Source organism: Zeus faber (assembly GCF_960531495.2).
Source record: "Zeus faber genome assembly, chromosome: 18".
NCBI classification, from domain to species: Eukaryota; Metazoa; Chordata; class Actinopteri; order Zeiformes; family Zeidae; genus Zeus; species Zeus faber.
This window is the reverse complement of record NC_137210.1, coordinates 28,774,785-28,846,873: the sequence shown is the minus strand read 5'-3', so window position 1 is coordinate 28,846,873 and position 72,089 is coordinate 28,774,785. Positions and strand designations below refer to the sequence as shown.

The 72,089-nt window shown below is 42.6% G+C and overlaps 1 long non-coding RNA gene across 1 annotated transcript; it reads right to left on the bottom strand.

Annotated features, from left to right (window-relative positions):
- Positions 1-40,354: 40,354 nt before the first annotated feature.
- On the bottom strand, positions 40,355-43,989 carry LOC307243852. Its single transcript, XR_013844632.1, has 3 exons — positions 43,904-43,989; positions 41,301-41,355; positions 40,355-40,434 (listed from the first exon to the last, which is right to left on the bottom strand). It is a non-coding gene; the product is annotated as an uncharacterized lncRNA (long non-coding RNA).
- Between the last annotated feature and the right edge of the window lie 28,100 nt (positions 43,990-72,089).

The window sequence follows — 72,089 nt, the reverse complement described above, 5'->3', positions numbered from 1 at the left end:
TACTATTGTTACTACAATACTACTACTACTACTGTTTACTGTTACTATGTTACTACTGTTACTACTATTCTACTACTACTGTTTACTGTTGCTATGTTATTATGACTACTACTTTTACTACTATACTACTTCTACTACTACTACTGATTACTTTTGCTGTGTTACTATGACTACTACTGTTACTACTATACTACTGCTACTGCTACTACTTCAACTGTTTACTGTTACTATGTCACTACTTCAACTACTCCTGTTACTACAAAACAATAACTACTACAGCTACAGTTACTACTATATTACGACTGATTACTGTTACAATGGTACTACTACAACTACTACTGTTAGAATTATACTACAGCTACTGTTACTACAAAATTACTACTACTACTATGGTTTACTGTTACTATGTTACTTTCATGACTACTACTGTTAAGACTATAGGACTACTGTTTAGAGCTACTGTTACTACGACTACTTCTACTGTTACTACAAAACAATGACTTCTACTGCTACTCTTATTGTTACTACTATACTATGACTACTACTACTATTATACTATTGTTAATAGTTACTACCACAAGTGCTACTTCTACTTCTACTTCCATACTATTACTCTCGTACTGCTGACATTACAGCATCATCCACAACTTCCCGCAGTATGAGCAACACATACTGCAACATACTGCGCCACCTGAGCAAACACTTGGACGCCTACACAGACACTCTAACGCACCGTGTTGTCGTGGCCGAGCGGTTAAGGCGATGGACTAGAAATCCATTGGGGTTTCCCCGCGCAGGTTCGAATCCTGCCGACAACGACGCCTTTTCCTTCTCCTCGTCAACCGTCAACTTTTGTTCCGGTTCAAACGTTAAATTCTTTATGAACAAAAAGCAACAGACGTTCACGCGGGGCGCAGGACGCGGGGCGCGGGACGCGGGACGCGGGACGCGGGGCGCGGGAGGGCGCGGGAGGACGCGGGAGGACGCGGGGCGCGGGAGGACGCGGGGCGCGGGACGCGGGGCGCGGGAGGACGCGGGAAGCTGCGCAACGTTTGCGCCGCGTGTGAAGATGAAGGTGAAACACGGACACGAGGGAAGAGCAGCTCGACCCGCGCGACCCGCGCGACCCGCACGACGCGCCTCAGGCCACAACAGAAACCCGCAAAACGTCGACGTCGACGGTTGAATAGTCGTCGACGTCATCCCACGGTCCTCGTGTCGTCATCGTTGAATAATTCGTTCGCCTGTTCGTCGACGTCCTCTGTGCGGAGCTGCAGCGCCACCTGGCGGCCGTCGGCTCAACTGCAGGCGACGCACCTCCGCATTGGCCCACGCTGCATTCCATGGAGCTCGTGACTCGGGGGAAAAAAACCCGGGTTCCCGCCCGGGAAACGCTGCAGGGGAACGCGCCGTTTACGTCGGAATTCCAGGTCGGGGTTTGGGGGCGGATCGCCCCACGCGAGTCAGGCAGAAAGAACGGATGTGACGCCACACCCGCACGATGGCGCACACGGTTAACGGTGAACAAAGTTCCCGTTTCCTCGCCTCAACGTCGATCCAAACTACTCTGCAGCCTCAGCCCTATCGTTTGACTCGTCGTGATTGGCAGAGAGATGCACGCGTGCCGCTGGCATCGAAGCAACGGAAACCATTCCATTCCATTCCATTCCATTCCATTCCATTCCATTCTATTCCATTCCATTCTATTCCATTCTATTCTATTCCATTCCATTCCATTCCATTCCATTCCATTCCATTCTATTCCATTCCATTCCATTCCATTCCATTCTATTCCATTCTATTCCATTCCATTCTATTCCATTCCATTCCATTCCATTCCATTCCATTCCATTCCATTCCATTCCATTCTATTCCATTCCATTCCATTCCATTCCATTCCATTCCATTCCATTCCATTCCATTCTATTCCATTCTATTCTATTCCATTCCATTCCATTCCATTCCATTCTATTCCATTCTATTCTATTCCATTCCATTCCATTCCATTCTATTCTAGGGGGATGGTGGCTCAGGCGGTAGAGCTGGTGGTCTAGTAATCTAAAGGTTGCTGGTTGGATCCCAGGCTCCTCCTGCTAGCATGCTGTAGTGTCCTTGAGCAAGACACTTAACCCCTCATTGCTCCTGATGGCTGCGTCCGTCACTGTTTGAACAATTGTAAGTCGCTTTGGATAAAAGCGTCTGTTAAATGACTAAATGTAATGTATTCCATTCCATTCCATTCTATTCCATTACATTCGGAGTGGGAACGATCAACTCGGAATATCCGATTTCCGAGGGAATTGGAATGCAGCATTGGCGCTTGGACGTTACAGGCGTCATAATGAGAATCACTGCGACGTTTTGACTTTCTCATCTGATGTGAGTTATGACGTGTCATACAGCGTCATACAGAAATTGTACTATTTAGATAGATGGATAATAGGATTGATCCACATACAGACACAGACAGACAGATAGACAGACAGACCCGCCTGGGGCGCTGTTGGTGGGTTATCTCCCAAATAGGAGCCTTGAAAAACAACAGATATAACCCAAGAGGAAAAAAACAATATAAAAACAAAACATTTTGGAATCGTCTTTTCTCCATCAAGATACTGTATATTTTGTGATAAACACCTAATAAAAAAAAAATCAGATACTTGAAATATATTTGGATTATTTACCTCTATCTTAGATGAACCTTCCCCGATTTGTTTATCTAAAAATTAGGAAATACATTTTCAAAGGGGTTCGCAAAATTCCAGGAAGCACTTTGCATGGTGTCTGTTTCCTCCTAAGATTGTAAATCAGATGTGATTGTTAAATTGATTAAATATAAGTAAATGTATGGACATACATTCAAGATTCAAGATTCAAGATTTTTTTATTTGTCACATACATATACATACTTTCATGCATATATGCAGTGAAATGTAATGCAACGCACCCGGTGATAGCACACAATATGTCCGAGGAAAGAAAAAATAAAAGTAAAAAATTCCTTTCTAATAGACCGACTAACTGACTCCTAAAACGTAATACAGTAAGTTGAATACTTATAGAATAAGATATAAATATATAGAATAAAATACAATAAAAATAAAATGAAATAAAATGGAATAGGTAGAAGGAATATGCCTTTGTATATACAGATATGTGCATTTAAAGTGGCATGTGAATTAAAGTGGCATGTGAATGTGAATAGTGTGAGGTAGTGTTTGGGATAATACAGCACAGTATACAACAGTACGGCGCAGCAATACGGCATCACGAACAACCCTGAACAGTGACACAGTATGCGGTACAGTATGCTACATACAGTACAGTAGGTAGTGGAGCCTAGTGCATGGCTCAGTTAGGACCCCTGGTGAGGTCAGCGTTGACAGTTCTGATGGCTTGAGGGAAGAAACTCCGTCTCAGTCTCTCTGTTCTCGCTGTGTGACTGCGGAGGCGCTTGCCTGACCGCAGCAGCTGAAACAGTCCGTTGTTGGGGTGATGAGGATCCTTCATGATCCTACAGGTCTGCTACTACACCTCCTGGTGTATAACTCCTGCAAGGGGGGGAGGGTAGTTCCAGTGGTATGTTCAGCTGAACGCACCACCCTCTGCAGGGCCCGCCTGTCCTGGGCAGTACAGCTCCCAAACCAGGCAGTGATGTTGCCTGTCAGGATGCTCTCCACTGCTCCAGAGTAGAAGGACTTGAGGATCCTCACCGAGACCCGGAATTTCCTCAGCTGCCTGAGGTGGTAGAGACGCTGCCTCGCCTTTCTCACCAGAGTGTCTGTATGAACAGTCCATGTTAAGTCCTCTGTGATGTGGACTCCCAGATATCTGAAGCTGCTCACCCTATCGACAGAAGTCCCATTAATCCACAAGGGCGCGTGCGTCCTCGATTGTGATCCACGCCTAAAGTCCACAATCAGCTCCTTGGTTTTGCTGACGTTCAGGTGGAGGCTGTTGTCCTGGCACCAGAGTGACAGGTCAGCCACCTCCTCGCGGTAGGCCTTCTCATCGCAGTCGGTGATCAGGCCCACGACCACGGTGTCGTCAGCAAACTTGATGATGGTGTTGGAGCTGGACCTGGCCACACAGTCATGTGTGTACAGGGAGTACAGTAGGGGGCTGAGGACGCAGCCCTGGGGGGATCCTGTATTCAGGGTGAGGGAGCTTGACATATACTTCCCCACCTTGACCACCTGGGGGCGGCCTGTGAGGAAGTCCAGGATCCAGGTGCACAGCGGAGCATTCAATCCTAGCTCCAACAACTTGACAGCCAGTCTGGTGGGAACTATGGTGTTGAAAGCTGAACTATAATCGATGAACAGCATTCTCACATAGGCCCCCTTCTGGCCATCCAGGTGCGTGAGCGTGGTGTGCAGTACCTGGGAGACCGCGTCATCCGTGGATCTGTTTTATACATTGAATGTATAAATAGTTTGCGTGAAGGTTATTTCCCCCTTTAGGTCAATGAGGGAGGATGGATGGATGGAGGGAGGGAGGGAGGGAGGGAGGGAGGGATGGGTGGAGGGAGGGAGGGAGGGATTGATGATCTTCCCTCAACTAAACCACTAATCACTGGTATTTCTCTCAGAGCAGGATCATCAAATGAAACAAAGAACGAAAGATTGACAAAACAACCCGATTAAATCAATAGAAAAGCCATGGGAGCAACACCATCAGCCTCCACCCACACGGCGATGAAGAGCCACCAAACAGAGGCCCCGGAAAAACCAGCTGCCGGGCCCCTGCCGGCGGTCCCCACCAAAGCTGTGCCACCAAAGCGGCCACGCCCGCTGGTCCCAGGAAGCAGCGCGAGCACACGCTCAGAAACACAACTCAGTGAATGGAGGACATTGTGTTCTCATCCATGTGGTTAAACTCTGTTGGAGTCCAAGTCGCTCATTTGCCATTTTATTTTTCTTGCGAATAATAAAATGGCATTTTGAGATGGCATAAAATGAATATTTGAGAATTTGAGAATTGATGTCATCAAACTTTCCATCAACTGCAACTTTTAATCACAATTGATTCCAGAAAAAAAGTTCCCAGAATACAACAAGGTGCCTATGAAAAGATGTGATTTGAAGTTTGGTTTGGATCCATCGTCAGACTTCCATAGAAAACCAAGAGAAGGTGGACGCGAGAACACACGCACGCACGCACGCACGCACACAGGCACCACAGGGGGCGCTGCTGCTCTTCAAGAGCGGCAAGCGACGAACAGCGCTCTTTGACCCGGAAGTAGAACATGCGTTCCCGCGCTTTCGTTGTTTACTTCCGGGATTGACTCCGCGCTCCGTGAGAAACGAGGAGTCAATGACGGAGCCACGATGAGGGCGAGACGCGGAACAGACCTGTCACGGCCTCCGTGCGTGTTGTGTTTGTGACGATAAAGACGACCAGAGCTAAGCTTGTCCTGTTTAAATATAACGGGAGCATATTTGACATTTCTATACATCTATCTTTAATACATATTTATTGAGTAGGGGCTTCAACTGTTTTGACGCTCCGGTTGTTGGACTGATGGTTGCCGGTTGGAAGGTTTTGACGTTTCGCCCAACCCTGGCATACTAGTTATGAAACAATTTTAAATCAATAAGTGGGATGGTGGCGTAATGCAGCCAGACCCTCTTTTTCAGAGCTCAGCCTTTACTCAGGGTCCTAAACTTTAGGTCCCTCTCTGACTTGTTTTGTAATCCACTCTCGTCTTTCTTTCCCTCTCTCTTAGGTTATCACAGAGAACGTCATCCTACTCACACAAGAAAGAACAGCTACGACTGTGAGCGGCGTGGGAAGAGCTTTACGACAAGGGGTGATTTAAAAGTACATCAGCGTGTCCACACAGGACACGAACGTTTCCAATGTGAACAGTGCGGGAAGCGCTTCAGTGCGTCAGGCGCCTTCAAAACCCATCAGCTACACACACAGGAGAGAAACCTTTCCCCTGTGACCATTGTGAGAAGAGCTTCACGAGAAGGGGTCTAAAACAACATCGATGTTGGGTGGCACGTGGCGCAGTCAATTCCTGCCTGGGGCGCTGCCGGCGCTCCAACTGAAATCAAACACAGGCGAAATGCTTTCCTGAGCATGAATGCACCATCTGGAATTGGTCCCTGTGTGCGGATCAAGTGCGGGGGAGGGAAACTCTGCGGTGTGTGCTGCTGGCAGAGCTCGGAACACCTGAATAATGCGTCTGTTTTTTGTTTTTTTTTAACCCTTTTTTTTTTTTTTTTAATTTAATGAGCATAAAGCATAAAGAGTTGCGGTCTGTGTGTGGACGTATGCACGTAACATTTGTATAGAAAATAATACATTTCTGCTGAAACACTGCCTTTTTTTTTTTTTTGAATGTTCATTTTCAGATTCAAACAATTTCAAGCCTTGAAATGAAATTATTGATTCTTCAAGGTTTTTCTTTTTACAGTGCTATAGTTAAATATGTTATTCATATCAGTTCATCATAACACGTGGGCCTGGCCTACAGGAAAAAAAGCAGTTTATATGTTGACTGTATCCATTTTTGTGTTAGTCATGCTATAGAAGGCTGTATTGCTTGGGTTTAATAAATTATACAGAAGATAAAGAACTAAAAAATGCAATATTGGTCAAAAAATAATCACATTATTTCCCTAAATTGTTCAGCCTTATAATGGACCCATTAGAGAAACTTTCCAAGGAGTGTGGCATGTTAAAATTGGATGACAGGATGGGATGACATCAGTTCTTAATTTCACTAAATGGAATTGCATGTTTTGCAGCACTCCAACCACGTCTCTTCAAAAAGGCTGAACAGACTGAAATGAGAGGTTGTCTTGACTTTGAGAGAGAATATGCTCCCCTCGCTCTGATACGCTCTAATACAAACTATTTTAACAGTTGGAGCTGGCCAAGAGAGCAGACACAGCCATCGCTGGCCTTTGTCTCCTGAACCGTTCCCTTGCTAAAAAAAACCCTGGGACACGATGGCTCCTTACTTCCTTTGTTCCCAAGGATCTCGCTCTCTTGCAACAATGACGTTTTCCTGAAGGACTTGCTTTCACTTTACCTGGCGCTGCACCGTTTCAATTCCCAGATGTGTGTTTGGGTTTTTCAACCTACTTTAACTTTGTTTTTCTACCTCAACTTTCTTTTACCATATGATGGGAATTTTATTAATTACTTTGCTATGTTGTGTAACCATGACCATATAAACATGTGTGTGTAACAATATATCTAAATCTATGTAATCACAAACATTTATGCACACGAATAATGGAGAACACAACCTTGTATATCCTTGTAAATCAATGCAATCACAATTCAGCACGTAGTGTTTATTCCCACAGACAGTCCAGACGCAGCTATAAGTGTTTAGTCCTCACTGTGACGCAGCAGTGGAGACCGAGAACAACATTTACTCTTTCAACTGTTACAGAGTTTACCTTATCTTGAACACGTGCGAATCTGAGACGCCAAACTGACCATATATTGTTTCTGACTTCCCAAAATAAACTGTTGATCCCAGAGAGCTGCCTAAAGCACATCTCTGATCCAACCCTTGTACAACCGGCCTTTGTACAAGATAATAAATTCACTTTGAGACCAAAAACCTTTTCGTCTTCATTGTTTATTAGAAAGCAGGGCATTTAGCAAAATAATTATTCTAACAAACTTGGTGCCCAATGTAGGGCTCCAACATCCTTGGTTTTGCTCCAGGAAGACCAAAAAGTGCTCAGGCTGAAAGACCTCCACCTCTTTCTTTCTTCAATAAAGGGATTTGGAAATAGGGAGACAAAGTCTCACTGAAGGAGAACCGGGTGACGAACCCACCCAGAGGAAAAGGTAATGTCATATAAAATAATTGTCGCTATAAAACAATTAATTGAAATAGTTAACTTGGCCGTTGTACTGGCTAACTAAACTGTCCGCTCGTACAGGTCAGGGACCTGAGGAAAAGTATCTGGAGTACTTAAGAAGGTAAAGGTGATCATAGTCTTGGAAACAGCCTCATCTTAAAGGAAATCAGTACTGAGGCAGTTTGGAACTGTTAGACACGAGGGACAGCGAAGATAGTCAGGATAAACTACCATGTGTAACAACAAAAAATCGTCGGAAGTGATCTCAAAGGATATCTAAAATTTATGCAAAAGAAATAATAAATTCAAAATGCCATTATGGGTGGAGTAAGAAATATGGGTTCAGAGGGATGTTGAATGTGGATGAATGTAACCAGCTAGTGGCTGATATTGCAAAAGAGACAAAAATAAATAAATAAATACATTTAAAAAGAAAGACAAAGAAATGTCAGGTTTTGGGGAATCAAGACGACTGGAAGAGGCTAAGAAGAGAAGTGACACAAATGAAAAACATGGAAAAACAGCAACTAGCACTTTTATGCATACTGGAGACAATGAAGTACTTTACAGACGGAGACAACAACTCAGACCACAGCCGATCCTCCTCCATACCCAGATCCGCCACTCCTCACTCCCTCAGCGTACACCTGCTCCCCTCCTCGCCAGGGACCAGACCCACCAACTCCATCAATATACCCGGACTTACAAGACTACACAGCTGAGATCCCGATGGCCACATCAACACCCAACCCACCCCAAACGCGATCAGGTAAGACATTCTTTAATCCTTTGAGTGACAATGGGCCATATGCCCAACAGTTAAAAAATTAAAAATTAAACGGGTTAAGGACCAACATCTCTGGTTTTCTAAAAAATAACTTGGTGGGATGGAAAATGTGCGCTCTCGCTAACATTAAAACTTACGCAATGCATGCTGAAGAACTAGAAGCGAGCAAGAGACCAATAACTAAGAAAGAAGAAACAGTCTTTATTAGTCACACAACAACACATGCTTGCACACACACGCTTTTTGATGGTGGCCGGTGAAATGGATTCTCTGCTTTTGACCCATCCTGGCTTGTCCTTCCTCCGGGGCCACAGCCAGGAGCAGTGGGCAGCATTCGTGGACGCGCCCGGGGACAATTGTCCATCGCTGGTCAGACCATGATGGGTGCATGTTTTTGGTGGGGGCCCTTACTGACGTGAGGTGGAGGAAACCCCATGTGAGCACGGGGAGAACATGCAAACTCCACACAGAAAGGCTCCTATTTGTGAGATAACCTGCCGGAGCACGGTGCCAACAGCGCCCCAGGCGGGAATCAAACCCAGGACCTTCTTGCTGTGAGGCAGCAGTGGAATGCACTGCACCACCAGGGTGTTTGTCCTAAAAGATTCAAGTTGTGAGGAAGTCTACAATGATGGTGAAGTGTCTGGAATGGTTGGCATCCCAAGAAAGTCCCCATAGTATAAGATAATTAGTAACAGACGATGCCAGGGGTCCCGGTGATAAGGGAGGTGGAATGTGCTTAGATGTATGTCGGACAAGGGCTGACCTGTGACCTATGTAGGAGAACCAGATGGGTTACGTTGTCGGGTTACGTGTGAACCATGGCAAGTCTGGTCTGATGCTGTTCTTTTGTAATAAACCTCTTATTTTAATCAAGTCAGTGTCAGCGGTCACTCCTTCTTCATCAACACATCAAAATCATCAAGAAACTACAATGGTTTGTGTGGTGCTTCTGCTTCTGTTATGTTCGGAGGCGACCAAAATACCAGAGGCCGAGGACGGTTCCGAGGCCGAGGGGGGAGAGGAGCAACGGGAGGAGGCAACAGGGCGGATTACGGATGTTTCGTCTATGGGAAGAGGGATCAGTGGGCCCGTGATTGCCCTAAAAGGAGGAATGGATGGAGGAGGGGGAGGCAACGAGACCGACACTGCACGACTGACCGACTGCAAGCACGAAAATACAGGTCATGACACCTTATTTTCTGTAAATGATGATGAATTTGAGGAAGAGGAAGAGAAAACTGAGGTTCTAGATCTGGATGAGATATTTGCTAGTGCCATGGAGAGTAATCACAGACCAACTGTAACATTCAAGATTAATGGGAAGGACATAGTGTTCTTCAAGTGAAAAACTGACAAACCCCATTCATTTCCTCGATAAGGAATCAAACCTCTCTTGTAAAGCCAAAATCATTACATCTGGGTCATGCCCAGCCAATCTATTAGGAAGAAATGAGATGATTAAATAAAAAATCGGCTTAATGCCTAGGGCACCCAACACTCCAGACCCCAGTCAATACTTGACAATATCGATCCAGGACACAAGTATTTTACTGTAATTGACTTTGCAAATGTGTTTTTATACCAATTGAGAAAGCATCACAGCTCTGGTTTGCATTTACCTATCAGGGGAAAAGGTGGACTTGGACAAGATTGGCGCAAGGATATACTGAAAGCCCAACCATATTTTTCATGGCGATGAGTGCAAATCTAGAAGGTAGCAAAATTTTACTTTACGTAGATGACATTTTGCTTTGCTCAAAAACTAAATCATACTGTGAAACAGATACTGTAGCTCTGTGGCAATTCCTAAATGAACAAGGGCATAAGGCCAGTAAAAATAAATTACAATTATGCAGAAAGGAGGTGCGATACTTGGGCTATAATATCAGTTAGGAGGGGAGACAGCTCGATGACGGTAAAAAAAAAAAAAACACCAAAACCTGTGACAAAGAAGCACATGATGCAATGTCAAGGCATGACACGTTTCTGTAGACAATGGATCCCTGGTTATGCCGAAAGCATCCAACCACTATTAAATTGAATCTATGGAAACCCAATGGCAGCACAAGAAAAGATAAAATGCTGGAAAACACAGCCACTAAAATGACAAAGATGTGTCAAGTCAAGTCACATCTTACAGTATTTATAAAGCGCATTTCACTTGTTTTTTCCACAAACTTATTATTGATGGGAAACCAAATCTTGGTTGCCTCACAGCAAGAAGGTCTTCGGTTTGATTCCCGCCTGGGGCGCTGTTGGCACCGTGCTCCGGTGGGTTATCTCCCAAATAGGAGCCTTTCTGTGTGGAGTTTGCATGTTCTCCCCGTGCTCACATGGGGTTTCCTCCACCTCACGTCAGTAAGGACCCCCACCAAAAACATGCACCATCATGGTCTGACCAGCGATGGACACTTATCACCTGGTCCCCGGGCGCGTCCACGAATGCTGCCCACTGCTCCTGGCTGTGGCCCCGGAGGAAGGACAAGCCAGGATGGGTCAATGCAGAGAATCCATTTCACCGGCCACCACCCAAAGCATGTGTGTGTGTGTTGTAGTGTGGTGTGCGGTGTGACGATTAAAGATAGTTCTCTTCTAAAATTACGAACGAACAAATGACTCCTTTGCCGGAGGGACTCTCTCTCTCGGTCGTCCTCAGACGAGCTTCCATCGAAGTCTCCAATCCTTCCGGTTCTCCATACACCCGACCAGCTCCGAAGAGCCTTCAGCTCCCGCATCCTTCTTCAAGACGTCCACATACGTTAGCGCTGAACGTCCTCGCGATCGAAGCCTGTGCGTTGGTTCCCATAGGACCAGCCTGCTGGCCGGGAGCTCCCGATGTCTGTGGCAGTGGCCGTCCAGCCTCATCCTCCTAGATGCTACCTTCTTGCTGAGCCTTGGCAGTTGCCCGTACAGGTCCTTGTTGGTAATGTGGATGTTCTGGTCCACATTCAGAACAGCTCGTAGCATTCTGGTGTAGCACCCATCCAGGGACTTCTGCAGGGTGGGTGCCAGGGTCCAGCTTTCACAGCCATACAGGAGGACAGACTCCACAGTGGCGTGGAATAGGCTCAGCAGACTCCCGACTCGTTTAAAAGAATCGTTCGCTACGACCGAGTCGTTCACGAGTCGTGCACCGGCGGGGCCTGTGAGGATCCAACATGGCGGACTTTGAGCTGGAAGACGAGGTGGAAGAGCACGTAGTGAGTGAGGAGCTCTTATCCAGATACTGTCCACAGCCCGTGGTTATGAGAGGAGCTGGGCACATCGCTGTACAGTAAGCGACAACACATTATTAGCTCGTATTTATCGGCTTCGCTCGTTCCCACTCGGACCGCCTAGCCTCATGCTAGCTTGGCGGCTAACGTCATCACACCGACTCGCCATTTTGTTTTGAAACGTGCTTTTTCACTTTGCTGTCACTTTCACTCTGTAAACGCACGTCCACCTGACAGCGATGAGCCACGTTGATATGAGGTAGTGCAGGTGAAGGGCGTGGTTCTGTTTTAACGTTGGGAACAATTGAGCTAAACGACTGTAGCAGCTGATAGTGCATCAAAAGTCCTGTTTCCTCGGTGTGATGGAGCGCTGCAGTGTTTCACGCTGACCACACGCAAGGCTTCTTCATATGATTCATGGTGGTTCGCAAGTGACCATCGGCCATGAAGCTCCTGCCACAGGAGGCATCAGTAAAACCATGTTTTACATCTAAAACATGTTCTCCCAAAAATACACTGAACCTCCCACTGATATTTTGCTATTTTCTGGACGGATTGCAAAAACTATTGACATTGTTGTTTTCTCTATTTTTTACTTTTACCTTTTCATGACACAACTAACACAACACACACAACTACCCCATAGACAAATTCTGGTCCTGCATCCTGCGTTTTGTGGATTGCAGTGTGAACACTTTCTGTTTCAGAATCAGAATCTGTTTATTTGGCAAAGTACAAGTCTTCATATACAAGGAATTTGTCTCGGTATGGGTGTGTGCGTTGTATTCCAGACAGATAAAGTAAAAGATTTCAGTCTAAATTACAGGAAGCAAAATACACATACAGTACACTAATAATGAAAAAGATGTGCTCTATACAGAGAAAGAGAACTTAAAAAGGTTAGGGGAGGGGCTAAGTGCCAGTAAGGATGCATCAAGTGGCCCTGAGAACTCAACGCACTGCAACTCAAGAAAACACAGACAAATACACAGAACACAAGCAAACTAAGAAAACATCTTCACCAATTTAAGAACACATGCGCAGCATTTAGAAAACACTGCAATTCCAGAGTGTGTCAAACGAAATGCATAACACAGCGCTTTGCAAATATGAAAAACACAACCCCATTAACACAAATCACAAGGGCATTAATGGTAAAACACAGCCGCATTAACACAAATCACAACCGCATTAACGGTAAAACATATCCGCATTAACAGAAAACACAACTGCATTAACGGTTTAAACACAACTGCATTAACGGGAAAACACAAGCACATAAACCGTTGAACACAACTGCATTAACTATAAAACACAACCGCATTAAGGGTAACACACAAGCACATTAACAATATAATGATGAATGACTTCCTGCAACGATCTGTTCATCAGTCAGTTGCGTGTGAACGTGCTGCTTTTTGTCTCTCAGCGAGTGAGTGTATCCCTGCAATCACTGAGTGGTTCGTCTCACAAGTGAGTGAATCCCCCTCTTCACACACAAGATTTGAATTGTTCGAGAACGACACCACACAATCACAGAGCCTGTTCATTCTGATCACGGGCACCCAATCGCTAGCACGCATACCATCTGTACCGTTGGAGAGGGAGACAGGTTGGCAGAATGCACCCCGATCGCTCCCTCTCCTCTCCATTTTGGATTATTTCATTTAGGTTTTTAAATTCATGTAGAGATGTGTGATATATATATAATATCTTGGAGCATTGTGTAAGAGGTGATCCTGAATTCACTATTAATCAATTAAAATGTTTTTTACAGGTTTGGATTTAGCAACAGATTTGAAAGCGTTTCCCACTGTTCTGACAGGAAAGGTACAGTTGAACTTTATTTTTTACTTAATCACATTTTAATTCAAGTGAGTACAATAAAGAATTTAAATCCCTGTGACAAAATTGTACGTCATGCAATTTTAGTTGACGATAAATTGTCATATAAATAATTGCAATTAACAATTGAATAGTCTTTTTGTTCATATTATGCCACTATAATAGCGGCATAAAATAATATGCCACTGTAATGACCTATAATCATAATAAATGTGTATCTATTGTAATAGAGACATTGCCATTGACAAACAATCTAAACATAATGATTTTGTTTCTATTTAATGTGACTTTAATTTAAATTCTCCTAGAATTTGGATGGAAACATGATTGCGCATGCAATGGTTTTACAAAAGGATTAAGATCTGCTCAAATAATTGTGACCCACCACAGCAAAACTGCACATTTCTTAAATGGCCACGAGCCGCCAAACAAGTTGAAAAAACCTTTCTCGAAGGAAAAGGAGATTTTTCCAGATTCTTGCTCCTTTGTGTTTTTTTTTTTTGTTTTTTTATCTGAACGTATTTTCAAAACGGAGTTTGATTTATAAATAGTGGATAAATGTTAAACCGTGGAGTTAAATATTCTCGTTAGATTACATGGGGAAACACAGTTCACTTACCGAGACGCTGAACAGCGCCAACGCCGATTGATCGTTTCCTTTAAAGACACCGTCCAGGTGAAGATCATTCCTCCATATACCATGTGATGTAAAGTCACAATGTGAAACCGTTTTGATAGAGTTCAACCTTCAAATCTTACGTGTTTTATACACACACCTGTAGACATTGTTGTGTAGGGGGCGTATACCAACAAAGAAGAAAAGCTTATGTTCCGTAAAAAACATTCAATTGTCTGTCGTGGTTTCACTTGTCTGTGAAAACTTTCATCTCTGTGTTATTATGGATTATGAGAAGCAGGTGGAGGAAGATCTTAATCTTATCGCGGACCTTAATCTGACCAGTGCGATAGATCCAAGTCAGTGTAAGCAGCGCTTACTGGACTTGTTTTTCTGCGATTATAGTCAGTTCTCCGACAGCGATGCTGAATCGGATACTGCCGTTATCCTGGACTTGGAGAACATTTCAAACAGCGGATTTCAACCTGAATATAACAATGAAACTGAATATTTTCAAGAACCACCGGAGGAGACGGACGATACGCCTGTTGTTGTTACAACCGAAGAAGTTGATGACGTGAAGTCCTTGAGGTTGGTGATGCAGATTATGAACAAGTGGCAATGCACAAGATTCTCAAGTTTTTCCTGCAAATGCAGCCAGGGGCCTCATTCAGCAGGGTGTCAGATCCCCATTCAGCACGGTATCAAGGGGCCATGTGGCAAGAAGCCATGTGGCATGTGGTCCTCCAAACCATTTGCATTCTGGGAGCTGGCTGAATGAAGCCAAGTGTTGGGGAAACTTTGAGGGGGATTATCTCTGAAACACAGTTTGTCACACCGTCGTCATTAAGAAGCCATATCTTTCAAGATATTGGCTTGATTTGCACAAGTTACACCTTGTTTTGAAGCTCTGATTCTTCGCTTTAAAATGTCAAAAGTCAAACGGTACCAAATGTACCTAAAGTCTGCGGTGGGTCACAATTGCAATCAGGCGATCATGTAATAATTATGACAGCTGTACTGAATCGTGCTTTTCAAGGCTCCTGGAACAGTCTTGATGTTATTTTTGGTGGTGCATTTCAACTCACACCCAAAGTGCATCCAACACGTTTGAATGCAGCTCTCTGTAAATGAGTAAACCTTATATGGAGCTCTGTTGGAAATGACCCTAATATTTGGGGAGATACAGTTCCAGGTGATCAAATAATTAAATAAAGACTGGCCATACACTAGAAAAGAAAGGTTCCTGGGCCCGTCCCAGGGAAGTGTGGGGAGGGGGTTATTGGTTATCGTAGCTTGGAACGGCTCGTAGGGGAGCGGAGGCGGACACCACCTAAATCTCAAACAAGCTGATTGGTTGCATTGTCCAACTTCCTGTCGGGAGATGGGTTTGAAACAAAAATTATATTTAGCAGATAAAAGAGTAGGACTAGGAAAGATGTAAGCAATTTTATTCACTGGTCAGAACCAAGTGGGGTGTTTTAAATGTGTCAGAAGCTTTGTAGAAACCAAAGAAAGAATAATTGCTTCATTATTAATCAGTTCAGAATAGCTGCTTTCACACATGCACTCCGGACAATGATTATCTGGACATTATCTGGAGTTGCCTTTTCACACATGTAGCAAAAATCTGTGATTGTCTGTGTCAGACTCGTTTACACCACCTAAAATAATTAGTTTGGTTAAGACATGGGGTGGGAGCCTGGGTAAAGCATACAGGAGGCAGGACGTGATGAAATTATGCTGTGGAGCAGCACAAAAGATGGTGGACAAGGCTACCGATTTATCAGTAGTTGTTTTTTTTTTTGCGTTAATAGTCCTGTATTTGGATATATCCATAACTTAAACGAGAGAGTGGAAAGGAATAATGAAGAAAGCAGAAAGAAGTACGAAGCAGCTACGGTCCATGCACATAGATCCACACAAAGGTAAATAACTGGCACATGATAGAGATGTAATCAACACGCGACACGCCCACTCACTCGCTATGAATGATCCGGACAATCACCTGCTCTGTTCACACATACCGCTCTGTCGGACATTACACAGACTTTGTCCTAGGGTGCTTGCTGGGTAATGTCCCGTTAAAATGATTCAGACATTTCCGTTCACAAATACAACTCATCCAGGTAATTTCTGGATAATTTGAAGTTTACAGTGCATGTGTGGAAGCAGCTTTATAGATCTAGGATCAGGTGAATGTTATTGGTAGTATGTCTACCTCTCATAAAGACATGACTTTCACTTATTTTGTTAAGAGCATCGAGCATTATAGCATTGGTGTCGGCGTCAGGTGGATTAATTCAGATTTGTTTCTTCGGAGGGCTGTTTACTGGTTTATCTGGAAGAGACTCGCCCATTAGAGAAGTCATCAGGTGATTCTTTGGCGTAGTAATGAACCTTGTAAATGTGTTTAATTCTGTACACCACAGGTCCAGCAACTTCCATCTCACTTTTTTCCATTCATCTCTTAACGATGGAAAAGTTTCACTTTTCAAAGTCCCTTTTCTCCAAGCGGCAAGTACTTCATTAATAAGCACGGGGAAATGTAATTTATTATTAAAATCACATGCTGCTTATTATTGGGAACTTTTATAAGATTTGAGTATTAGAAAACCCAATGCAAAGTGTATTTAGTAAAACGCACCAATGTTGAGGTTTCACAAGTCTTTCTGTTGTCTGTATTTCAGTGTTACCTCCAGAGCTCCAGCAGCTCTCTGTCTGTAAAGAGGAGCTTCCTCCTGAGCAGCAGGAGTGGAGCCCCAGTCTGGGCCAGGAGGAGCCAGGGCCCCCACACATTAAAGAGGAAGAGGAGGAACTTTGTGTCAGTCAGGAGGCTGGTATCATCCAGTTCCCCTCCTCTCCTGTAACTGTGAAGACTGAACATGATGAAGAGTGCGCTCAGTGGTCCCAGCTTCATCAAAGCCAAACTGAGTTGAAGAGAGAGGCAGAACCTGTAGCCAGCACCTCAACTGAACAGATGGAAACAGAAGCTGATGGAGAGGACTGGGGAGTGTCAGAAGCAGCCAGTAGCTCAGATCCAGCTGCTGGTGCTGAGCAGCTCTTCTCTTCACACGCTTCTGAAACTGAGACTGAAGACAGTGATGAAGATTGGAAGGAGACCAGACAACCTCAGTCAGGTAAGTTTTTATTATTTCTCTTATCAAGCTGTTGACCAGATGAATGTCAGCAGGTAAAAACGTAATCAATTGGTGATTCCACATTGAATAAAAATAGACAAAATTATATGAGCACTACAAATATTCACAATACAAATTGAACTTTATTGACATTTATTGTTTGGTCAAATCATTGAGTGTTTATTCAAGCCTTGTGGTATACAAAGATGTTTACTTCTACTTTCTACTATTAAAAAAAAATCTCAAGGTATCTGGGTTCATGCAGATTCTTTTTTCAGTTAGTCTGAAACGAAACAGGAGCAGATTTGAGATTTATATTGAAAAAATATATAAAAATGTAATGGATACAGGACTTTGCTGAATGATGCAAAGTGCACCCAATTTCATTGTGAAGTTCTCAGATAATACAACCATCCTCGGTCTCAAGTTGAACTACTCTGACAGTCAACCCCATAAGTCTATGATCCAGAGCTTTGTTCACTGGTGTGGTGAACACTTTCTCACCCTTAACATTAATAAAACAGGAGATAGTGTTTGACCCCAAATCCATTGGTGACCACTAGCCAATGATAATCCATGACCAGAGGATAGGACAGGTGAGCTCTTAAAGATACATAGGCATTCACTTAGATTAAAATCACATATTCCATATTATTGTCGACTTCAGTGAGATTTGATTATTACAAAACTCAATGGAAAGTTCTAATAGAATGTGCCATTTTTGAGGTTTCACACATCCTTCTGTCTGTTTTTCAGTTTTACCTCCAGAGCTCCAGCAGCTCTCTGTCTGTAAAGAGGAGCTTCCTCCTGAGCAGCAGGAGTGGTGCCCCAGTCTGGGCCAGGAGGAGCCAGGGCCCCCACAAATTAAAGAGGAAGAGGAGGAACTCTGTGTCAGTCAGGAGGCTGGTATCAACCAGTTCCCCTTCTCTCCTGTAACTGTGAAGACTGAACCTGATGAAGAGTGCGCTCAGTGGTCCCAGCTTCATCAAAGCCAAACTGAGGAGAAGAGAGGGGCAGAACCTGTAGCCAGCACCTCAACTGAACAGATGGAAACAGAAGCTGATGGAGAGGACTGGGGAGTGTCAGAAGCAGCCAGTAGCTCAGATCCAGCTGCTGCTTTAGAACCAGCTGGTGCTGAGCAGCTCTTCTCTTCACACTCTTCTGAAACTGAGACTGAAGACAGTGATGAAGATTGGAAGGAGACCAGACAACCTCCGTCAGGTAAGTTTTTATTATTTCTCTTATCAAGCTGTTGACCAGATGATGAAAATGATACAGATATTCACAATATTAATTAAACTTTATTGACATTTATAGTTTGGTCAAATCATTGACTGTTTATTAAAGCCTTGTGGTGAAGAAAGAGGTTTAACCTCTGCTTTCTACTGTAAAACAAGTTCTCAAGGTATCTGGGTTCATATAGATTCTTTATTCAGTTAATCTGACATGTTACAGGAGCAGATTTGTTTGTTTCCTTTTCATCCTTGGTCTCAAATTGAACTACTCTGATAGTCAATTTCATAAGTCTATCTATCTACGGCTTTTTTCATTGGTGTGGTGAACACTTTCTCACCCTCAACGTAAGGGGAGGGAATCACAGAGTAACTCACGATACAATACTATCATGATACGTAGTCTACAATAACGATGGTATCACAAAGCAGTTATTCTGCGATACTCGATACTTTGAAAGACAATTAATCTACGCTACATTAGGATATCTGCGTAACTGAAGAGGAAAAAATACCCCTAAAAAGTCAAAAAGCAGATTTGTACGGACTTGAGGTGACACAACACAAGGCGTTCAAAAGTCTTCACCTCCAGAGTGACGAGTCTATAGCCATTAAGACCTGTGATCCTTGGCGGCGATCGACTCCATCCATTGATGACAGACGATCCGCCAGGAGAAATTTGAGCACTGAAACAGTGTAAGTGCAGTTTACTGTGTTCTGAAACTGGAGCAGAGGAAGAGAGGGGAAGCTCTTGCCCTCTTCACTCAGCTGTCTAGTAACTATTGTGATCGGATCTCACCTCCCCGCACAGTGCATTGTGCTGCTGCCTCACAGCAAGAAGGTCCTGGGTTTGAACCCCACCCGGGGTGCTGTTGGCACCGTGCTCCGGTGGGTCATCTCCCAATTAGGGGACTTTCTGTGTGGAGTTTGCATGTTCTCCCTGTGCTCATATGGGGTTTCCTCCATGTAAAATCAGTTAGGACCCCCACCAAAAACATGCACATCATCATCTGACCAGAGATGGACACTTGGTACCAGGTCCCCACTGCTACTGGCTGCCCTCCCCGAGGAAGGACAAGTCAGGATGGTTAAATGCAGAGGACCCATGTCACCGGCCACCATTCGAAGCATGTTGTGTGTGTTTGCATTTATGCATGTGTTGTAATGGCATGCTGTGTGACGATAATAGATTCTTCTTCATCTCATAGAGAAAGATTTAGATCTTTTTTTTCTCGCTACACTCTTTCCCACTGCGCCAAAAACCCGGCAACACCCGCTAACATCCAGCATTTGTCTTTGGTGGTAAAGGTAACACCCGGTCCCAGGACAAGTAACTCTGCAATAGACAGGTTTTTATCAGCTCTAGCTCTGATCTAAACACAACACCCGAGTCAACATGCTAATTTTGGTCCCTTTACCTGCACCATGCGCGTTGAAGTTCCGGACGTTGCCACGTTAATTGACACTAATATGTGTGTATAATTTGATCATTTCATATCCTATTTAGAATCCACAATCAGAAGTTAATGACTTTTCCCTGCATAGGGACCATGAAATGTTTTGAGTGTGGAGATCACACCGTGGGGAGCACAGCGGAAAACCCCCACGCTCCCCTGATATTAAAGAGGACCTATTAGGCTCTTTTCTACTAAAGTTAATATAGGTCTCTGAGGTCCCCAAAACAAAAGTCCTCTTTTAAAAATTTGTTCAGACCTTCACCGTGGAGTAATGAGCGGCCTCGAGCTTGGAGCACCGGGTTACGGCAGGGCTTGGGTCTTTTTTGTTTCATTCAAATACGGAAACGTCGGAAAATAAAATACATACAATACACATCTATGGTGTTGTTAGGAGAAACTCTTATTGCGCGCCACAGCCTACGGTTCAGTCAACCTACTGTGGACACACAGGAAGAACAGCGAATACTTACATTTCCAGTTTTCAGTCTGCAGTTTTGTTTTTGTCGGACAGGCACAAAAAATTACTTCAGACCCCACACGTCCTCCACTCTGAGTACCAGCCCCTACCGTCAGGCAGATGTTTCAGAGTCCCCCAGTGTAGGCTCCAGCGCTATAAGCACTCCTTTGTCCCCCTGTCTATCAAAGCACTGAACCTCACCTAAGAGAACTTTTTCCCTTATGAATGTATTTGTGTACTGCATGTTGTGGGTTATATAGTGTATGTGGTTGATGGTGGTATTTTACATATCATTCTGACAAAGACAAATTTCCTTCAGGCCAGTCTCTTATCTTACAGAAATTACAGCTCCCATCATACATTTCTGTTAATTATACAACTGTGGTTGAATAGTGAGAGCAGTATAGTAAATAAACTTGCTTTGCCTCAGTTGTTGAGTCCGTCTCAAACTGTCCTTTCCATCTCTTTGCTGCATTCTGAGTACAGGAGTGGAATAGCGGTGTTAAATACTTTTCTCAGGGTGGTCTTTCCCATCAGCAATATTGTATATCTCTTCAAGCTAATGTAAGATATCGTCTAATTTCACATTAACTGTGAACAGGTTGGGTTGTATTCTTTGTTGGTCAAAGAGTTTATGTAGTTGCAGTGTTAACTACATTGTTGAGGACTTTTTCCTAGCAGAAGCTAAAGAGTGGAAGCTTTGCAGTTGCTGTGCGCAGCACTGTTCTATGTATACTAGCTATGAAACAAGGCATACTAGTTATGAAATAATTTCATATGAATAGGTGGCATAATGCAGCCAGCCAGTCATTATTGCAAATGAACCCTCTTTTTCAGTGATCAGCTTTCACTCAACATCCTACATTTTTTGTGCCCTCTCTGACTTGTTTTGTAACCCACTCTTGTCTTTCTTTCCCTCTCCTCTCTTAGGTCATCACAGAAAACTTCATCCTACTCATAGAGGAAAGAAAAGATATGACTGTGAACAGTGTGGGAAGAGCTTTAAGACCAGGGCTGAAATAAAAGTACATCAGCGAATGCACACAGGCGAGAAACCTTATCCATGTGAACAGTGTGAAAAGCGATTTAGTCAATTAGGACATCTTAAGCTACATTGGCGTACACACACAGGAGAGAAACCATACCCATGTGAACAGTGTGGTAAGCGCTTCAAGACTAGGGCTGAAAAGAAAGTACATCAACGTATCCACACAGGTGAGAAACCTTACCCCTGTGAACAGTGTGGGAAACGATTCAGTCAAACAAGCAATCTCAAGATTCACCAGCGTATGCACACAGGTGAGAAACCATACCCCTGTGAACACTGTGGAAAGAGATTCAGTCAATCATCCAGTCTCACGGTTCATCAGCGTACACACACAGGTGAGAAACCTTACCCCTGTGAACAGTGTGGGAAAAGTTGTAAGACAAGGGTTGAAATAAAAGTACATCAGCGTGTTCACTCAGGAGAGAAACCATACTCATGTGAACAATGTGGGAAGAGTTTTAAGACAAGGGTTGAAATTAAAGTACATCAGCGTGTTCACACAGGGGAGAAACCTTACTCGTGTGAACATTGTGGGAAAAGATTCAGTCATTCAAACAATCTCAAGAGTCATCAGCGTGTTCACACAGGAGATGAACCATATCACTGTGATCAGTGTGGGAAAAGATTTAAACAGTCATCCAATCTTGTAACGCATCAGCGGACGCACACAGGAGAGAAACGGTACTTTTGTGAACAGTGTGGGAAGCGCTTTACTACAAGGGGTGAAGTAAAAGTACACCAGCGTACACACACAGGAGAGAAACCTTATCCCTGTGAACTGTGTGGGAAACGATTTAGTCGCCTGTATAATCTCAAAACACATCAGCAATTTCATACTGGAGTAAGACAATATGCCTGTGAACAGTGTGGGAATTCCTTTTTTTCTAAAAGTCATCTCAATAGACATCATCTTACTCACAAATGAATGACTGCACCACAATGCAGAATGTTGGAGCTTGAACTATTGGTACTGAGGCTGGTCAAGGCCTGGGCTTGTAAGAAGTCTGGATCTCTGGACAACGCTTCCATCTATTCTGGCCTTTTGGAAACGGATCTCTTGAACCTCCTTATATTTGCAAGAAGTTCTCTCCTCCCATTACATGTCCTGCCCCTTTTAGCGCCAGGGAACCAATCATGGTCCTGTTAAAAGTGATTTTCTTTTTATTTGGGTTGGTTTTCCAAACAACTATTTACAGTCTTGTGGGGTGTGAACCAATCACAGTAACCAATCACAGTCCTGTTACCAGGAAGCTTCTCCTTTTGGGGGTGGTTCTCAAAGAACCAATCACAGTCTTTGTGGGGTGGGAACCAGTCACAGCCCTGATACTATTCTTCTGTAGTTCCTAGAACTCCTGGGGCAAATATGGATATATGACCTTGGCCTATTTACTTTGTCTCAACTCTCTTTGGATTTTCTATTTTTTGGGCCTGTTTTTGTCCTTTCTGTTATTTAATTATTTCCCTTTTTTGGGGTTTTATAGCATACATTTTAAAAGGATCTCATATACCTTGGATATTTGTGGTTTAGTATAACATGTAATCAGTTTCTTTTCATGTGGGGGTTAATAATTAACCACAATAGTACCAGGTGAGAGCGGCCAAGTCTCCCTGATGCTGCACTGAGCGCCTTATCACGTAATAGTCCCAGCAGAGAAAATTCCCAAAGAGTATGTGGAATGTTAAAAACAGGATGGGATGACATCAATTCTTATTATTCTAAATGGAATTGCATGTTTTTCAGCACTCCAACCACCTCGCTTCAAAAAGGTTGAAGAGACCAAGAGAATGATAGTTTTGTCCTTATCCTTGCATTGCTATCGAATACAAAACAAAAACATGAGACGATCGGCAGTTTTCTTTTTGTTTTATTTTTTTCCCCACACACTTCAGAGAGCGCCGTCTCTCTGTTCTCTCCGTGTGAAGTGCAAAGTGTCAACTCAAAGTACATCAGCGTGTAACACAGGAGACGGATTCAAACTACAAATTAAACCCTGCCTTCTGTTCTTTGTGCTGTTGAATATTAATATTAAGTTATTTTACAATTTAATCCTTCCCTAGAAGATAAAAGCTATTGTGTGTTGATATTATTGTGTCATGAAAACTCGAGATCCAGGTGTCACAGAGAGGGGTCAGCTGAGGTGCTGCTGTTACAGAAATGAATGGGTGGCTTTAATCTGCAGTTTGTCAGTGGGTGGTCTTAAATAAAGAGGCAGACAGACGTTTGTTTTACTTGTACAAGGGTCGAACCAGAGATGAGGAGCAGCTCTCTGAGTCGAATGCTTTATGATTGGAAGTCAGGAACAATATATAGTTAGTTTGGTCAGTGGTGAACTATGTGACGAATGTTTTTATCGCTCTGTAGCTGCGTCAAGGTTAGGCCTGAACAATGACAGCTGCGTCCAGTACCCCAAGGCTTGGATGTCTGTGGAAATTATGTGAATAATGGAAAATATGTGAGTGGGGTTATAAATATGAAGTTGTGTTTGTCATTGTGTGTGCGTATACGTTCATGCGATTAAATAGGTATATATATATATATATATTGTTATTTATTTTATTTTTTTTACATTTTGTTACATTGTCACCAGGGGATTAGTTTACATTTATTCATTGATCAGATGCGTTTGTCCAAAGCGACTTACATGAGAGGCTAGAAACAAACCAAGCATTCATCAACCACTGGAGTAACGTCAAACTTAACTTCATGATCTCCTGTTTCTAAACTCGACCGGATACAAGTGCAAGATGCTGTAAATGATCAAAATAAAAACATTTTTCATTCAAATACGGACTTTTTATGTTAGGGAATTTTTTTTTTCTCCATGTTAGTGCAGAATGTCTAATAACTTAACAGCTTGTCACCATCAACAACTCATGTGTTGTTAGTGCGTTGCCAGTACAACAAGTTAGGCTAGTCAACCTCGACAGAAATAACAATAGTTTGTCTAAGATAAGATCAGGTTTCCTGAAAGAGCAGGGTCTTCAGGTGTTTCTTGAAGGTTGTGAGCGCCTCTGCACAGCGTAACGAGCTGGGTAGCTTGTTCCACCACATGGGCACCACGCATGAGAAGAGTGGATTGAGAACCCATTCCACACAGTGGAAGCAGCACCAGCTGTCGTTAATTTGCAGATGCAATGTATGTGGTGTTGAAATGATGGACTTGCACCACCCTGGCATGCCATTCATCCCCACCCTAACCCTAACCCTAACCCCACGTGATAAGCTTCCGTTTAGAGTAGAAGAAATGACGCTGCCAAACGGGCTCGAGGTAATGAAAGAAAAGAAAGAAGGAGAGTCGAGAGAACGCAACCTGGAACCACCAAACGGAGGTCATAGCGCGGGGAAGATTATCAACTAAGCCTCTTGGACTGGGAGTTACAGTTGCCAGTGCTTGATGATTAAACGTGTTAACGCATGATGTATTTCAGTAGCCATGTTCTATCTAATAGTCTTTCTATAACTTTTCATGATTTAAAATGCAATGATTAAATAATGAATAATTCATGGTTAGGATAATGATTATAATCTACGTGTGTAACCATCTCATGGCTAGAATAGTGATTTCATGATTTAAAAATGACAGATAAACTGATTTAATGAAATGTATAAATCGGAACAGCCATGAGAAGTCTGGAGAAGAGAAGTGAAGGCTGAAGGAAAGAGAAACAAGTCAAGGACACTGCGGCAGCGGCAGATAACGCCACGGACAACGCCTTCCCAGGGTGAAAATAAAACAATGGAGGACTAGTTAAAAGATAAGCATTTAATGGCTATAATCTACATATATAATAGATGGTTAGAAATTGATTTCATGATTGAAATGATAGAAATGATCAATTGTATTGTGTTAACTGATTTGGGGGGGAAAGAGTGAACAAAGTAATATTGGATGTAATGTAATTACAAGGAATCAAAGTTCTAATGTCTGTAACATGGTCGGCCATTTTAGATGGGAATTTTCTGAGGCATATCCTATGCCCATAAATAAATGGGCAAAGTGGAGAGGTATGAGTCACTAAGGTGTGGTCCAGGAGGAGGAGATATGAATGGAGCTGCATAAACGCAGCAGCTCGACTGCACTCGTTTGGCATTCTGCTCTAAAGATGGAGGCGAGTACATCCAGGAAGGGATTGTGTCAAATCAAAGTTGTTTTGGAGAATTGCATCCAATCTCCCAGCCTGAAGGCCGTTAGCTTCCAGAGTGAATTTGGTGATATCAACGGTACGATCTGCTGTAAGGCAGTGCCGCGTAGTCGAAACCTGGGTTCCTTCCTGTACGGTACTGATTGAATGTTGTTGTTTGGTGTTTATGTTTTTCCATGTACATGTTGTTTGGTTCTTTGTTTACATTATTCCATGTACATGTTTGTTTCTATGTTTATGTTTCCATGTACATGTTGTTTTGAGGTGTCTGAATGAGGGCCCCGGGTTCTCAAGAATCAGAGACCATTGTATAGTGATTGTATGGTATAATTACTAACGTATGTTACTTTTAATTTATTGCTTCCATGTCATACGGAGAACGACAATAACGTGTCTAGTTAGAGGCCCTATGGGAAAGGAAATGTGTAGATGCCTCCAGCTTGGTCAGCAGAGGAAATGTGTAGATTTATGTCTGACAAGTGCTGAACTGTGACCTACAGTATGTATTGTGACCAGATGGGTTACATGATCTCTGTACTAGTATAAAGGACAAATTTTTTACTCCATTCGGGAGAGAATATATCTAGCTACTGTTCTCTCCCAGACAATCCATGGCAAGTCTGGTTTGATGCTGATTTGTGTAATAAAACTATTATTTTAATCAAGTCAGCATCAGTGGAGACTCCTTCTTCAACACATCAAAATCATCCAGAAACTACAGTTTGTTTCTATGTTTTTCCATGTACATGTTGTTTGTTTCTATGTTTATGTTTTTCCATGTACATGTTTCTATGTTTATGTTTTTCCATGTACATGTTTCTATGTTTATGTTTTTCCATGTACATGTTTCTATGTTTATGTTTTTCCATGTACATGTTTCTATGTTTATGTTTTTCAGTGTACATGTTTGTTTCTATGGTTTTCCATGTACATGTTGTTTGTTTCTATGTTCATGTTTTTCCATGTACATGTTTGTTTCTATGTTTTTCTATGCACATGTTGTGGTTTGGTTCTATGTTAAAGTGTATTAGCCCCTAGAACTAGAACTCTTGAGGCAGTGATTAGCGACCAGCTAACCCTCTCTGATCAAATTCCCCGTCTCCCGATCCTACAGATTGACTCTGGACAACATGAGGAGGATCAGACGGTGTCTGTCGGAGCACTGGGCACAGCTCCTTGTCCAGGCGCTGGTCATCTCATGACTGCAACGCTCTACCAGCGCTCTGTTAAACAACTGCAGATGATTCAGAATGCAGCAGCGCGCCTGGTTTTGAGGCAGCCAAAGCGTGCACAGGTCACGCCTCTCTTCATTTCTTTCCACTGCCTCCTGTAGCTGCTGCATGTAGTTCAAATCCTTGATGCTACTACAGGGCAGTCACTGGATCTGCACCCACATACATTGCATCACGCATAAGGGCATTATGCCCCAACCCGCTCTCTAAGGTCTGCAAATGAGCGGTGGCTGGTGCTGCTTCTCACTCATGTAGCATGGCAGCGCCCCCTGTGGCGGAAAATGTAAATGTGACCCACTGCGTACTTAAGGGTCATTTGGCGGCTTTCGAATTTTTTTTTTCCGCCTCATTTGAAAGTGGAGAATCATAGCTAAATCAAGCAAATATTTTTAAAGCTATGACTTGTTCATGACAAGTGTGTGGCAAACCGTGTTTCTGAGATAATCACCTTCAAAGTTTTACCCACACCAGGTTCATTCAGCTCCCAGAATGCAAATGAGTTGGAGGAAAACAAAGCCTCATGGCTAATTAACATACTGCTGAATGAGCCAATCACAAACAGCTCAACAACACACAACTATTTTTGTTTTTAAAAAAGCTTTAATTTAACAGTAAGAATATACATGTTTTATAAAAGTGGAATTATTTTGGAGTTTAAAAGTACGGACAACACAACAAAATGAATGAGTCTGTCAATAAGATGAGTCTCTGAAAATCTGAAATCTGAAAATCTGCACCAACCTCAACGGACTTCATCATGTCATCAACTTATTCCGTCATCAACGGGCGTGTCGTCAGTCTCCTCCGGTGGTTCTTGAAAATATTCACTTTCATCGTCACATCAAGTTTGAAATCTGCTGTTTGAAAACTTCTCCAAGTCTGGAGTAACATCACATTCAGCATCGCTGTCGTTCTCCGCGTCGCCATGGGAGAACTGACTCTCATCACGGAAAAGGAAGTCCAGTACGCGCTGCTGACACTGACTTGGATCCATCTCACTGGTCTGATTAAGGTCTGAGATATGATTCAGAGCTTCCTCCACCCGCTTCACCTAATCCATAACGATACGGAGAAGACAGTTTTCACAGGCAAGTGAGACCGAAACACCCCCGTGCTGCGCTTTAACTGTCTGTTTACGGAAGTGACGTAGGTGCGTGACACAAAGGGTTCTTCTTCTTCGCTGTTTCACAACGATGTCTCCTTGTGTGTGTAAAAGTACTACGATTCAAAGGTTGAACTCTATGGAAACGGTTTCACATTGTGGCTTCACGCCACATGAAATATGGAGGAATGATCTTTACCTGGACACTTGCGTTGAAGGAAACTATCGATCTGCGTTGTTCAGCGCTGTTTAGCGTCTTGGTAAATGAACTGTGTTTCCTCATGTCATCTAACGGGAATATTTAACTCCACGGTTTAACATTTTTCTACTATTTATAAATCGGACTCGGTTTTGAAAATACATTGAGAGATAAAAAATACACAAAGGAACAAGAATCTGGACAAATCTTATTTTCCTTCAAGAAAGGTTTTTCAACTTATTTGGCTTTTGGCCATTTAAGAAATGCACGAGTGGGCGGCTTTTGCTGTGATGGCTCAAATATGTGATGAATGTGAAGGGATGGTGCCTGTGTGTGTGTGATCCAGCTTCCTCTTTCAATTTGTTTTGTATGGAAGTCTGATGATGAATCCAAACAAAACTTAAACTCACATTATCTTTTCATAGAAACCTTGTTGTATCTGTTATTCTACTGCATTGAACCAATACGGATTCAATTCAAATTAAAAGTTGCAGTTGATGGAAAATTTGATGACATCAATTCCTTCTCAGTTAATTCAGTTGGGGAAATAAAAATATTTCTCATGTGACGCAGTTTTGAGTTAAAAAGGCAATAAAAATAAAATGACAAATAATTGACTTGGACTCCCAACAGTTTTACCACATTAATGGATGTGATGAATAACAACACAATGTCCTACAGTCACTGAGTTGTGTTTCTGAGAGTTTTGCTCACACTGAAGTAGAGAGCAGTCTCCATAAACTGCATTCTATTTCTCTGGCCTTGTCAGATTATCCAGGACCTGGCACCTTGAACTGAACTGAGGGCAACAGACGTGTGGATTTCAGCCTACAACATTACTCTCACATCCTGGCAGCACCTGATAACAGGATCCTGACAAGATAGGAAACCTTTTAGTGACCCGCAAGGGGTCAGTCGGTTGTAAAACTCTCCAAAGCTTTTTCTTGCCATATGAGGTTAACACCAGGGTGGGGTTATCTGTGCATGGACATCCAATACACCTTATTTCCCCAAGAGTGTTGACGTTTGATTAAGGCAAAGGAAATTTCTTGTTTCCCTCTTTGTAGACTTTTCTCATTTACTTTGCTCAAAAACACACACATACACACATCCAGAGCAATGTTTTTCTCTCTCTCACCCCTTTCTCTTTCTATCACTGTTATCTAAAGTCTCACAGAGTGAAACCAGAAATCTGAGAGAGCACATTCCTTTAGAACGTTCCCACAGTGCATTGCCTGCTTTAGAACACAACTGTACCCATATTAGTTATTCATGATATCACCCAGTGATACATGTAACTATAATAGACATTTATTTTTACTCAAACTGATGAAAGGTGCAGGGGAAAGGTGAAGATGAAGGCTCTACCACATCAGATGGAGTTTTTATTGAGTTGTAGTTTAAATGTTTTCTCACCATGGACTTTTACCGCCATCAAGTGGCAGGAAAAAAAGGCCCCTTCCACTACCCAGGGCCCATTGATATAATGTGCTCGTTTGTTTTACTCAAATTAAAATTTGTGTGTTTATATGCTTTCTGTTATTATTAATACAGGTATTAATTTGTTATAGCACGTAGTCAATGATTAATGTTTGTGTGGATTAATCAAAAAAGTCATGTTATAGTGTGAAAGCATGTCAGGATATTTTGTTTTATTATCATATTATATATTTTTTTGATAACACTGTTAAAAGTGAATATATGTCGTTTTAAGTCCATGAATTGACAGTGATGGGACTTGTGTAAAACAAGGATTAACCACTGTAAGCCAGATCAGAGAGGACACAACTCTTCCACAAATAAGAACTGAAGAACTGACATCTCTGAACAAGCAGCTGTTTCCACCTTGTATCAACCTCTAAACCTTTTCACATTTTCCTTTAGTCTGCTCATCATGTCATGATCTCCGTCTTCATCTACCGTCCCCTCCCCCTCCTTACCTGCCTCATTAGCCCAACTCCATTCACCTGTGCACACGGCTGTTCCCGATCAGCAATCAAACCACCATATAAGCCTCTCTCACCAGTCACCCTTTGCCAGATTGTCTTCGATGCTTGCACCAGACTCTCCGGCGGTCTCCGGATCGATTCCCCGCTACCGACCCTGCCTCGCCCCGACCACGTATCCTGCCTGCCCCCTGCCTGTCTTCCATCCGCTCTACAAATAAAAGACATTACCAAATATCCCTGCCTGTCTTTGTCCTGCAATTGGGTCCTAACCACACCTGTTACACATCATTTTATTTTGTTTTTATGAATATTTGTTTTAATCTACTTGAAACTTTCTGGACTGTGAAGGTGCATCGTGAGCCTGCTTGTTTTATTTTAGGGTTAGGGTCACCAAAGCTTTTGATCAATTCAGTAACTCCACAACCTGATTCCTCAAGTTAATAAGCTTTGAACTGATGGTGGGAAGGTTGTTTGAGTAAAGCTGTTCACAGCAGATGCCCTGCGGCCTCTCTGACCTTGATGGTGTTGGTGAGAGTTTAAATCTCTAGATTAGAATATAGGAATTATATTTAGGCTTCTGTTATTGTTTTCTTATCTCATAAACAGACATTTCCCATCGCTGCCAAACCAATGACTAGTTTATTTTCCAGTTAATTGTGTTCTTATTTGTTTTTATTCATGTCATGTTATTTCTGCACTTGTTTTCCATTTCTTTATTTTACCTTTTATTGCCACGTATTTAGCTATAAATAAATACTTTGGTTATTTATAAAGGTCACTGTATTGTGATGTTTAGGTCACTGGAAGAGTAGAACCACACACTTTAGATACAAGATCGATAAATGATGTATCATAATTAGATTTACTTATTTAACATATTTAACATATTTGTTTCTGTCAACTCAGCAAAAAGAGTGGTGCCGCAACCAGATGATTATGAATTATTGTATATTAACGACACATAACACTACACTGGTTTCTGGGACGCTCGGGTGTGGCCGCTTTGGTGGCATGAGTCGAAGCCAGGTGGGCTCGCAGTGGCTTGGTGGCTGTTTTCCAGGGCCTCTGGGTGGTAACTCACCGTCGTGGTGCGGGTCGAGGCTGATGGTGTTGCTCCCGCCACATGGCTTTTTTGTTGATTTAATTGCGTTGTTTTGTCAATCTCTTGTTCTGTGTGTTCCACTTGATTATACCACTCTTAGAGAAGCGCTACTGATCAGCTGCTCTTTCCACCCGGAGGGGACAAGCATCATTTTGCCAGATGAAAACCACGGCTTCAGATTTCAAGGCGCTGACTCTTATCACGCGAGGAGGACGACCTCATCTACAAAAAGCAGAAATGGCTCCCTCACCCCCCAAAACTGGATCCACCCTCAGCCATGCATTGACATCCTGCCTGTGAAAATCACAAATGGAGTAGGAGACGAGGTGCACCCTTACTGGAGCACAACACCCATGGAAACCGCATTTGGCTTGGTGCTGAGGAAACAACTCCCTCTCCGGTCGCACTCCCGCACCAAATGGCCACAGCTCCCAGCAACTGCTGCCACAATGGTGGCTTTGAACAGAGTCCATTCAGACCCCAAGTCCTCAGCCTCCTTCTGGACGGGAACACAAGAGAGGCGACAGACTCCGAGAGTGTCCTGGGTCCGCTACAAGAGCTAAAGAAGCGTTATGAATTAGTCGAACAACATTTAAGTCTTAGAATAAAATGTACTTACAAAGACAAATTTGGAAAAACAATCAAGAATTTACAATTACACTTCAGTAATTAGTAATAAAGGTTTCTACGATCAAAATAAATGCGTTTGCAAAGTCTGACATTTTGTTGAAAGCCAAAACTATTTAAGGCTATAAGCAGTGAAGGATTGAACAAATGTTTCAAAAAGCAAAAAGAGAAGCGTTGTAAACTAATCCCCTGGTGACAGCAGCTCAGCTGACCTCTCCCTGTGACACCTGGATCTCTAGTGTCCATGTTACAACTGAAGCACTTTAACTACTTTAGAAATTAAAATTGCACTTGTAAAAAAGGGTTTCAAAATGTAGCGGATGGTTAATCAAGCTATTAAATTATAACAAATGACTTACAAAAACAGGGCACCACTTTCAATTCACGAAGAAGATATTAAATGAACCATATTATCTATGGCTGATCAGTTTCAGAAGGACTGGATACATTTACCTGTCTTCAATTTTTAGAGAACACAGACAACTTACCTCTGATAAATGGGATTTATTTTATCATACTAAATAATTAAATGAAATGAAATTGTTAAATATATGAAAGATAAAATGATAGTAAAATATATAATTAAGAAAACAATAGTAAAATATATGACAAAGAAAATATGCTAATTAATACAGGATTTTAAATTACAAAACTTTGACTCTGTTTGGGACAATAGTGAGGTAGAAAGTTACATGACTATCAAAAATAACAACGGTACGACACACGCTTAGGGCAGTTAACTTCTCTGAAAGGGAAATTAATTTATTTTGACATTAACTCTTATCATGAAGCAGATTGTAAACCTTTACCTCACTGGTTGTCGAGTCAGAGGTGGAGAGTTTCAGCTGACTTACGCAAAGATTGGGAAGAGCGTTGTCCGCAGCGGTTCCCTGAACTACCAGCTTGTCTTCCGGAGGTTACGGATATGCCATGTGGGACTCCAGTGTTTGGTTGTCTCCCAGGCGAACCCAGGATGTTTAACCAAGCAGATGGGTCCCGACCACAGCCTGCAATGAGGTGTGGAGACTTCACTCGCAGAGGGTCGGATCGGCTGGAAAGCCATGGACTAGGTTCTCCGATGATGCCAGGGTTGTCTGGCAACGGATCCTGGGTTCTTCTGAGGTGGCGGTTGAATGTCCAATAAATTCATCTGGCTACACTAACTTCACTCTGCTGGACTTGAGTCGTTCATGGGTCAGTGAAAAACCTCAAAAGGGGATAACGCAATGCTACGAAAACCGCAAGGTTCAGTGAAATCTTCAGTCGGGTGAGCAGACTTGTGCGGTAGAAATTCCAAAAATGCAAGACTTTTGGCAAAAACGAAAACTTTAAATAAAACAAAAGGCTTCTCTTGAGCTCAACGGTGAGTTCCAGTCCGATGCAAGAATAATCTGAGTGCTCTTTTTAAACTTTGGCCAGAGTAGACGGAGTTGGTCACTAACCAGGGGAGGAAGGGTGTTGGCGTCACCTCTTTTAAACTGGCTGCATATCTTTCTGGCTAGTGAATGTAATTCAACTTAATGCGCAAAAGTCACACAACTTCATGCATCACTATGTTAAAACAATTAGTGGTTCGAACATAAGCTCTTGTGATAATGTTTTACATATAAACATAAAAAAGAAACATATCGGTTAGACATCAGTCATCTTTCAAAACCATTCCATCTGAAACATAAAATCTGAGACTGTTGGGACAATTCTACCTACTAACTATCAAAACATAATTTCTAACACTACTAAGAAATGGCAAAAGGTTATTCTAAGTAGGACCACACAACACAAATGAATGTTTCAATCTTAGTGGTTAGTGATTCCTATCCATTAGTCACTAGGTGGCAGTATGGCCACATGGAAAATTAATACATCTAAGCGATATTGAAACTTTGTCATTTTGCATTGTACAGCAATGAAGGTTAGATCATTTTTCATGGATATATCTGCAAAAATAATGTTACTTCAATAACTGACTGATTCAACCTGGATTCAAATTAATTCAGACTTCTTAACAAAAGAGGAAATCATGGTGGGCTTTCTTCTCAAGACTGTCCTGGGGACCAGGTTCTCAGTGGGAGGCCAGGTTCAAAGGATGCAGGTGGACGTGTGAGATATAGCGGAAGGGAGAGGGAGACAAAACAGAGTAATTTGGTCATCTTCAATGCCTTTGTTCAATCCTCCTGGGGTAAAGGTCCACATCCTTCCCTGGGGAGCGTCCATTCAACGCTCCCCCATTTGGGAATGAAGACAAGAATTAACGGATCCAGGGGGGGTCCAGCAGCGGTTCAAAACCCCCAACTTGGAATCTCAGGGAGAGGGAGGAGCTAACTGTCCGACAGCTTGAAAATGTCTGTGGAACTCTCGCCTAATAAATCCAGGGACCAAAAAGAGTTGTTCTACACAATAATATCAACACAAAGTATATTTTATCTTCTAGGGAAGGATTACATTGGAAAATAGCTTAAATCTAAGGATGTAACTAATGTTCAAGGAGCCAACACTCTGCGTAGTGATGAAATCTCTCTCATTTGTGACTAAGATGATGTCTGTTCAGATTACTTTTAGAACCAAATGTCTTCCCACACAGTTCACAGTCATATGGTCTCATTCCAGTGTGAAATCGCTGATGTGTTCTGAGATTATTGAGGCGACTAAATCTCTTCCCACACAGTTCACAGGAGTAAGGTTTTTCTCCTGTGTGAAACCGCTGATGTGTTTTGAGATTATTGAGTTGACTAAATCTTTTCCCACACTGTTCACAGTGGTAAAGTTTCTCTCCTGTGTGTGTACGCTGATGTACTTTTACTTCACCCCTTGTTGTAAAGCACTTCCCACACTGTTCACAGGGGTAAGGTTTCTCTCCCGTGTGCGTACGCTGATGTTGTTTGAGATGTCCTGAGCGACTGAAACTTTTGGCACATTGTTCACAGGAGTATGGTTTCTCTCCTGTGTGTGTACGCTGATGTTCATTTAAATCACCCCTTGTTGTATAACGCTTTGGACATTGTTCACATGGGTACGGTCTCTCTCCTGTGTGCATACGGCGGTGCACTTTTACTTCACCCCTCGTCGTAAAGCTCTTCCCGCACAGTTCACAGTGATATGGTTTCTCTCCCGTGTGTGTTCGCCAATGTCGTTTGAGTTGCCCTAATTGACTGAACCTTTTTGAACACTGTTCACAGTGGTAACGTTTCTCTCCTGTGTGTGTAAGCTGATGCCGTTTCAGTTGTCCCAATTGACTGAACCGTTTCGCACACTGTTCACAGTGGTAACGTTTCTCTCCTGTGTGTGTAAGCTGATGTTGTTTGAGATGTCCTAATTGACTGAATCTTTTCGCACACTGTTCACAGTGGTAACGTTTCTCTCCTGTGTGTGTAAGCATATGTTGTTTGAGATATCCTAATTGACTGAATCTCTTCCCACACTGTTCACAGAGGTACGGTTTCTCTCCTGTATGCCTACACTGATGTTCTTTTAAATCAGCCCTTGTCATAAAGCTCTTCCCACACTGTTCACAGTTGTGTAGTTTCTTGTCACTGTGAGTAGGATGATGTTTTGCGTGATAACCTAAGAGAGGAGAGGGAAAGAAGGACAAGAGTGGATTATAAAACAAGTCGGAGAGGGAACAAAGAATTTAGGATGTTGAGTGAAGGCTGATCACTGAAAGAGGGTTCATTGGCAATAATGACTGGCTGGCTGCAATATACCACTATCCCACTTATTGATTTGAGATAGTGTCATTATATACCTAGTTTCATCACTAACTAGTATCAAAACGCAGCCGTGCGCTCGCCTATGCAAAGCTTCCGCTGTTTAGCTCCTGCTTGGAAAAATAGTCCACAACAATGTAGTTAACATGAAACGACATAGTGACATTTGACCAACAAAGAATATAACCCCACCTATTGACAGATAATGTGAAATTAGACCATATCTACTACCACTTACTTGAAGAGATATACAATATTGCTGACAGGGAAGACTACCTTCCGGACGGAAATATTTTTTAATACCGCTATTCCATGTCTGTACTCAGAATGCCATGGGGAGATAAAGAACAATTTGATACGTGGATGTTTATTTTTTGCAACAATTGAGTTATGGTCCCAGAAAACTGGGATTATTCGGTTTGACAAATAGATGCAGTTCTGTGTCATCGACATAGCAGTGAGACACCAAAATTGAATATAATACAACCCAGGGACAGCAAATACAGAGAGAGAATAAACTTAAGCCAAGAATTGAACCTTGGGAGACCCCACATGTAACAGCAGCTGCTGAAGACAGTCACAAGTTTAAACAGTAAAACATGCGTTTTACAGACAGATATGAGGAAAACCACCCAAAGCTGTGACACAAATTCTCAGTCCTTGAATCTATCTAATATAATTGTGAGTTGGCAAAATAGACCATGTACTAAAGTCAGCATAAAAAAATCAAATAATGTTTTGGAGCAGAGAGGTTTCTGTGCTGCTTTAAAATGGCTTAGTGAAATGCATCAAAGTTATTATTAAGTAGTTTCCAGAAGTTTCCAGGCGACAACTTCAAAGCAAAGCGTAGATGGGTCATTAAAGTGAATTACAGCTGCCAGATAGTGCACTGCACGTCACTGTTATTTTTATTTAGAGGGGAGTACACTTTTGCCCAAAGGAGATATTTTAATGTGGGAGGCTAGACTAACCATTCAGATCCTATTATGTGCAGTTTTCATAACTTTTTACAGTAAACAAGGAGGGTTATCAGTACTTGAGTGACTGTTCTTTTCTTAAAGATTACTATGAAACTGTTACTTTAAATGCAGGTATAATCTTTATTTTAGCTTAAGTGTTACAGCGGTGCAAAGTAATCAAATGTATTATACAGACAGGTTAATCAAAAAAAAAAAAAAAAAAGAATGAATTGGAATTACTGAAATAATAACTTACCCTTTACCTTTTCCCTCCTGTCTGATTCAATCCAATTTAGAGACGCAAGAGTTGCTCTGATCAGGAGCTCTCATTCCCTCTTAGCCCTGTGATGGACGGAGCTCCCACTTTGTTTTAACCGGCCTTATATTTTCCTTATGTTTAAAATTGATCTTTTACACCCTACATGAATAATGTACACACAAAGTACAACACAGATACATATAGGTTTTGTTTCATATAACATACATAATTTATTTCCTGGATTTAAGTTTGTCATCCCTGCTGGAATGGACAAGAACTGCACAGCTGGTTAGAGCTGGTTAAAGGTTGAACTGTATCAAAACAGTTCCACATTGTGACTTTACATCACATGGGATAGGAAAGAATGATCTTCGCTTGGATGGTGGCGTTAAAGGAAACGGTCGATCAGTGTTGTTCAGTGCTGTTCAGTGTCTCGGAAAGTGAAATGTGTTTCCCCATGTAATCTTAACAGGAATATTAACTCCACGGTTTAACATTTTTCTACTATTTATAAATCAAACTTGGTTTTGAAAATACGTTGAGATTAAAAAAAAACCCCCACAAAGGATCTAATTTTCCGATCTGGACAACGAGACAAAAATAAAAAGTATTAAACATTCCTAAAATTCTTACATATAAACAGATGCAAAATAATTATGTTTTATATATTCTATTGAAGTCATCACCATAGCAACATATCACTTGTTTCGTTTTGCTGCCATACCTTCCTTGCTCAGGGTCTCTTTTCCTCCCCCCTTATATACAGACGTGGACAAATTTGTTGGTACCCTTAGAGCTCATTGAAACAATGCTTCATTCCTCCTGAAAAGTGGTGAAATTAAAAGCAATTTTCTCATGTATACCTGCATGCCTTTGGTATGTCACAAAGTAAAGCAAAGAAACTGTGAAAAGAGATAAATTATTGATAAAAAGATCAATTATATTCTGAAATGGCCTGGACAGATTGTTGGTACCCCTTAGAAAATATTATTAACAATTGGATTATAGTGATATTGCAAACTAACTGTTTTCTTTAGTTGGTATAATACATGTGTTCAATCTTATAATAATCAGTCATTCAGCCTATTTAAATGGAGAAAAGTAGTCACTCTGCTGTTTGGTGTCATCGTGTGCACCACACTGAACATGGACTAGAGAAAGCAAAGGAGAGTGTTGTCTGAGGAGATCAGAAAGAAAATGATAGACAAGCATGTTAAAGGTTAAGGCTATAAGACCATCTCCAAGCAGCATCATGTTTCTGGGACTACAGTTGCAAATATTACATATAAATATGTATACCAAGAATGGATAAGAACAAAACATTGGACTATTCTGAAGTGGCCTTCTATGAGCCCTGATCTGAATCCAATCGAACATCTATAGAAAGAGCTGTAACATGCAGTCTGGAGAAGGCACCCTTCAAACCTGGGACAGCTGGAGCAGTTTGCTCAGGAAGAGTGGGCCAAACTACCTGTTGACAGGTGCACAAGTCCCATTGACAGCTACAGAAATCGCTTGATTGCAGTTATTGCCTTTGAAGGTTGTGCAACAAAATATTAGGTTAAGGGTCCCATCATTTTTGTCCACATCTGTATATATAAAAATAATGAATCTCAAATCTGCTCCCGTAACGTTTCAGACTAACTGAATAAAGAATCTGTACGAACACAGATACCTTGAGAATCTTTTTTATAGTACAAAGAAGAGATAAATCTCTTTCCATACCACAAGGCTTTAATAAACACTCAATGATTTGACCAAACCATAAATGTCAATAAAGTTTAATTTGTATTATTAATATCTGTCATGTTCATATCATTTTGCTTATTTATATTAAATGGGGAATCAACAGTTCATGAAGTTATTACCTGCTGAGAACCATCTGGTCAACCGCTTGGTAAGAGAAATAATAAAAACTTACCTGACGGAGGTTGTCTGGTCTCCTTCCAATCTTCATCACTGTCTTCAGTCTCAGTTTCAGAAGAGTGTGAAGAGAAGAGCTGCTCAGCACCAGCTGGTTCTAAAGCAGCAGCTGGGTCTGAGCTACTGGCTGCTTCTGACACTCCCCAGTCCTCTCCATCAGCTTCTGTCTTCATCTGTTCAGTTGAGGTGCTGGCTACAGGTTCTGCCTCTCTCTTCTCCTCAGTTTGGCTTTGATGAAGCTGGGACCACTGAGCGCACTCTTCATCATGTTCAGTCTTCACAGTTACAGGAGAGAAGGGGAACTGGATGATACCAGCCTCCTGACTGACACAAAGTTCCTCCTCTTCCTCTTTAATGTGTGGGGGCCCTGGCTCCTCCTGGCCCAGACTGGGGCTCCACTCCTGCTGCTCAGGAGGAAGCTCCTCTTCACAGACAGAGAGCTGCTGGAGCTCTGGAGGCAACACTGAAAAACAGACGCAGAGAAAGATGTGTGAAACCTTACAAATGGCGCACTCTACTAGATACTTTGCATTGAGTTTTCTAATCCCCGGATCTAATCAAAGTTTACAATAATATGAAATATGTGATTTGAATATAAGTCAATACCCAGGTATCTGTAAGAGCTCACCTGTCTTATCCTCTGGTCATGGATTATCACTGGCGAGTAGTCACAAATGGATTTTGGGTCAAACACTATCTCCTGTTTTATTAATATTTAGGATGAGAAAGTGTTCACCACACCAGTGAACAAAGCTCTGGATTATAGACTTGTGGGTTTGACTGTCACAGTAGTTTAACTTGAGACCTAGGAAGGCTTTATCAAATGAGAAATTCACCAAGTAATTGTGTGTACGTTGCCTCATTCAGCAAAGTCCCATATCCATGACATTTTCATATTTTGTTTTGTTTTCAATAAATCTCAAATCTGCTCCTGTTACATTTCAGACTAATTACATAAAGGATCTGCGTGAACCCAGACACCTTGAGAATTTTACACCACAAGGCTTTAATAAACACTTAATGATTTGAACTATAGATGTCAATAAACTATAAATGTCAATGACGTTTTATTGATATTGTGAATATCTGTTGTGCTCATATCATTTTGCTTAGTTATATTAAATGGGGAATCAACAGTTCATGAAGTTATTACCTGCTGACATTCATCTGGTCAACAGCTTGGTAGGAGAAATAATAAAAACTTACCTGACTGAGGCTGTCTGGTCTCCTTCCAATCTTCATCACTGTCTTCAGTCTCAGTTTCAGAAGAGTGTGAAGAGAAGAGCTGCTCAGCACCAGCTGGTTCTAAAGCAGCAGCTGGATCTGAGCTACTGGCTGCTTCTGACACTCCCCAGTCCTCTCCATCAGCTTCTGTTTCCATCTGTTCAGTTGAGGTGCTGGCTACATGTTCTGCCTCTCTCTTCTCCTCAGTTTGGCTTTGATGAAGCTGGGACCACTGAACGCACTCTTCATCATGTTCAGTCTTCACAGGAAACTCCTCCTCTTCCTCTTTAATCTGTGGGGGCCCTGGCTCCTCCTGGCCCAGACTGGGGCTCCACCCCTGCTGCTCAGGGAGAAGCTCCTCTTTATAGACAGGGAGCTGAAATACACAGAATACACAGGCACACAGAAGGTTGTGTGAAACCTCAAGACAGGCACATTCAACTTTATAAACTTTGCATTGAATTTTGTAAAACTCAAATTTAATCAATCTAAGTTTACAATAATAAGCAGTATGTGATTTTAATAATAAATGACATTTCCCTGTGCACATTAACAAAGCACTTACTACGTAGGGGAAAGTTACTGCTATTTAAAACCTGGATATGGTTAAAAGATGAATGAAAAAAGTGAGATAGAAGCTGCTGGACCTGTGGTGTAGAGAATATAACACATTTACAAGGTTCATTACTTCACCAAAGAAACACCTTATGACTTCTCTAATGAGTGAGTCTCTTCCAGATAAGCCAGTAAACAGCCCTCCGAAGAAACAAACCTGAATTAATCCACCTGACGCCGTAGCCAAAGCTACTCTGCTCAATGCTTTTAACAAAATAAGTGAAAATCAATGAATTAATTTTACCTTGTTAATCAGTGTTAATGAAAGGTAGATATACTACCAATAACATTCACCTACTCCTAGATCTATTTGATTATTCTAAACTAATTAATAATGAAACAATTATTCTTTTTTTTGGTTTCTACAAAACCTCTGACACATTAGAACACCCCACTCAGTCCTGACCAGTGAATTAAATGGCTGATATCTTTCTTTTTTCATATTATGCCACTGTTGTAGTGGCATAATATAAAAAAAAGACAATTAAATTGTCTTTTTCAATTATTTACATTACAAATGTCAACTAAAATTTCATGATGTACAATATTGTCACAGGGATTTAAATGCTTTACTTTACTCATTTGAATTAAAAAAGTGATCAAATAAAAGATAAAATTAAACTGTACCTTTCCTGTCAGAACAGTGGGGAAATCTGTATCAAATTTGTTGCTTAATCCAAACCTGTAAAAACATTTTTTATTGATTAATAGTGAATTCAGGATCACCTCATACACAATCCTATAAGATATTATATATATCACACATCTCTACATGAATGTAAAATCCTATATTAAATAATTCAAATCAAAACAGATATCAGGCTTAAAAGTCCAGTTTTCAAATCAAAATAAAATATTTCAGGTCTCACATGTGTTTCAGTGTCATTTTCTTTCATTTATGCTATAAAAAAAGGGTACCCAGCATCCAAATCTTTAAATGATGACACCTCTGAAAGACGATGAACAAATATAGGTATTAACATATTAAAATGATCTATACATAAAAATAATATCTTCAAATTGTTGTAACTTTTTGTTCTCATCATATAATTAAAATCATTTTTTTGTGATATATTTGACATTGGAAATTAGCCATGATGAGAAGATGCAAGCTGAAGGTCTGAAGTATTTTGAGTGTTTTTATTTGAAAACAGGAGTTTTAGTTGGGTATCACACTTGCATAACCATGTATTTCAATGTAATTTAACAATGGATTTAAAACAAGAAATGTCTACATTAGTTATCATGCAAAATTACTTATGATCATCACAAAATCTTCTTTATCATCCTGTCCTCCTTTAAAATAACTTTAAAAACTGCTCATAACCTTTTTATGTTCTCTTTCTCTGCATAGAGAACATCTTGTTTATTATTAGTGTATTGTATGTGTATTTTGCTTTCTGTTTAATTTTTAGACAGAAAACTTTTACTTTGTCTGTCTGGAATACAATGCACGAACCCATACCAAGACAAATTCCTTGTATACAAGAATGTACTTTGCCAAATAAACAGACTGATTCTAAAACAGAAAATGTTCACGTCTCAATTCATGAAATTCAGGATCAGTTCAAGAATTTGTCTATGGGCTAGTTGTGTGTGTTGTGTTATTAAAAGGTAAAAGTAAAAAATAGAAAAAACAACAATGTCGGTAGTTTTTGTGATAGAAAAAAGGTGAAAACTAAGTCCTTTGGAAGGCAAACGCTAAAGTGAATGCTACTGTGAGAGATGCCAAATAATTTATCGAAAAATAAAATTGATTGTTTTGCAATCCATCAAGAAAATAGCAAAATAGCGGAGGGATGTTCAGTATGTTTTTGGGATGATGTGTTTTAGATGTAAAACATGGTTTTACTGATGCATCCTGTGACAGCACTCTATATATATATATATATATATATGTGTGTGTGTATGTATGTATGTATGTATGTATGTATGTATGTATGTGTGTGTATATATATACAGTTTATGTGGTTGATGCATACCAGGCTCGGTAATTCAATATTTTCACTAAATACATCTTTTGAATGGAGCTCTATGGGAATCTACGCTCTAGTTTACACTTTGCATCCAGAGAATGATCCAAATCCTAAATAAACGCGAGGGGTTAAAGAGTCTCGTAATCATGCCGCTTTCACGACACTGACGCTTCTCCTCGGTGTGAACTTCCACATTGATTAACATGGCAGCGTTTCTGAAGCGCTGCCATGCCACTTTCGTGACGCTCACATGCTGCTTCCGGTGTGGCCCAGGGGATAGGAAACAGGACTGTTGATGCAGTATCAACTGCTACAGTATCAACTGCTACAGTCAGCTCGCTCAATTGTTCCCAACGTTAAAACAGAACCACACAACGTGAGTTGGTATTGCTACTCAATACCTTTAAGGTATCGATTGAAATAACCCAGTACCAAATATTGTTGAAATGTCTCCAGTCAAACAATACCTGCATTCAATCCTTTTTGTAGCCAGATCTAGAAAAAAATGACTATTTGTGTGGTTTTGCTCACAGCCAATCACTGCAAGCATTGCTCGATTTTATAAGACGTGTGATAGGCTCCTGGCCGCTGTTAAGGCCAGATACATCTTAAAACAACAGTCTGTTAAAAGATAGATTCACCTTAAAACAAGTCTGTTAAAGGACAGATTCATCCTACAACAACAGTCTGTTAAAGGACAGATTCATCCTACAACAACAGTATATAGATTCATCTTATAACGACAGTCGGGTGTCCATATCAACAGAAAAGGAGGTTTTCCTCGCTGTCATCATTTCTCCTGTATTGGCTATCTGTTTAAAATGACACTGCCCAAATACTTCATTGTACCGTTCAGTAAAGTTATTTAATAAATATTTCAATGGTTTGAACACTTTCAAGATGTAGTGGAGTAAAGTCATTTGGTTGGGTTGGAGTGGTGGCATTTTAAGAAACTCAACGCTTCCATTCACATGATGGGTATCGAATAAAGCGATGGCACAGGAATCACTTTAATGGTACTGATGTTGGTGCTGGTATCGTAAACACCCAGCCCTAGCAGTCAACGTGGCTCATCGCTGTCAGGTGGACGTGCGTTTACAGAGTGAAAGTGACAGCAAAGTGAAAAAGCACGTTTCAAAACAAAATGGCGAGTCGGTGTGATGACGTTAGCCGCCAAGCTAGCATGAGGCTAGGCGGTCCGAGTGGGAACGAGCGAAGCCGATAAATACGAGCTAATAATGTGTTGTCGCTTACTGTACAGCGATGTGCCCAGCTCCTCTCATAACCACGGGCTGTGGACAGTATCTGGATAAGAGCTCCTCACTCACTACGTGCTCTTCCACCTCGTCTTCCAGCTCAAAGTCCGCCATGTTGGATCCTCACAGGCCCCGCCGGTGCACGACTCGTGAACGACTCGGTCGTAGCGAACGATTCTTTTAAACGAGTCGGGAGTCCCTCCGGCAAAGGAGTCGTTTGTTCGTTCGTTGCATTCTTCTTCCGCTCGTATCGATCATTTGGACAGAATCAAAATGTGTTTTGGTGAGAATTCCGTGTCCAATGGAGTCGAACCGACTCTTATGACTCTGGTTAGCTGTTGACATGAGAATCCCGACCGACTCGTTTTACTGAGTCACTCGTCAGGAACCAAATCTTTAAAGATGATCGAAGCTTCCATTACGGAGCGTCCGGCTGCGCATGCGCCGCGGTGTCCTGCACTTTGGATGGACTGAATATGTCTTTATTTATTATTTCAGGCAATTTGGTTCATAATAATAATAATAATAATAATAATAATAATAATAATAATAATAATAAATATAGCTGCAGGCAGCAATACACAGGGTCCAGTTTAGTCGTGTTGGGCGCGTTTTACAGTTTCCCTGGTTCCCAACCGCAGCACGAATTTCCGAGTTTACCCGAAGGCAGCATGGGCGTCCTGATCCGTCGTCTCTTTGTTGTTTACGTTTTCAACACAGTTTGTTTTGTTGATTTATCGCTCAAGGTAGAATTGAAAGTGAGTTTTATTAGTATTAATTTACCATTAATGACATCATTTGGAATTAAATTAATCTTTAGTGGACTTTAGTGATAATAACCCTAACCCTTATATGTTTTTTGTTATATTTTCAGTAATTTGTAATGTATATGAATTTGTTGTTCAATCATAATTTGTTTATTGTGGTTCTCCATGACACACATTGTATTTATTTTGAGTTTTTTACATTATTTATAGTTTGTTATGTCTTCATTTTCTAAAATATTGACAAACTTGTTAGTTATGGTGTGTTTTGGATGGAATTCATGTTTTTGTCTGCTTTTTTTGCTACTGTGTGTTTCGCAATCTTCACTTATGTTGTGTCGCGTGTCAATATAATCCGTCTGGAATGCGGTGATTTCAAAAACCGGTTGAGTTTTGCAGGTTTATTACCAAGAAAAGTTTTTTATTTTTTATTTGAAATTATATGTTGTCATTGTTGTAACTTACCTTGCTGAACTGAAATACATGTAGATATTGTGTCTTGTATATGTCAATTATTAAGTATTTTCGATAGCAGTGTAATTTACGCATTTCTTTTATCAAATTGAATTCAGTTTTTTACTTGGATTTCATCTTCAGTAAGTTCCATTTCCATGAAATATGACAAACGTTGTGATATTTCTGTGGGTAATTACCATTGCACATTTTCAATTTTTCACATTGGATTTTGAACTCATCACTGAGTCGCACATTTCAGTGTTTTTGTGTTTTCGAGGGATGCTCAGACGACACTTTAAGGATTATTTTCTATTCTTGCATGTGCGTAACTTGACAGTGTGCGCTACACAGAGTAGATTGTCTGTCAGACAAACGGTTTCAAGACTCTGCTTTACTGGAGCCCATCGCTGCATTTATGTGCTTCCCATTTGGGAAGATGTTGAGGTTGATTTGCTCCAACACTGCTCCACCTGAACTGCTCTGCGGTGGAGGATGAGATGATGACACTACAGGCTGACCTTCAGCTCAAGTCCAGGGCTCATGGACAGTTTTGGAGGAAAAGTACCCAAACATGAGAAAATGTGCTGCCTCCTTGACTGCATCATTCAGCTCTACTTATCTACGCGAGTCAGCCTTTTCCCACATGAAGATTATCAGGTCCAAATAGTGTTCCACCATGATGCATGATCACATGACTGATGATCATTTGGAAGCTGCTTGAGGATGGTTACCAGCTGCTACTGTCCAGACGATACAACCCTGACGACTCCATTCAGTGCAAGTCATCAGAGTAAGGTAGTGACCAGAAATGTATTTAATTGTATTGTGCCGTAAGGGTTCTTGCAGTGATAGACTTGATATATAAAGTATACTCAGTATAAATATAAATAAATATATTTAGCATTTTTTAATACGGGTAGATCATTTTGACCTGGTCATTTTAAAAGTAGCTCGCAAGCCGAAAAAGTGTGGGCACCCCTGATCTACATACTGTATTGCTGTACTTGTGATTTAATCAGACACATCCTCTAAATCTTCCTTCAGTGCTTTGTCAAAAATGTGGGGACTATGCTTAAAGCCTTTGGGCACCCCCTATGTGTCTGTATCGGACTGGTTCCTATATGTGAATGCAAATAGATGCCCACTTGAAAGGCTAAGGGGCACGCTAACAAATGCTGAACAAAGATCAATTACTGTAAACCATTTGGCATCTGGAGGAACATTTGAAAGCCGTGTGTGGGTTCGGTACTTATGATTGATAATCTACTACTTCTTCATTTACTGCTCTTAGGTCATGCACTAATCAGTACTTGTCTTTGTCTGCTTTGAGGTTTGGTTGTATAGGGGTGTTGCTAACGGGGAGGGGTTCAGGCATAAGCACTTCAGCTTTCAAAAGTCCCTCTATTGTTTTAGCAATTCTATCCTCAGCTTGTAGTTTAAGGGGGTACTGCATTCTCCATGGTGGCCTACAGCCTGTTTTTAGCTTAATTTCAATAGGTTGCGCGGATTTGATTAGTCCTACGTCCGTGACATGTTGTGACCATAGCTTAGCAGGCACAGAAGCCATCATTATGTCTTTCAAATTCAAGGTTTGGTTTGAACATTCAGAGTCTTGTGGAAGCCTTACCACTTGGGGTTGTACTGGGCCTGATGTAGAAATCATTATCTTAATATTATTCCCATCCAGGCTGTGCCATATTTATTTATTCTGAATTGGATTATAATATAATAGCTATAACTAAGTCTGAGAGGCTTCTTTTATCATTGGGCCTAAATGTTTTGTTCATATCCTGGGTTTACATAAATATTTATGTGTGGACTATTATTCTTGATGTGGAATTCCTTCATCAAATAAGGAGAGTTTTCTACCACCATGGCTGCTCCTTGTTTACCCATCTTAATGTAGCTGGTCACTAGCTGTACCTCCTTGGCTTGGTTTGCTAACCACAGTTCTGGTTGGGCCTCACTTCCATTCTTGAAATATTGTAGAGTGCAGTGAAGAGGATCGCTGCTTGGTACTGCTTGAGGGAGATTTGTTTGTATAAGCCTGTCCCATTTGTGTAATTCTTCAGCAAATTGTTGATGTATGTTCCCCAACCAACACACAATGTCCTCTTTATCTTTTCTAATATCCATTATGCCTCCCATAGGATGCTGCGTATCTAGCAGAAGACACTGAGGGTTACATAGAATGGTACAGCGGGGTTTACATAGAGCATCTCTTCCGAGGAGGTTCAAAGGTGTTTGGTTAGATATCAGTACAGGCAAGATGATCTTATCCTTATATCTTAAAGGAACTGGTCTGGAGGTCGGTATCAGCTGCTTCGCCCCAGAGAATCCTACTCTCCTGACAAATTGTCCTGATCTGGGGAGATTTTCTTGGAGATTTCTATGTTGGGTCACAACTCCCTTTTCCGCTTGCATTTGCTCATTGTTTTTACTGGCCCTTGCTCAGGATCTATTTATTTTTAATTTTCGCAAAGATGCTTTTACTTTCAGGATTTGCTCATTGTTTTCGGTCTTTTATTATTTTGGGTTTTACTTTAAAACCCGTCAGGATCACCAGATGTGCAATGCAGATCCTGCTTTCTTAATTCTTTCATAATTTCTTTAAATTCCTGTTTTTCAAGATTCAAGAAGTTTATTCGTCACATACATACAGTATACATACTTTCATACATATATGCAGTGAAATGTCAATGCAACGCACCCGGTGATTATGCACTATGTTCTAGACTGAATACAATAGCTACCTAAAAATTTCTACTTGACTAACTAACTGATTCCTAAAACGTAATGCAGTAAGTAAGTCAAATAATATAGAATAAAATAAAATAAGAACTCAAAGGTAATGCAGAGTGGGGGTACAAAATAGAAATAAAGGTAATTGACTTATGTATATGGGACAGGCTAATATGTATATACTGATACAGTATGTGCATTAAAGTGGCATGTGAATAAAGTGAGGTAGTGTGTGTGGAGATATACAGTAGAGTATACAACAGTATGGCGCAACAATACAGTAACACCAAATAGAACAGCAGTACAGCACAGTATGCAGTAACCCAGAACAGTGATACAGTATGCTACATACAGTACAGAAGGTAGTGGAGCCTATGTGTATGGCTCAGTGACAGTTCTTATGGCTTGCGGAAAAAAACTCCATCTCAGTCTCTCTGTTCTCGCTGTGTGACTGCGGAGGCGCTTGCCTGACCGCAGCAGCTGGAACAGTTCGTTATTGGGGTGATGAGGATCCTTCAGCTCTGCTACTACATCTTCTGGTGTAGAAGTCCTGCAGGGAGGGGAGGGTAGTTCCAGTGGTATGTTCAGGGAGTAGTTTGTTGGCTAGGGAGGCGTCCACACTCTTGGCTGAGGAGGGGCTGCTCTTATAGTTTGTAAAAGTCTGCAGTCCCTACCACAAGCGTCTGGTGTCCCGTTGCTCCATCTGCAGCTCTACAGTCTCTCTGTACAACGTTTAGCTCATTACCGGTTAGATCATTTTTGTATCCCAGCAACCCCATTTCTCAATTTAATAATAACTTTGTTATTAGCTGAGAACAGCCACAATGTTAGTGATGTTTCTTTTAAAAAAGTATGATATTAACAGTTAAAGACTGATTCTCCGACCACCAAGCAAAGAATCGAGACGCCCTGCTGGGTTCTACAACCAAACACAGCTGTAATGCCACCTGAGCATCGACCCCGGACGGGACCAAGGGAGACCCAGAAAGGAGACCCACCCGTCCGCATCTCTCGGAACCACCAACGACGTCCCAGTGGGGTTCCTCCTTTCTCCTTAGACGTATTGTGTCCCCGGAAGGATGCAAGCAACAACGCAGGGGCTCTCCCAACAGCTGACCAACAACGAGGACAACTCGTTACAAGTCAAGTTCGGCAGAGGATTCCTCTGCCGCGCCTCCGATTAAGGGTTGATGTCAGATAGGATTTTAAATCTTTCGTTTAGAACTTAAAAACATCACTTAGTCTCTCATTTCAATTATTCTACCCCAGAGCACCCACAACTTCCATCTCGGCCAAGCCGATTTTATCATTGTTTGTTTGTTAGAAAGGACCGCCTTCTTTTACAGGTTGTTTGAGTTGATTTCTATTACCTGCATTCTTTAATTACCAGTTCTTTATTTTGCCGTTTATTGACAAACATTTTGGCAATAATTAAATGTTTCATTTATTTCCAAGGTCATTGTTTGGGACATTTAGCTTCAAGTAGGGAATAGCGATGTGCTATTCCCTACTTGCAAATTCCCTAGAATTTACTCCTAAGTTATGAGATTGATTAATTATACTTAATGATTGATTTGTTTAAAGTAAATTTAATTAGGTCCCCCAAAGGGGGTGGTGCTCATGGAGGAGTCCATTTATTAAATATGTCAGTAAACACACTACACTGCTTAATACAATTGAAAATCATACCTAGATTGCACTATTCTAAGGTGACACTACACTAATTCTTCGGAATTAGGTATGTTTTGAGGGATAAGATTGGGGAATTTTAAAAGATTTGTTGTATGCTGGACATACAACACAGTATTTGTTCCACTGCATCTAGGACAGAGTTAGTCTGCAAGTGGAGTTCACCTTCTCAACCTGCAACGCAACTCTTTATTCATTCTTTAATCATCAACAACTAATGCAATAACTCACTATAATCGGCCACAGAAGGCGTTTTCACAATGCAGGAAGTTCTATGAACCTTTGGAGGAACCGTCCCTTTCTTTTCTATTGATTTACAGAACCTCGGAAACCTGTAATACGTACCTAACATGACTGAACTGGAGCCCTTGTATTGCTGCATGCAGCTATATCTTTTTTTCATTTTCTATACACATCTTAGTTTTGTTTATTTTTACAATTATAGGCAGTCATTTTGGATTGGAGGTTGTTTTATATGCAGTTTAAAACAGAAGCAGTGAAACCATCCAAATGTCTATAAAATACGATGCTTCTTCTCCATAAAAACAACATAAAAAAAAGTGTCCTGACAATATTCAAGTATTAAAATAACATTGATTTACAAAGATAAGTACAAATTAAACAACCAATAATTTACAATTCAGAGTCTGACATTTTGTTGAACGCCAAAACTATGTCAGGCTGTAAGCAGCGAAGGGTTGAGCACAAAGCAGAGCAGGATCAAAAAGAGAAGAGTTGTAAACTAATCCCCTGGTGACAGAACCTCAGCTGACAACTCTGACACCTGGATCTCTAGTGTCCATGTTACAATCCTATCAACGCGCAACAGCTTTTAACTTATAAGGAAGGATTTCACTCTAAAAATAATAATAAAAATATTAATATTCAACAGCACAAAGAACACAAGGCAGGGTTTCATTTGTAGTTTGGACGAAATGATATTTCTTCAGCTGTGATGACCTGCTGGAACTCTTGGGCAGTGCTACGTCTGTCCCCTGTGTTACTACGTTGATGTACTTTGAGTTGACACTTTGCACTTCCCACGGAGAGAACAGAGAGACGGCGCTCTCTGAAGTGTGTGGGGAAAAAACAAACAAAACAAAAAGAAAACTGCGGATTTTCTCGGTTTGATGTTTTTGTTTTGTACTCAAGAGGTCGCAACTAGTGTTACAACTAGTACAACTATTAACTGGGCTGATATTTGCGCATTTTGAGATAATCAGCATCGGCTGATGCTTGCAGGCCTGAGGCCGATAAACAATGTCCGCAGACTAGTGTTGTCAAAGAAAAATATTTTTCTAAACATATCCATTCAGAACATTTTCTGCACTATGGATATACCGGTAGCAGCTGCTTCCTTGCTCTCTCTCCTGTCAGTGACTCAAACACACCGCTGCAGTGCCCACACAGCCGAGTGAGAGGAGGCGGCTGCCCCGCTCTCTAATTATTGGCATTGGTCATTGAAAAACCCATATCGGTCGACACTAATCACAACGCAAGAAACAAGACGTAACTATCATTGCCTTGTTCTGATCAGCCTTTTTGAGCGAGGTGGTTGGAGTGCTGAAAAACATGCAATTCCATTCAGAAAAACTGAAGAACTGATCCCGAACTGTTATTCCATTTTAACATTCCACAAAGTCTTTGGGAACTTTTTCTCATGGGTCCATGATGAAAAGGCGCTCAGTGCATCACCCAGGGAGAGACTTGGCCTCTCTCACCTGGTGCCAGTAGTTCAGGCACCAACATTCTGTGGAGTGGTGCAGTCTCTCTCATTAGTGACTAAGATGATGTCTAGTGAGATGACTTTTAGAACTAAAGCGCTTCCCACACTGTTCGCATGGGTATGGTTTCTCTCCTGTGTGTGTACGCTGATGCAGCTTGAGATGGGTTGATTGACTGAATCGTTTCTCACAGTGTTCACAGGGGTAAGGCTTCTCTCCTGTATGCGTATGCTGGTGTATTTTTACTTCCCCCCTTGTCGTAAACCTCTTCCCACACTGTTCACATTGGTAAGGCTTCTCTCCTGTGTGAAACCGCTGGTGAGTTTTGAGGTTATTTAGATGACTAAATCTTTTTCCACACTGTTCACATGGGTAAGGTTTCTCTCCTGTGTGTGTACGCTGATGTTCTTTTAATTCGCTCCTTGTAGTAAAGCTCTTCCCACACTCTTCACAGGGAAACGGTTTCTCTCCTGTGTGCCTACGCTGATGTATTTTTAAATGAACCCTTGTCGTAAAGCTCTTCTCACACTCTTCACAACTGAAAGGTTTCTCTCCTGTGTGCATGCGCTGATGAATTTTCAGATAGCCTGATTGACTGAAGATTTTCCCACACTGCTCACATTCAGCCTTTGTCGTAAAGTTCTTCGGACATTGTTCACAGGGATAACGTTTAACTCCTGTGTGAATACACTGATGTACTTTCACTTCAGCCCTTGTCGTAAAGCTCTTCCCACACTGTTCACAGTCGTGTAGTTTCTTTCTTCTTTGAGTAGGATGATGTTTTGTGTGATAACCTAAGAGAGGAGCGGGAAAGAAAGAGGGTAAGGACAGTATCAGTAAGGACCCCCACCAAAAACACACTCATCTGACCAGAGATGGACAAACATATTATGGAACCAGGTTCCCGGATGTCGTTGAACGCTGCCCACTGTTCCTGGCTGCCCCCTGGAGGAAGGACAAGCCAGGATGGTTAAAAGCAGAAACACTGTTTCAGAGTGGGCCCTCATATTTTAGTATGTTAAGTAAAGGCTGATCACTGAAAAAGAGGGTTAATTTGCAATAATGACTGACTGACTGGCTGGCTGCATTATGCCACTATCCCACTTACTGAAATGAAATTATTTCATAACTAGTATGCCCACTTTCATAGCTAGGACCACCACCTTTTTGAGACTCTGCCATCTGGCAAGAGAGAGACACACACACACACACACACACACACACACACACGATCGCTTTGCATATTGTGTATATTTTATACTGTTGATTTTATGCGGATACTTTTATATATTTGGCAAATGTTAATTATTTTTCACTATTTTTTGAATTGATATGTTATTCTATTTTTTTCTCAAGACTGTTAAGCTTTTTGTAATGCTATTCATCTATAGACACGCAGCCATGATCACCACAAAAACATCCTCGTACATGTAAATGCATCTGGCGAAATAAAGTCATTCTGTTGCTGTCCTAGGCTCTAGTCATGGATTACCACTGGCGAGTAGTCACCAATGCATTTGGTGACCATATCAAAATCACTTTCTTCTGTTTTATTAATAAAACATGAAACTTTTTAACCTTAAAATAACAGCTTTAAAATCATTCTGATGGTACACTGACTTGCAAGATGCAGAATGGCACCAGCCAGCCCAACCACAACCTGAACGCCTGTTCTTGCACTATGTAACTAATGTTCTGGTACAAAACTGCAGGAGCACTACGCCACTTGCTTAATGCTCGGCTCCAGTCATTGTCGTTTTTTTCACCTGGTAAAATTGATTAAAAAATAGATTAATTATAAACTTGCTGGTCAAAATGTCCGGAAATAATGCTTGTGCAAAACGTAGCCGCTCCATCTCCAGAGGCCAGATGGACCAGTGGGGCGCCCGGAATCCACAGGGCCGGGATCCCACCTCACCTCAGCCCAACCCTCATTTTCATTGTGCCACAGGGTTTGTCTCACCCTCTGACTAGAGCATCTGAGCTGATATGCCAGGCCGAGCACATCTGGTACCAACACCACCCCCAGCGACAACCAACAGTTCATGAAGTTATTACCTGTTGACATCCATCTGGTCAACAGCTTGGTAGGAGAAATAATAAAAACTTACCTGATGGAGGTTGTCTGGTCTCCTTCCAATCTTCATCACTGTCTTCAATCTTAGTTTCAGAAGAGTGTGAAGAGAAGAGCTGCTCAGCACCAGCTGGTTCTAAAGCAGCAGCTGGATCTGAGCTACTGGCTGCTTCTGACACTCCCCAGTCCTCTCCATCAGCTTCTGTTTCCATCTGTTCAGTTGAGGTGCTGGCTACAGGTTCTGCCTCTCTCTTCAACTCAGTTTGGCTTTGATGAAGCTGGGACCACTGAGCGCACTCTTCATCATGTTCAGTCTTCACAGTTACAGGAGAGAAGGGGAACTGGATGATACCAGCCTCCTGACTGACACAAAGTTCCTCCTCTTCCTCTTTAATGTGTGGGGGCCCTGGCTCCTCCTGGCCCAGACTGGGGCTCCACTCCTGCTGCTCAGGAGGAAGCTCCTCTTCACAGACAGAGAGCTGCTGGAGCTCTGGAGGCAACACTGAAAAACAGACACAATCAGTGAAGAAAACCAGGATAGTTTGTCCAAGTTGAAGTGAGCTCTTTTATAGTCACATATTCATCTCTACCAAAGCCTCAAACATCATGTAGTGGAAATTGAGGTTAAGTTTTCCAAACCTTAGTATGGATTAAGAATAAGAAAAAACAGTTCAAAACTAAGCAAATTAGTAATTAATGATTGTTTAGTGGTTGTGTTAACACCATTATTCCATAACATGAAATGACAGGTTAGGTGAAGATGGGGAATTACAGTCTACTGTTAAGCTATCACCACTGAGAAAATAATAGTCAAAGTATTTATTTTTGATATATTGGATATATCCACCACAGTACACCACAATTCCGTTAACACTAAAAAGTAACTGTGCTTAATATTATGACTAACAAACCATTAGTGAGGCAAGACTCGCGAGCGATTAAGTGGGCAAAATATGGGAAGTAATATATAAAAGAATGAGAAATGAAGGAAACAATGCCTTCTATTTATTAACACCGTTCATAAACTATGCGGTGTCAATGGATTTGAGGAAAGAGCAACAAATAGAAATAGCGTGGGTGCAGATGCATCAGAGACTAGAATACGTAGACTTGAGTCCTTCCCACGTGCACTGAAAGCTGTAAATATAATGGAAATGTTCTGTTTTGACGTCATGTGGGAACAGGACAGGTTGAGGTGGATCACACTGAGTTAATAACTTTGAGTTTCGGGTTATTGCGTCCGGGGACGGGGGCTCTAACCCGCTCCGTCAGCGGAGGGAAGAGTCCGCGGCGCAGGGAGACGGGGGTGAAGCGCTGGTCTCAAAACTGATTCTGTTGCCTCCTCTCACGTGAGGTTGGACACTGCTGGCGTGAGCATTACGTGCTGTGTCCGTAACAGTCATTTGTGTGGGAACAGATTCCATACGAGCTTTTCCATAAAGGAGACCAATGTAGGAATGACTACCTACTGCCTTTTTATCCTGCATTGTTACGGATTCCACGTGGGAAAGAGGTTTGTATTATCTTCTGTTGGTCAAAAGTACATGCAGTACAATTAGTCCCATAATGCATGACACTGATTTGGTGTGGTTGTGTACCATTAGGCTGGTTTTGTCAGACAGACCTGGCAACCCTGGAGCTGGGGCTAATGATCACCAGGGCTCCTATATAAGTGGCTTCCAGAGGAGGGAGCGTGTCCAGCATTCCCTGCAGCAAACCAGGTCGTTCTGCAAGTCTCATTATATTATGTTTCTTGTGTTTTCAAAATGGAGATCCTGCGCCTGCGCGGTACTCCCTAATCCTCTGGTACGCTGGGATGGAGGTTTTGGGAAGATCCTTTTATCGTCACTTTACGCGGATTAGTTTGGGGTGGAAGGAAGCTCGGAGCCCCGCAGCAACACTCTGGATAGAAAAGAGGAGACATTTAAAATGACTAACGATGTTTAATTTCATACGTGTTGGTGAAGGAGAGGTGAACAAAATGGCGGCGGACATTGAGGCGGAACGTGTTTCTGTTATCGTCGTAGCCTCCATGTCGCAGACAGACATCTGATAGACGGACAGACAGACATCTGATAGACGGACAGACAGACATCTGATAGACGGACGGACAGACAGCTGATAGACGGGGAGATGTTTCCCAATCATGTGCACTTACTCTCCATACAGACCTGTTCTGTGCAGCTTGACCTCGGGTTTCAGGATTAAATCCAGTAGTTTGTGCAGCCTGCACGTCTCCTGCTCCGAGCGCCACAGTCTGTCCTCATAATCCACCACATGTTGTTCTAAAAGTCTGACAACGTCTTGACCCGCCGCTGCCAGCCTCCCGCTCAGTAAAACTCTCACTTCTTTGCCCACTTCCATCTTGGCGTGGACAAATAAAACCTCTTCGACCGCAGCGACCATTCGCTCTTGTACCCAAACAGCGAGACGTCGGAGCAGCTCCGCTGCGGACTCCATGTTGCCAGAGACAAGGGGTTGCCAGGTGTGTGTGTGTGTGTGTGTGTGACAAAAGCAGCGTAATGGCCAATGAAAAGCAGCCGCTCCCCATGACGCACGGTCTCGTTCCACACTGTTCCAAACGTCATCACTCAGCCCCGCGTTGTGTTGTTGAAACATGTTGTTCATGTCATTTGCATGTAAAGTGGGCGCAGCCAACCCGCCGCAAGGCTTCAAAAGTAACCCAATACAGCGGGAAAACCGCGGACCTGGCAACACCGGCGAGAGCTCTCCTCCACCTCCTCCTGAGGGTGGAGGGCATGGGAGGTGATGGAGATGGAGGGATCAGTGGGAAGGGTGGAGGGCATGAGAGGTGGTGGAGATGGAGGGATCAGTGGGAAGGGTGGAGGGCATGGAAGGTGGTGGAGATGGAGGGATCAGTGGGAAGGGTGGAGGGCATGGGAGGTGGTGGAGATGGAGGGATCAGTGGGAAGGGTGGAGGGCATGGAAGGTGGTGGAGGGCATGGAAGCCGTGGGTCAACGGCGCCACCTGCTGGTCAGAGCAGGAACAGGGTGGAGGTAGGTTTTGGGCTCAGGTGGTGATTCTGTGCAGGACGCAGTGTCGCTGCTCTTTGACGCTTCACCTGCTAAACGTGTCCAGTAAAAAGTGGTCAGGACGCCATGTTGTGTCCTGACGGTGTCGTTCAACTCCCATCGTGGCGCAAATTCACGGAAAAACATTGTTATTTAAAAAAATAAACTTGTATAAAATGAGGAACGCTTCACGAATTTGCGTGTCATCCTTGCGCAGGGGCCATGCTAATCTTCTCTGTATCGTTCCAATTTTAGTATATGTCCCACCGAAGTGGGACGAGGGAAGACGGGAAGTGAGTTGTACTTATAGGGGACGTCCGGGGGAGCGACCTACGTTATGGTGTCTGTTTTTCTCCGGCGCTGCTTGGGGCTTTGGGGGTTTCGGAATTATGATAAGAGATAAACATCGGTCACTGCGGCCTCATCTGGACGACGAACTGGATCCTCGGGAGGTTTGAGGACGTTTCGGTTCCGATGGGTCGCCCGATGCATGCTGGGAAGTCCAGGCAACCGAGGTGCTACGTCACCCGGAGCTGATTGGTGGGTGAGCCGCGGCAACCCCGCCTTTACACACACGCACGCACGCACACACGCACGCACGCACGGGCCTCCCGCACCTCCTCCAACGCTCTGGCCACATTCCTTCCTCCTCCCGCTTCCTCCTTCCTTTCGGCAGAGGCGGCGACTGGACACGGGCGGGAGGCGGAGCGACACGTGGACGTCTGGAGGGCGTGCGGCGCTGCATGCACATCTCCACCATACACCACCTGGCCAAAAGTCCCGAGGACACCCCGACACCACCCCCACAAGTGCTCCCAAAACCCCCCGGGGGAGGGGAGTCTTTCTGGGAAGGCTTTCCACCGGAGCGCCAGCGCATCCGTGAGGTCGGGCACCGCTGCCGGGTCCTCCCAAGGGTGTTTATGCTGACGCGCAGGGTTGGAAGTGCAGAGTTCTCGACATTGTTGTTGTTTGCTGTAGCTTCGCTCCCCACGCACATCAACGAGCCTCGGGCGCCCGGGACCCGGTCACACGTTGTCCTTTCTCGGACACATCAACTTCAACAACTGACCGTTCACTCGCTGTGTCCTTTATCCCAACCCCTTGGCAGGCGCCATTGGAGCAGGATGAGCCCTGTTATTCACTTGTCAGTGGTTTTTATGTCGTGGCTGATGCGTGGGTAATGTTACAATGCCGAACGTTCGTATTAGACGTTGCCAAAGTGTCAACGAGGTAAACTAATGACAGTAAGTCATGGCCGTGAACAAAAGGCGGAGGCTTCTGAACGCTCGGTTTTGCCGTGCCGCGTTTCTTCATGTGGTCACCCGCTCAATTAGATCCACTGTGCGTTTTTCCAAGCAAAACCAGTCAACATAGTGTGTATTTACTGTAGATGTAGTTGTTTTTATTTTCCAAAGTTTACATGAAACAAATCCCCACGTCCGAGAGCCTTGGTGCGTCGCAGTGTCCACGTCTCCCACGAGTCTGGAGGACGGCAACCACATTCTCAAACTTTCAACGAGGCCGTAGATCTCATTTCAGTGAAGATTCAGCAACTGGATTTCTTATTTCTTACCTCAAATCTGTTCGGAGACCGGTTTCAGTGTACTCATGAGGTGAAATCACTGAAGGTTTACAGAGTAAATAAAACGGAGCCCAGAATAAAACCCCAACTCCATTGGCTCAGAACTAGTGGCTTCGCTGCGCATTCACAACTAAAGCGCCACACTAAAGCAGCTTGTTTTGGACCATTATGGTATGGCATGTCACAATGGCTCGAATGTGTAATCTGAGTGTTATCTTCAGCAAATAAATTCATACACATATTTCGGGGAACCCAGAGACCTATATTAACGTGCAAAAAGGAGAACAATAGGTCCCCTTTAAACTAAGAGAGAAACTTATCTGATGACACAATCAAAAAACACCTCCACTGAAAAGATCAGAAAAATATTTTATCTTGGAACAATGAAACAAGGAAATAATCATGCAGCTCATCTTTGACCCATCATATGCACTCTAGAGGTAAAAAAAACCCACCAAAGCTCAGTGATACAATTGTAAAACATCAAATACTTCTTGTGTTCCTTGTTTCTAGGGTCTGGCAAGCTCAACACCAACATGAGAACCAGCAGAGAGGCTGACCACGTCCTCTCTGTTTTCACCCTGCACCCGTCGCTGACAGTTAAGGAGATTCCAGCGAGATCAATGTTTTTGTCAACCACGGGACCATCAGAGATCTCCTTGTCTTCCAGGTGGTGAAGCGGTGCTGTGGAAAGGATGGTGTGGAGGCAAACGACATTAAGACTGAGATCCTGCCCCCGGTTCTTCAAACACTTCTGGCAGCACAGGATGCCACTGGACAGAAGCTCGTTTCTATTTTCAGTTTTTAAATCGTGGGTACCTGAGATGAATAATGTGTGATCCGGTTGGCACACACACTCATACACACAATCTGAGAAGCGTTCGTAGAGTGAAGGTGTCCGAGAGCATCTTCTCCGCCGCAGACTGCGTCGCATCTCAGGCACTTTATTACCTTAATAATAACATTCTTAGTTGTATATTTATTCATTTTTATTAAATGATTTATCAGTTTAGCATGTTAGAAATTATTATTGACATTAGAATCTAAGTTGGATGAAAGATTTTGAATAATCAGCTTGCGCATCTGACGGAGCTTTGGAATAATCAAACCTTAGTCTGTGAGCAAACATTTATAAAAGATTGAACATTTTATTTAAAATATTGAAACATTAAAAAATCGATTTAATAACTGTCTCCAGTTGGCTCCCTTTTAAAAGTCTGTCTGTTCTTGGTGCGACAATATCACAGTATCATGTTCTGCCTTACATTATCTTTGTAATATCAAAATCATATCCCTGATGTTAACTACTGTTATGGAGCGCAGAGCAAATGAAGGATTTAAAATTCACTCGTCACTCGTGCTGATAATAGAGCGGCATGTCACCAGAAATATCTTTACATGCACAGTAGGGTGCAGATTCTAGTGATCACTTTTATAACATCTTAGTTCTGATAGTAAATTAGTTAAAAAAAATAGTGTGAGTGGGGGGGGGGTGACACCGTCTGTCGTTTTGAATGTGCTGGTTCCGTAAAAATCACCCTTATAAATGACAATCTGCTTCATTCCTCCCAGGATTAGGTGATGCTGAACGGGTTCGGCACTGTGGTCAATGCCCTTGTGGAGCACGTGAAGTCGTACCTGACTCAGATCTGCAGTATGGTGGTGTGGCGTCTGAATTACATTTCGGCCATAGCCCGCCAACCTCATCTCACGTACCGCCGTGGTGATGAAGACTCGCCAGGAGGTACGCTGTGATAGCATTTAAACACACACAGTCCAGCTGCACAGGCTATTGGGTGAGTGCAAAACACCCACCTCAGCATTCTATTTAGTGATCCGAGCGTCCAGGTGAAGATCATTCCTCCATATTCCATGTGACGTGAAGTCACAATATGAAACTGTTTTGATAGAGTTCCACTTTTAAATCGTAGTACTTTTACACACACAAGGAGACATGGAGGGGGCATGTACCAACATCTACCATAAAAGAAGAAATCCTGACATCTCTTCCGTAAACGAAGTTCCAGTTTCACTTTTCTGTGAAAACTTTAATTTCCCTGTGTAGTTATGGATTACGTGAAGCGGGTAGAGGAAGATCTAAACCATATCGCGGACCTTAATCTGACCAGTGCGATAGATCCAAGTCAGTGTAAGCAGCGTGTACTGGACTTCATTTTGCACGATGATGGTAATTTCTCCCACAGCGACGCGGAGAACGACAGCGACGCTGAATGTGATGTTACTCCAGACTCGGAGAACATTTCAAACAGCAGATTTCAAACTTGATGTGACGATGAAAGTGAATATTTTCAAGAGCCACCAGAGGAGACCGACGACACGCCCGTTGTTGTTACAATGGACGAAGTTGATGACATGATGAAGTCCGTTGAGGTTGGTGCAGATTTTCAGATTTCAGAATTCAGATTTTCCAAGACTCGTATTATTGACGGACTCCACTTTTATAAAACATGTATATTCTTACTGTCAAATTAAAGCTTCATTAAAAACAAAAATAGTTGTGTGTTGTTGACGCTGTTCAACGCTGATGGTGATTGGCCCATTCAGCATTTTTTAAGGAGCCATGAGACTTTGTGTGTCCGCCAACGCCATTTGCATTCTAGGCGCTGATTGAAGCTGGTGTGGATAAAACTTTGAAGGTGATTTTCTCAGAAACACAGTTTGCCAAACCCTTGTCATTAACAAGTCATAGCTTTAAAAATATTTGCTTGATTTGCCCAAGTGACCTGTTGTTTGGAAGCTGTGATTCTCCACTTTTGAATGATGAAAAAAAAGTCGAAAGCTGCCAAATGACTCTAAAGTATGCGGTGGGTCACATATATCGTGCCACGATATTTCACGTTACAAAATTGTGAATTGAAGAAAGATTTGGAACTGAAAAGATTGCATTAAAACAAATGCATTATAATAAATGGTTGAATGTGTAAATTCATTAAAGGCAACATTATAACTTATTTTTTTTAAATAACAGCTGCAAAATCATTTTGATGGTACAAAATGACTTGTTGACTTGTAATATGGAGACTACGGAAAATGAAACTGCGGAAAAAGGCCCTTACATCTCGCCACTTGCTTGATGTTTGGCTTCAGTAATTAAAGTTGTTTTGCCTGGTAAGATAAAAAAATGATAAAATATAAACTTGCCGGTCAAAATGTCCGGTAGTAATGCCTATACAAAGCATAGCTGCTTCACTTCCCCGACAGAGCAGGAGAGACGGGCCAGTGGTGCACCCAGCATGTACACCTTGGCCGGCAGACGCTGGCCTTCACTTTCATTGCGCCACAGGGTTTGTTCCAGCCTCTGACTTGCGCATTTGAGCTGATCTCCTCTCTTCACAGAGCAGCGACAAGCAACAAGGTCCAAGGGCGTTGAACCTAGGTGCACATTCTATTTGTGTTTGTAACATAGACTGTTATTGAAACATGACCCATAACGTTCAAATTTATCCGGTAAAATAAATTATTTTCGGACACCGGGCCGAGTTTTACCACTGTCTCGTAAAAATACAATTGCACTAAAACTGTATGAACGCATATACCAAAAGTAATATAATGCTGCTTTAATACCGAACGATATAATGAAGAAATCAGGTATCATTTGTTTTCATTCAAAACTTTGTGACTATCGAAACATGAACCCTGTGCCATGAGTGTATCACGACACCACGACCACTGACTGTTGAGCCCTGACCATTTCCTCCTGTTTCCCCTTGGCAGAGATTTGGTCCACAGACAGACTGCCTGTACTGTGGTGCAACACGTCGCTGGGTGTCTATGGCTTCGGCTGCGAAGATTCCCTCAACCACCTGCTCAACTACGTGGGCCCCGACGTGTTCGAGATATCGCCCCACGTCATCCAGGCTGTGATGGGTGCTCTGGAGGGGCTGAGGGTCGCCATCGTGCCCTGCTGCATGCTCCAGTACTGCCTACAGGTAAGGCTAAACCCATGTTGAGGATTAGCTATAAATTCTATATATTAATTCTATAAAAAATTTTTTTATGTATAGTAGACTGAAAGAGACTAAACTAAATTACAAAATCTACTAGTAGTAAAAGTTGTGATTCTGACCAAGCACCTTTACGTCATCGTAGGAGCAGATCCTCCCTCTGCCTATGTTTGTTATTAAGGATATTTTTATTGTCATTCCAGTTAGGCTTGGGTGGTCGTGCAAAATTCCAATCAGCGATCACCGATTTATGATTATTATCAGTGGGATGTGCGCGGGCATATACCGTAATAAAATGGGGCAAATGTGGTCTCTGGTACAGGAATGCATGATTTAATATTTACAAGTGACGTATTTACCCAAACATCTAGATTTTTCCTGGCGAACAAAAAAAAAACAGCGGATCATCTGCCTCCAATACCTTGTGTTCTGCGCATCTTCCTCCCTGACACCACCCGCCTGCATGTCCTCTGTCAGCACCTCCATAAAGCGTCTCTTTGGCTTCCTCTTTTCCTCTGGCCTGGCAGCTCCACCCTCAGCCGCCTTCTCCCAATGTAACTCATCTCTCCTCCACACGTGTCCCAACCATCTCAACCTGGCCTCTCTCACTGTCCAACCTGAGCTGTCCCTCTAACGTCCTCCTTCTTCAGCCTGTCCATCCTTGTCCCTCACAATGAAAACCTCCACATCCTCAACTCTGCCACCTCCACTTCATCCACCTGCCTTTTTGTCAGGGCCACCGCCTCTAAACCCTACAACATGGCTGCTCTCACTAGCGTCCTGTACACCTTCCCCTTACTCTTCCTGGAACCCTTCTGTCACAGATCACTCCGGACACTCTTCTCCACCCACTCCACCCTGCCTGTACTCTCTTCTTCACCTCTCCCGCACTCTCCGCTGTTTTGGATGGTCATCCCCAAGTACTTGAACTCATCCGCCTTCTCCACCTCCACCCCTTGCATTCTCAGCTTTTCTCCACCCTCCCTCCCATTCAGGCACAAGTATTGTGTCTTACTCCTGCTGACTTTCATTCATCTTCTCTAATGCATGCCTCCACTTCTCCAGGCTCTCCTCAAGTAGCTCCCTATTCTCGCTACAGATCACAATGTCATCTGCGAGCATCATCACCCACGGAGACTCCTGCCTGATTTCATCTGTTAACCTGTCCGTCACCACTGCAAACAAGAAAGGGCTCAGAGCTGATCCTTGATACAATCCCACCTCCACCCTGAATGCCGTCGTCAGGCCTACTGCACACCTTACTACTGTGTGACTGCCCCCATACATATCCTGTACCACTCTTACCTAAATCTCTGCCAGCCCCAACTTCCTTATGCAATACCACACTTCCTCTCTGGGCACCCTATAATGTTTTCTCTAAATCCACCAAGAAGCAGTGCAACTCCCTCTGTCCTTCCCTGTACTTTTCCATCAGCATCTTAAAACAAACATTGCATCTGTAGTACTCTTTCCTGGCATGGAACCATACTGCTGCTCGCTGATCCCCACCTCTCCTCTTAACCTAACCTCCACTATTCTTTCCCATAGCTTTATGCTGTGGCTGATCAACTTCATTCCCCTGTAGTTACCACAGCTCTGGACGTCTCCCTTATTCTTGAAGATGGTACCAGTACACTTCTTCTCCACTCCTCCATCATCCTCTCCCTTTCCAGGATGGTGTTAAACAGTCTCGTTAGGAACGCCACTGCCATCTCACCTAAACATTTCCATGCTTCCTTTAATCTGCAGTTTGTCAATCGGTGGTCTTAAATAAAGAGACAGACAAACGCTGGTTTTACTTGTACAAGGGTCGGATCAGACATGTGCTCTCGAGCACATCTCTGAGTCGAACAGTTTATTTTGGGAAGTCAGAAACAATATACAGTCAGTTTGACGTTACAGATTCTACGTGTTCAAGATAAGGCAAACTCTGTGACGGGTGAAGGAGTGGATGTTGTTACCGCTCTCCGCAGCTGCGTCGTGGTGAGGCCGAAACACTGATAGCTGCATCCGGACTGTCTGTCGGAATTAACACTGTGTGCTGAAAAAAATGACAAGTGACTGGCGTTACATGAGGTTGTGTTCTTCATTATGTGTGTGCATATATGTTAATGTGATTACATAGATTTCGATATATATTGTGACATTATATTGTTACAGGCCAACTGCCTTTCCACTCTTCATCTTCTTTAATGCTGACTAGTGTTGTCAAAAACTTATTTTTTCTTCTTTCTAGATGTTTGGTTTTTTTTGCTCTCTAAATATTGGCATTGGCCATTGAAAAACCCATATCGGTCGACCACTAATCGCAACGCAAGAATAAAGACGTAACTATCATTGCCTTGTTCTGATCAGCCTTTTTGAGCGAGGTGGTTGGAGTGCTGAAAAACATGCAGTTCCATTCAGAAAAACTGAAGAACTGATCCTGACCTGTTATTCCATTTTAACATTCCACATAGTAGACTGCGGAGTGGTGCAGTCTCTCATTTGTGACTATGATGATGTCTCTTCAGAATATTATTAGAACTAAAGCTCTTCCCACACTGTTCACAGGGGTAAGGTTTCTCTCCTGTGTGAAACCGCTGATGTGTTTTGAGGTTATTTCGTTGACTAACTCTCCTCCCAGTTTTCACAGTCACAATGTTTCTCTCTTGTGTGTGTGTAAGCTGATGTCGTTTAAGATTTCCTAAATGACAGAATCTTTTCTGACACTGATCACAGTGATATTGTTTATCTCTTGTGTGAGTAAGCTGATGCTGTTGGAGACTTCCTAAATGACGAAATCTTTTCTTACACTGATCACAGTGATATTGTTTATCTCCTGTGTGAGTAAGCTGATGCTTTTTGAGACTTCCTAATTGACTGAATCTCTTCCCACACTGTTCACAGGGATAAGGTTTCTCTCCTGTATGCATGCGCTGATGAATCCTGAGATAGCCTGATTGTCTGAATCTCTTTCCACAATGTTCACAGGAGTGAGGTTTCTCTCCTGTGTGTGTATGCTGATGTACTTTAACTTCATGCCTTGTCCTAAAGCTCTTCCCACACTCTTCACAGGGGAACGGTTTCTCTCCAGTGTGTGTATGTTGATGTATTCTTACTTCATGCCTTGTCCTAAAGCTTTTCCCACACTGTTCACATGGGTAAGGTTTTTCTCCAGTATGCAAACGATGGTGCTCTTTTAATTCACTATTTGTAGTAAAGCGCTTCCCACACTCTTCACAGGGGAACGGTTTTTCTCCCATGTGCCTACGCTGATGTATTCTTAAATTAGTCCTTGTCCTGAAGCTCTTCCCACACTGTTCACAGGGTAAAGGTTTCCCTGATGTGTGAAACCGCTGATGTGTTTTGAGGTTATTTAGTTGACTAAATCTTTTCCCACACTTTTCACAGTGGTAAGGTTTCTCTCCTGTTTGTGTACATTGATGTTGTTTAAGACTTCCTAATTGACAGAATCTTTTCTGACACTGATCACAGTGATATGGGTCATCTCCTGCGTGAGTAAGCTGATGCCGTTTGAGACTTCCTAAATGACGGAATCTCTTCTGACACTGATCACAGAGATATGGCTCATCTCCTGTGTGAGTCAGCTGATGCCGTTTGAGACTTCTTAAATGACTGAATCGCTTCCCACATTGCTCACAGAGGTACGGTTTCTCTCCTGTATGCATACGCTGATGAATCTTGAGGTAAATATTCATAAAGCTCTTCCCACACTGTTCACAGTTGTGCAGTTTCTTGTCACTTGGAGTAGGATGATGTTTTGTGTGACAACCTAAGAGAGGAGAGAGAAAGAAAGACAAGAGTGGATTATAAAACAAGTCAGCGAGGGCACTCATATGTGACCCACCACATATCTAGAGAATCAGAGCTTCCAAACAAGGTGTCACTTGTGCAAATCAAACAAATATTTTTAAAGCTATGACTTGTTAATGACAAGGGTTTGGCAAACTGTGTTTCTGAGATAATCACCTTCAAAGTTTTACCCACACCAGCTTCATTCAGCTCCCAGGATGCAAATGGTTTGGAAGACACAAAGCCTCATGGCTACTTAACAGACTGCTGAATGGGGCAATCACTGCTTTGTTCTTTTGTTTTGAAGGAATGTTGAACAGCGTCATCAACTCAACTATTTTTGTTTTTTTAAAAAGCTTTTATTTAACAGTAAGAATACACATTTTATAAAAGTAATTATTTAGGAGTTTAAAAGTACAGACACAACAAAATGTAGAGTCAGTCAATAATGTGACCCACCGCAGCAAAACCTGCTGTCTCGCGCATTCCTAAAATCACCAGGTGCAGCCAAATAAGTTGAAAAAACGTTTCTTGAAGGAAATGACATTTTTAAATCTGAAAATCTGCCAATCACCAACCTCAACTGACTTCGTCACGTGATCACCTTCTTCGGTTGTAACAACAGGAGTATCATCAGTCTCCAGAACCGGTAGTTCTTGAAAATATTCCATTTCATCGTAACATCAAGTTTGAAATACGCTGTTTGAAATGTTCTCCAAGTCTGGAGTAATATCACATTCAGGGTCGCTGTCGTTCGCCGCGTCGCTGTGGGAGAACTGACAATCATCGTGCAACACGAAGTCCAGTACACGCACGCTATATGTATGGAAGTATGTATATGTATGTGACAAATAAAAATCTTGAATCTTGACACTGACTTGGATCCATCTCACTGGTCTGATTAAGGTCTGAGATATGATTCAGAGCTTCCTCCACCCGCTTCACCTAATCCATAACGATACGGAGAAGAAAGTTTTCACAGGCAAGTGAAACCGGATCCTCGTCTTGTTTACGGAGGAGACGTCAGTGACGTCAGGATTTATTACTCGATGGTAGACGTTGGTACACGCCCCCTCCACAACGATGTCTCCTTGTGTGTGTAAAAGTACTACGATTCAAAGGTTGAACTCTATGGAAACGGTTTCACATTGTGGCTTCACGCCACATGGAATATGGAGGAATGATCTTCACCTGGACGCTGGCGTTGAAGGAAACCATCGATCGGCGTTGTTTAGCGCTGTTCAGCGTCTCGGTAAGTGAACTTTGAAGTCTTTCCCCATACTGTATCATCTAACGGGAATATTTAACTCCACGGTTTAACATTTTTCTACTATTTATAAATCAAACTCGGTTTTAAAAAGACGTTAAGAGATAAAAAAACCAAAACACAAAGGAACTTGAATGTAGAAAAATCTCTTTCCTTCAAGAAAGGTTATTTAACTTATTTGGTGCTGCTGGCCAATTTAGAATTGCGCGTGACAGCGGGTTTTGCTGTGATGGGACATATTTTAGTATGTTTAGTAAAGGCTGATCACTGAAAAAGAAGGTTCATTTGCAATAATGACCGACTGGCTGCATTATGCCACTATCCCACTTAACCCACTTTTATTCGGATACTTTTATATATTTGGCAAATGTTATTTATTTTTGACTATTTTTTCATTGATATGTTATTTTATCTCAAGACTGTTAAGCTTTTTGTAATGCTATTCATCTATAGACACGCAGCCATGATCACCACAACAAATTCCTCGTACATGTGAATGCATCTGGCGAAATAAAGTCATTCTGATTCTGCCCTACGCTCTAGTCATGGATTACCGCTGGCGAGTAGTCACCAATGCATTTGGTGACCATATCAAAATCACTTTCTTCTGTTTTATTAATAAAACATGAAGTAACTTTTTAACCTTAAAATAACAGCTTCAAAATCATTTTTATGGTACACTGACTTGCAAGATGCAGAATGGCACCAGCCAGCCCAAGCACACCCTGAACGCCTGTTCTTGCACTATGTAACTAATGTTCTGGTACAAAACTGCAGGAGCACTACGCCACTTGCTTAATGCTCTGCTCCAGTCATTATCGTTTTTTCCGCCTGGTAAAATTGATCAAGTAAATAAATAAATTAAAAACTTGCTGGTCAAAATGTCCGGAAATAATGCTCGTGCAAAACGTAGCCGCTCCACCTCCAGAGGCCAGATGGACCAGTGGGGCGCCCGGAATCAACAGGGCCGGGATCCCACCTCACCAACCCTCATTTTCATTGTGCCACAGGGTTTGTTTCACCCTCTGACTCGAGCATCTGAGCTGATCTGCCAGGCCGAGCAAATCTGGTACCAACACCGGTGGTAGCAGCAGCATGAATCATGATTTTTTTTTTTTTTTTCATGGACTAATTGCATTATTTATTTTTAAGAATAAATCTCAAATCTGCTCCAGTTTCATTTCATGTTGAAGCTACTTGACATCATTGGAACGCCATGCACAGGAAGACAGGGTCTTGGAACTTCCCATTTCCAACAATGGGGGAAGGCAGGAACCATGGATAGAAGAGCCATGATCCAGGAGGAAGTACGGAGCCTAGAGGAGGAAGGACGAAGGTCAAGGGCAGTGGAGCTAGCGTCCCAGGGAGCCTGGACTAAATGGGACCTCCCCAAGAGGAAGATCACATGGGGAGATCTATGGAAATTGGAGCCTTTCCACACTCTTTCCGATTAAGATCGGTGTATGACACACTCCCGACTCCAGCAAACTTGCACAAGTGAGGCATGAGAGAGAGGACCCATTATGTAAGCTTTGCGGCGAGAAGGGCACCATGGCACACATCCTGTTGGGGTGTAAAGTACACTCCCTAACACCCTGGAGCAGGAGAGATGCCAACCACATGGGAAAAATGACACCGTCAATTAAGTTTGTAAAGGAAGGAGAAAAGCCACTAACCACTGCAACAACAAGAAACAGCCTGCTACAAAAGGCCCGATCGTGGGAAATGGAGGTGGACCTGGAAGGAAGACTGCAGTTCCCCTGGTTGTCCAGACAACCCTGAGGCCGGATGTGGTACTGTGGTCTGAAGAGGCAAAGAAGATCATCCTCATAGAACTTACAGTCCCATGGGAAGGGGGATGCGACCTGGCCTTTGAAAGAAAAAACACCAAATACCAGGATCTCTTGCATGACTGCAGGGGGAAAGGATAGCAGGCATGGCTGTTCCCAGTCGAGGTCAGCTGTAGAGGATTCCCTGCCCAGTCAGTGTGGAGAATGCTCACAGCCATTGGGATGACAGGGAGGGAAAGAAAGACAGCAGCTCATAGGATGGGGGAGGCTGCAGAAAGGGCCTCTTGCTGGTTATGGAACAGGAGGGAGGAGCTTAGCCGGATGCCAGTAGGAGTAGATGGCCAGTGACTTGGCCACCACTGCAGACCCACCAACGGGAGGGTGTTGCGGTTCAGTGTTGAAACACTTGGTGAACGTTGGATACCATCTGACGACATCAACTCCTCCTGGCCAAGGCTACATTCACCAAAGGTGGATGAAGGGGAAGCATCTCTAGATGTAATTGTAGAATTTATAATAGAAAGTAGAGGTAAACCTCTTTATACACCACACTCAATGATTTGACCAAACTATAAATGTCAATGAAGTTTCATTAGTATTGTGGATATCTGTTGTGTTCATATCATTTTGCTTATTTATATTAAATGGGGAATCAACAGTTCATGAAGTTATTACCTGCTGACATCCATCTGGTCAACAGCTTGGGAGGAGAGGTAAAACTTACCTGACGGAGGTTGTCTGGTCTCCTTCCAATCTTCATCACTGTCTTCAGTCTCAGTTTCAGAAGAGTGTGAAGAGAAGAGCTGCTCAGCACCAGCTGGTTCTAAAGCAGCAGCTGGATCTGAGCTACTGGCTGCTTCTGACACTCCCCAGTCCTCTCCATCAGCTTCTGTTTCCATCTGTTCAGTTGAGGTGCTGGCTACAGGTTCTGCCTCTCTCTTCAACTCAGTTTGGCTTTGATGAAGCTGGGACCACTGAGCGCACTCTTCATCATGTTCAGTCTTCACAGGGAACTCCTCCTCTTCCTCTTTAATGTGTGGGGGCCCTGGCTCCTCCTGGCCCAGACTGGGGCTCCACTCCTGCTGCTCAGGAGGAAGCTCCTCTTTACAGACAGAGAGCTGCTGGAGCTCTGGAGGCAACACTGAAATACAGACAAACAGAAAGACGTGTGAAACCTCAAGATTGGCGCATTCTACTACATACGCATTGTTGAGTTTTCTAATACTCAATTCTAATCAGAGTTTACAATACAGGCACTCCTCACTTAACAACCTACCTGTTTAATGACTGTTCGGACTTAGGACCAGCTCTCTACTGTAAATGCGGCATGCACACTGCGTCTCAGCGTCAAGCATCTCATCACCGTTCTCAGTCTCGTTCCCGCAGTCTGTCAGTATTCACTACACTAGCATTCGCAATCGCCACGCCCTTTTACCGTGAAATAAAACGGGTCACTTAACAACCTCATTGTAGGAACTGAACTCTGCAGTTAAGTGCAGAGTAACTGTAATATGGAATATGTGATTTTAATTTCAGTGAATGACCAGCTATCTGTAAGAGCTCACCTGTCCTATCCTCTGGTCATGGATTGCCACTGGTGAGTGGTCACCAGTGGATTTGGGGTCAAACACTATCCCCCCCCCCCCTGTTTTGTTAATGTTTAGGGTGAGAAAGTGTTCACCAAACAACTGAATAAAGCTCTGGATCATAGACTTATGAGGTTGACTGTCAGAGTAGTTCAACTTGAGACCGAGGATGGTTGTATTATCGGAGTAATTCACCGTATAATGTGAAAATGCGGAATCAACAGTTCATGAAGTTATTACCTGCTGACATCCATCTGGTCAACATCTTGGTAGGAGAAATAACAAAAACGTACCTGACGGAGGTTGTCTGGTCTCCTTCCAATCTTCATCACTGTCTGCAGTCTCAGTTTCAGAAGTGTGTGAAGAGAAGAGCTGCTCAGCACCAGCTGGTTCTAAAGCAGCAGCTGGATCTGAGCTACTGGCTGCTTCTGACACTCCCCAGTCCTCTCCATCAGCTTCTGTTTCCATCTGTTCAGTTGAGGTGCTGGCTACAGGTTCTGCCTCTCTCTTCTCCTCAGTTTGGCTTTGATGAAGCTGGGACCACTGGCCGCACTCTTCATCATGTTCAGTCTTCACAGGGAACTCCTCTTCTTCCTCTTTAATTTGTGGGGGCCCTGGCTGCTCCTGGCCCAGACTGGGGCTCCACTCCTGCTGCTCAGGGGGAAGCTCCTCTTTACAGACAGAGAGCGGCTGGAGCTCTGGAGGTAACACTGGAAAAACAGACAGTCAGTGAAGAAAACCAGGATAGTTTGTCCAAGTTGAAGTGAGCTCTTTTAAAGTCACATATTCATCTCTGTAGTGGAAATTGAGGTTAAGTTTTCCAAACCTTAGTATGGATAGTAGATATAGAATAAGAAAAAACAGTTTAAAACTAAGCAAATTAGTAATTAATGATTGTTTAGTGGTTGTGTTAACACCATTATTCCATAACATGAAATGACAGGTTAGGTGAAGATGGGGAATTACAGTCTACTGTTAAGCTATCACCACTGAGAAAATAATAGTCAAAGTATTTCTTTTTGATATATTGGATATATCCACCACAGTACACCACAATTCTGTTAACACTAAAAAGTAACTGTGCTTAATATTATGACTAACAAACCATTAGTGAGGCAAGACTCGCGAGCGATTAAGTGGGCAAAATATGGGAAGTAATATATAAAAGAATGAGAAATGAAGGAAACAATGCCTTCTATTTATTAACACCGTTCATAAACTATGCGGTGTCAATGGATTTGAGGAAAGAGCAACAAATAGAAATAGCGTGGGTGCAGATGCATCAGAGACTAGAATACGTAGACTTGAGTCCTTCCCACGTGCACTGAAAGCTGTAAATATAATGGAAATGTTCTGTTTTGACGTCATGTGGGAACAGGACAGGTTGAAGTGGATCACACTGAGTTAATAACTTTGAGTTTCGGGTTATTGCGTCCGGGGACGGGGGCTCTAACCCGCTCCGTCAGCGGAGGGAAGAGTCCGCGGCGCAGGGAGACGGGGGTGAAGCGCTGGTCTCAAAACTGATTCTGTTGCCTCCTCTCACGTGAGGTTGGACACTGCTGGCGTGAGCATTACGTGCTGTGTCCGTAACAGTCATTTGTGTGGGAACAGATTCCATACGAGCTTTTCCATAAAGGAGACCAATGTAGGAATGACTACCTACTGCCTTTTTATCCTGCATTGTTACGGATTCCACGTGGGAAAGAGGTTTGTATTA